Source organism: Nyctereutes procyonoides, unplaced genomic scaffold, assembly GCF_905146905.1.
Source record: "Nyctereutes procyonoides isolate TBG_1078 unplaced genomic scaffold, NYPRO_anot_genome, whole genome shotgun sequence".
NCBI classification, from domain to species: domain Eukaryota; kingdom Metazoa; phylum Chordata; class Mammalia; order Carnivora; family Canidae; genus Nyctereutes; species Nyctereutes procyonoides.
This window is the reverse complement of record NW_026575043.1, coordinates 38,819,432-38,891,520: the sequence shown is the minus strand read 5'-3', so window position 1 is coordinate 38,891,520 and position 72,089 is coordinate 38,819,432. Positions and strand designations below refer to the sequence as shown.

Sequence of the window (72,089 nt, the reverse complement as noted above, 5' to 3'; positions counted from 1 at the left end):
AGGATCCTAGTACCTAGAAATGCGACCTAGTGAGTTGGAGACACCAGCTCACTGTCAGAGTTTTGGATCATGATGAGGTGTGTACTCTGGACCAGCAGGGGATGATGTGGGACCGCCTTGTGGTCCCTAGGCAGCTCATTACTGAGAAGCATTCAAACAGCCTGGGCCTTGAGGCCTGGCCCAGTGCTCTCTGATGGGACTAAGCAGCTGTGTCCCCTCTGTCCTGGCAGAGACTCCCCAGGGGACTTGTGTGTGGTCTCAGCAGGTGATTTCTCCCAGAGCTCTCTCCAGGGCTGAAGCCTTGCCCATCCTCCTCACTGTGTGGTGTGACCTGAGCTCCAGCCTCAGGGCTCAAGGAGGGTTGGGCAGTCAGTGGGTAGAGCCCATGTGCATGGACATTCTCTCCTGTGGCAGAGAGTGGAGGATAAAGGGCAGCCCAGCCCATTCTGCAGATCAGGAGCCAGGTCACCATGTCTGGACTCATGGCCTCTTCGTGTTCCTGTCTCACTGCACAGGTCAGGACAGGCCTCAGGGATCAGCCTGTATCACCCCTCTGGTTCGGAACCTAGAGAAAATTTATTCTGAACCTAGCTATTGCCTCATGTGTGTCTGCATCTGCAGGTTCCCTGTCCCAGCCTGTGCTGACCAGCTGCCTTCTCTGCATCCCTGGGAACAACAGACAGATGTACCTACACCCTGAGCAGTGTCGGCAGCTACTACACATACTCATCAAGGAGAATCCAGGGAGACCTCCCTGGTATTTCCTGTACTACTACTCAGACTCAACTACATGGTTGGGATTTGGGGTCCCCAACCTCTTCTCTGGATCCAAAGATGCCTCAGCCAATGCAGGGCTCCTGCTCATCTCTGGGCTGCAGCCAGAGGACAAGGATGACTGTCACTGTGCTGCATACAGATCAAGGCAGTGCGAGCAGCTCCCAATATTCACAGTGTCTCAGATAAGGAGGGAGTGAGACAAATCTCTGGACCTAAAGATACAGAAGAAACTTACCTTGAGAGACACCTGGGGTGCTCTCTTCTGCATTATGACCTATCCTTCCACAGGTAACAGAAACAGTCCTGTAATGCACATAAAGTAAGAGAAAATCATATATCTCAGGAGGATACAGACAGATGAGGGACTAGAGCCCCATTGCAAGTCACCACTCAATGTGGAGAAGATGATAAGGAAGAAATACGTTGTCTACAACTGAACTTGTGGACTCCAGACATTCATCTACAATCAGTTCTATTGTCTCATTCCACAAAGTGTGACCTTGTGTCACAACTGATATATCCATAGCAGGTGTATTGACCACAACCCTGGTCAGTCACAATCTCCTGTCTCTGAACTATTTTCACTGAACCTAGACGAGATCCTGCAGACTGTCCCTGACAACCTCCCCACCCCCTCCCTCCTCTTCTCCCCTCTGCTCCCCTGTCCCTCAGGCTTGTCTCTCCCTCTGGTTCCTCAGGTCTGAGCTCCGTCTCCACCTCAGGATTTCAGAGAAAACCACAAATGATCTTGCTGTAGTTTCCAGTCCCCAGTCCATCTATGGGGAGGAGAATGACCAGAAATTGGGGCTGCATGTGAAACCCTCCATTCTCCTTCCTGTTTCTGTCACTCGGCAGCACCTGCCTGTCTGATTCAGAGATGTTGTTACAGGGCTGCTCTCATATGAGTGAGTCCTCACTGCCTGGGTCAGTCCTCCCCCAGGCAGAAGGGCTTTGAGACACGGGCCTTGAAGTCCCGGCTCCAGGACCTGAGATAAAGGGCAATCCCCCGTGTGTGGAGAAGTCTTAAAATGGACTAAGGGCCACTTGGCCTAATTTTGGGTCACGCATGCACAAACATGCAGACATACACAGACACACACACACACTCAAACTCACCGCTGTCTCAACTGTGGTTGTATATTGTCCTGCGCTCTGCAGTGTTTGGGGCTTCTCCATCCATTCAAAAGTTAGGCTAATCTGTGCTAACCCACTGTCCTTGGTGTCACAATCTCCAGAGGACACAATCTCTAGTAGCAGGGAACTCAAGTTACTGACGTGCTGTGACCTGGGCAGCCAGGATGTGCTCTGAATACCTGTTCCTTGGGACAAAGCTGATCCTCAGGATTCCTAGGGAGACTCTCCGTCCCCATAGGCAGTTCAGCCCCCCACCATTTCTGGGCTCTAATCAGCGCCTGAGGCTGATCAGTACATTGATTCTGGGACCCCAACCTCAGGGCTGCTCCACCAGAGGTAAGGCCCCCATGGATGTGGGACACACCCTCCCTGTGCTCTCAGGGCTGGGCTGTCACTCCCTGAGTCTCAACAGGGACACCTCCAGCCAGGCTGAACCTCTGCTAAATCATCTGTTCCAAGTCAGGACCACGAGGTCTGTGACCTCAGGGACATGGTCCCTCATCTCCACCTCTCCACCACTCACAGGTGACCTATGACAGAAACTCTGGGTCCAGGTGGCTTTTGCCAATAGATCTTCATTATGTTGAGTGAAATAAGTCAATCAGAGAAAGACAAACATTATATGGTCTCATTCATTTGGGGAATATAAAAATTAGTGAAAGGCAATAAAGTGAAAGGAGAGAAAATGAATGAAAATATCAGTGAGGGTGACAAAACATGAGAGACACCTAACTCTGGGAAACAAAGAAGGGGTAGTGGATGGGGAGGTGGATGGGGGTGGGGGTGACTGGGTGACGGGCAATGAGGGGGGCACTTGGTGGGATGAGCAATGGGTGTTATACTATATGTTCACAAGTCGAACTCCAATAAAGAAATATACAAAAAAAAAACCTTCATTCTCCTACTCATGTGTGGCTGAATGAGTAATTGCTCTGTCCTGAACATACTGGACCCAGGCCCCAGCTGTGCACACTCCAGATAGGACTTGGACCCGGAGTTGCTCATCCTGGAAGCTGGTCTATATTTGCAAATTCCCCATGCAGATGGCTGTGAAGTTCATAAAACTGGGTCCTGATGGAGGCCCTTGGGCAGCACTTCAGGCTTCCCTACCTGCATGATCAGACCCATGATATAATCATAAGGGTATAAATAAAAGACAAATGATTTTATAAAATATTTATTGGTGTCTATTCAAATGAAAGCCAAAGTCATTCCATTTTTAAAAACATTTTATTATTCATGATACACACAGGGAGAGAGGCAGAGACACAGGCAGAGGGTGAAGCAGGGTCCCCGCAGGGAGCCTGATGCTGGTCTCGATCCCAGGACCCTGGGATTTTGACCTGAGCCAGAGGCAGATGCTCAATTACTCAAGCCACCGGGTGCAACTCCGCTGAGGTTTTAACTGCAACTTCCATCGTTATTTTCCATGCAGTCCGCCTAGATCTGTGAACAATGTCCTAGTGATCCACCTACATCTTCACAGTGACATCATCAGTGAGACTTAATCAGTGTATTTGGGAAGGGTTTCTAAAAAAAGAACATTCACCCAGCTTAAGTGTATGGTTGTTCATGGAGGTGACCAATATGCAATCTCTTCCTCTGGATTCTTGGCAGAAATTCTCCAGCTGTCACATCTTTCTGCTAAAACACGCTGGCACGTCTGCTCCTTGTGCTGTGAGGTCAGTGGCACACAGAACCTCACATGGCAGGGCTCCTGCGGACCTGTGTCCATGTGTGGGGAGGACAGACCCTAGGAGGGAGTCACTGCCCACAGGGTGGGGAGAAATAATGTTTTAAACATGTGAAAACAGTGAGAGATGACAGCGATGTTGAGTGTGTAACCTTTCCAGGAAGGCACATGAGGGTTTCAATCCACAACCTGGAGAATCCACTCCCTGGGTCTTCAGGATTTCAGGAAACTCAGAGAAGGGGAGAGATGCAACCAGGTGGATCTTATATAAGGAAGGTCTCAGTATCTTGTGCAGAAAAGGCCACTTGTACACGGGGACCCCTCACTCCTCTGGATGAGACAGTGATATAAGAGCAGTTGGTCTACAGACACCACCTCCATCCTAACTGGCCCATGAAAGCCAAGTGAGCTGTGACAGAATGACTCACACACAGAGAGAGGCAGAGAAATAGGGAGATGGAGCAGCAGGCTCCCTGCAGGGAGCCGGATGTGGGACTTGATCCCAGGACTCCAGGATCATGCCCTGAGACAAAGACGGACGCTTAACCAGTGAGCCACCCAGGCGTCCCTCACACCAAGAAATTAAAGTGAAGCCTAAAATCTATGCTGCAAGGTGGGAGACCACGTGCATGGACACACGTCCTGATCATAGGAGGAGAATGAACAGAGCTCTGGAGACAGGACCTGAGATGCATGGCCAACTGATCCCCAGGTCATGCAGGGTGTCAGGATGCCAGATGGTGATTGAGGCTTATTTCTGAGGGCTCAGGCTTGATCAGAGCTGGGAACACCACCTGGCACTGACTGTGGCCTCTGCTCAGGTCTCACAGCTGGGACCTCCCGAACCACACCCCAACCCCAAACAGCCCCTCCCCTGCCCACCCCCCTGACATCCTCAGGCAGAGGGACCTGACCCAGGGCCAGGGAGGGGTCAGGGAGCTGGGGTCTCATTTGCATGGAGGGGCCTCTCCCTCTCTCAGATGATTTAGAGGGGAAAGGATAGAGGAGGGGAGGCTCCTCTTAGCTGTGGGACCACAGAAGGCAGGATCAAGAATGACCTCCACGGTGGGATGGTCCCCTCTCCTCCTCACCCTCCTTGCTCACTGCACAGGTGACTGGATGTGGGACAGGGGAGGGGCTCTGGGAGGACATGTGGGGTCCTGCATCCTTCTCTTGTATCCAGCATCACCCTCTCTGTGTCTCTGCCTTTTGCAGGGTCCTGGGCCCAGTCTGTGCTGACTCAGCCGGCCTCAGTGTCTGGGTCTCTGGGCCAGAGGGTCACCATCTCCTGCACTGGAAGCAGCTCGAACATCGGTAGAAATTATGTGGGCTGGTACCAACAGCTCCCGGGAACAGGCCCCAGAACTGTCATCTATGATAATAGTAACCGACCCTCGGGGGTCCCTGATCGATTCTCTGGCTCCAAGTCAGGCAGCACAGCCACCCTGACCATCTCTGGGCTCCAGGCTGAGGATGAGGCTGATTATTACTGCTCATCATGGGACAGCAGTCTCAGTGCTCCCACGGTGCTCCTGGCCTGTGGGGAAGTGAGACAAAAACCCACTTACCCATCTGCAAATTGAGTGAGCCCCCCAGCAGCTGCCTGCTTAGGCTCTCCCTGGGTTTCTGCTGATTCTTCAGTTGATGCCCTGAGCCCAGGTGCTTCTGGGCGACCCTCCTGGGAATGGAGACTCCTTCACATCTCTGACCTCAGAGTCACTCTCAATAGCCCCATTTTACACAGAGGTCTCAAAGGAAAGAGAAAGTTTTGTCCTCGTGAACTAGGACAGGCTCTACTAGGCAGTGTACATTCACTCATCTTGTTCTGATTTCTCAGTAAATGAAACACCCTTACGTCGCGAAGCTATCATGGTCCTTCAACCTGGTCCCTGCTCTGTTTATGCACATGTCAGCTCTCTTTGCAGCTGGGATCGTTATTCCCTCACGTTCAACCAAATGACTAGTTTTCCTTATCAATTGATGATTGCATGGATCACATAAATCAATGCCACAATCAAAATTATAAAAGGTATAAAAAAAAGCTTTCCAGAGAAAAACCCCCATGTGCTTGCTTATGGAAAATTTATTCATAATTAGCACCCCTGAAAGCAATAAAAAATTTACACACTCATTTTTATACCAGCTGTTTATAAAATGATCAGACTTGATGTAATTAGGATGTCCTCAAATATGATGTATATTCATAGAGGATGATATTAGTCAATATTTAAAGAAAATAAGTTCTCAAGTCAAAAATATGCATAAGTATTAACTGCACATTTCTTGGGGAAGAAGAACATACCACAGGCTACATTCCACATCACTGGAATTTCATTTTACTTTAGAAGAGATGGGAATCTAGAGGTGGTAAGGAGGCCAGGGATTGACAGCAGGTGGAGGAAGGGGGAGGGTGAGTGTGTGAGGTGACTGCATTCCTGGAGATGTCACTCTCCTACAGGGCCCTGTGAAGGTGGCCACACCACACTGCTGTGTAGTCACAGCTCAGTTAAACTGTACCCCAGAGTGACAGCACCTTCGTGCAGGCAGAGAATGTCATCTAGGAGTCTGGGATCCATGACGGAACTGACAGGGTGACATCGTCCCATCCAATGCTCCAGGGGGTGTGACCCCATGACCTTGAAAGGGGGAGGACAGGAAGGTGGGGACCTGAGGGAGTTTGAACAGCCAGTTAGAAAAGGGAGCAAAGAAACTTCACATGAGCCCCTTAGTCCAGATGACAGAGTGTGTCCCCAGGGCGGAGGGGTCAGTCATTGTGATGTGTCAGAGCCGTGCTTGGAATTGAACCCCGACCTCCATGGTCACAGAGGGTGGGAGCCAGCATTGTCCCTTCAGGAACAGAAGGTCTTGTGTTGTGAGGGTCTCAGCCTCTCCATAACCAATGTCAAGGTCGGATCTGCCCTTGTGGTTCTGATGACGACTGCAGGAGGTCCTTCAGCTACAACACAGGAAACTTTGAAAAGTAAAGCTCGGTCATCTATAAACCTGTAATTATAGCACACACCTGGGGCCACAGACAGAGAAGATCATAGAGACAGAGCGAGCCTGTGGCCTCCCCACCAGGAGTGTGGACAGAGGCTCCGATGACAGAGGAAGGGGCTGGGGTGAGAGACAGAGACAGAGAAAGACCAGGCTTCGGGGACCCACAGTGGAGTCCATGGGGGCAGCATCCCTGATGTCCTTGTCCATGTGCTCCCTGTCCTGGGGATCGTGCTGACCCTGCGTCTCACTCTGATCCTGGAGAAGCAGTGGAGCAGTGGGAACAGTTGGAGACAGTCCCCGAGGGAGGAGCCACAGCATGGGACTCTGAGCCACTGGGGGTCTTGAGGTGCAGCCTCAGGAAGGCTGGGTGTGACCTGGGTGTGCCCTGTCCTCCATGCACAAGGGGTCAGGACCCAGAGCACTGGAGGCAGGGGGCTCTGCTCTGGGTTCCTGTCCCCTCATCAGTCAGGGGAGACCAGGGCTGGGGCAGCAGGGGGCTGGGGGTCTTCCCCTGGGGTCCATAGGATGCTGGCACCTAGAAGGCAGCTCCTGCGTGTCTCTAGGTCTGAGGCCCACCTGCTGTCAGCTCCAGGCCCCCACAACTCAGGGGGATCCTCCAGGGCCCCTCCCATGACCGAAATCAAGGAGAGGAATTGATACCCTCATACCCTCATCCCTCTGAATTACTTGTGTCAGTTTCAGGAAGTGTTGACCAGGATATAGTCTCCTCCTCCCAGGTGCGGAAGGGATGAGAGAGAGCCCCCAGCTCTGCCTCCCTGTGCCTGGGGTCCTGGGGATGTGCAGGTGGGTGCAGAGGTTGGGGTTCATCTCCATCCCCACTTCATTGTGTCCACTGTCCCAGACACACCAGCCTGACCTTGGACATTCAGCTCATGCTCCTCCCTGACTCCTCTTCCCCTGGGGTGTGAAGGTCTGCAAACATCCCCCTAACACCTGCTCCCTCCCCTCAGCCTTGCCTGAACATTCCCATGGGGACCAAGGGACGCTGCCTCCAGGACTCCTGTGCCCCTGCTGCACCCAGGGAGGGGGCTCTGGGTCTGTCCTAGGCTCCTTTCCCCCCTGTCTGGCCACACCCACCCTGGGGCCTGCTTACCAGGCTTGCACACCAGCCTGGGGCCATGGGCACTGCTCCTGCTGCTCAAGGTCTGGGGCCCCCATTTCTGAGCTAGGAATTGAGTGTTTGTGCTCCTTCCCCAGATCTTCTACTCCTTCATGCACAGAGAAGCCTCTTCCTACCTGAGGCTCCCCTGCAGTGACAGCAGCACCCTCTCAGGGGCCTGTCATAGCAGAGACCCCAGTTCACACAGTCCTCTTCCCTCTTCTCTCCCTTTCTTCCTCCTGCTGCACAGGCCTGAGTGGCTCCTGGGAGCTCAGCTGCTGGCATCCCCATCTGCTGTGTCCCTGCTTCAGTTGCTCTGCCCTGACAACTTTGTGTCTTCAATCCTGCCCTGTCCTCTCTGCCCTCCCATCCGGGGAGGAGATTCCCAAATGAGGGGATCTCACCGGGGAGGTGACCCAAATGTCACCGGGTGCTGGTGTTTCTGTGAAATCTCTGCCTTCCATCCTGCTTTCAGGATCCTTATGCCCTGCTTTGATTTTCTCTTCTATGACTCTTTGTGCAGGACACGGTTGCTCCTCTCTTGAGATGAACTTGAAAGACGCTCCTCTGAGGAGCTCCTGAAAAGTCCCACAGGTGGGATAGACTCAGTCTTTTGCATGACTTTTATTTTGTAGACATTCCCAGAGTCACAGGGTTGATTATAGCTGTATGACTGTTCCCTCCATGTGGGAAGCTCTCAACCACAGACAGTGTATCCATGTTCCTTGTATCAGACCCCACAGGCTGCTTCACACAGTATTTCAGGTCACAGGTGAGTGCTGGTGACAAAGCACCGGATGTTAACCTCAGGACACTGAGGACCCTGAGTGGGACATGTAACTGGCAGGCGGCACTCTGCATCACCTGGGCCCTGCAGGGGGACCCTCCCAGCTGGGGAGACCCTGGACCTCAGGGCTGGGCAGAGGCTGAGACCCCAGCAGCCTGGTGCCCTCAGGGCCTGGCAGAGGCTCCTGGGCAGGGTCCTGTGGGGGTTCCCACATCTGCTCCCTCCACCCATCCCTGTTTCCCACTCAGAGCAGAGCCTGTTCTCAGCCTTCTTGTCCTCAGGTCCTACCTCTGCTCCTGAATCACTAATCAGGTGGAGTCTGAGAGTTGAGCGGAAGGTGCAAAGTTGCATAACAAGCACTTTCATTTCTATGGGTCAGCAGTGAGATATGACACTCCTGGGACAGGCCAGTCCTACTGTGATGGCAGAGTCTTCAGCAACATGGGCTAGATACCTGTCCTCCTGTTCCTGTCTCTTTGGTCAGGTAGGGACAAAATCGGACTTCTGGGGGAGCTTCCAAGATGTTATCAGCCCCAAAGACTGAGAAACTTCTAACACAAATGTCCTACCACTCATGCATGCCTGTGTTTGTAGGTACCCTGTCCCAGCCTCTGCTATCCAGCACCCCCTTCTCTGTGTATCCTAGTACTACAGCCAGACCCTGAGCAGCGGCATCAGTGTTGGCAGCTGTTCCTCATAACGGCTTCCGCAAAGGCAGAGAGGCCTTCCTGGTATCTGCTGAGGTTCCACTCTAATAGCACATCTCTGGATCCAAAGAAACCTCGGCCAATGCAGGGCTCATGCTCATCACTGTGCTGCCACCTGACGACTAGTCTATCAGTGGGGGTGGAGGACTAGGACTATTACTGGGATGCTCTGCTTTGGATGCCAAATGGAGAATATTTTTTAAGGAGGAGGAAACTCTTTTTCAAATGCTGTGGATACAGCTCATGGCATCATGACTTTTAGTTTCTCAGATAGTGAGGATGTGAGACAATAAACCTTGGGCTCACAGGCCTTGTATCTGAGCCTCTTTTATTGAGAAGCTTCTGTGAGTGTCCTTTCAGGAAGAGTACTGTGTTGGGACACCTGTCCCTGAGGAGGGAGGAGTGACGCACAGATTCTGATGTTGACTGAGGCACCACAGGTGTCCCGGGTGCACAATCAGGTGAAGGAAGAGAGCCCAGCTACAAATACTCCAGGGTTGGCGTAAAATTAGAAAAAAAATACTTTGGTAAAATATTTTATTTATGTATTCATAAGAAACATGGAAAGAGAGGCAGGACACAGGCATAGGGAGAAGCAGAGTCCCAGCAGGGAGCCCGATATGGGACTGGGTCCAAGGACCCAAGGATCATGCCCTGAGCCAAAGGCAGGTGCTCAACTACTGAGCCACCCAGGCGTCCCAACAAAGACTTTTAGTACAAAAATCTTGGACTTCCTCCTCTTGTCTCTCCTTTACTACACACACTAAATGTTTTACATATCATACTATTGTCTTAAATCCCATGTTTTTTAAACTTTTGTTTTGTTTTCTCTTTTTTTCTTCTTCTCCCTGAAACAAGCAATTCTATGGGATGTGGTCCCTACTGGGTGTTCTACAACGTATGTCAATGTAAACACTAAATTTCTCTGTCCGGAGACTGTGTCAGAAGCACAGGATCAGAGCTCAGTCCCTGGACACAGCCACCTTCTTTGATGCCAACAGGAAGGAATAGCTTACCCATACCTTCTGTCCAGCTTGGGTAGGAATCAGGAGTTCCGAATATTCCCTCCTCAGATATGATTAACTTGCTAGACCAGCTCACAGAACTCTGGGAAATTCTTTATTCTGTTTTCCAGTCTATTAAACGACCTGATAAATGAGATAGGTGAGCTGCCAGGTGAAGAGACACCTAGGGCTAAATCTGGGAGTGACTTATGTGTGTGTAGGAGCTTCTCTGCCTGTGAAGTTGGGATGCATCACGCTCCTGTCATGGATGTGTTCACCCTGCTGAAGCTCATTTCCTCTCTCTCAAGGATGGGACTAGGCAAGTGAATTTTGCCAACCTCTGACCAGCTCTTGATCTCTCTAGGGACCAACCCCATCTGGAAGTCACCCAGGAAACCATACAGAGTACCCTCATTCAAACAAAGATGCTCCCAGTGCTCTTGTCACTTAGGAATTGATGAGGGTTTCAGGAGCTAGGAACCAGGACCAGACCTGACTGTAGTTTCTAAGAACTCACAATAATGTATCTCAACTAAAAATAGGGCCAAGACAGTCATGCTCATACCCATATCTCATGCCATAAAATGTGACTCTTGTGTGACTGAGGACACAACCATAGACCGTATGTTAACACTCACCTTGATCACAGACACAATTTCCCCTTCATCTGAACCAACTGACAAATAGGCACAACTTCTTTAGACTCCCTGACAACCCCTCCACCTCCATACTCCTCTTCTCTCCATCCCCTTGTTCCTCATGCTCCAGTGTCTCTGGCTCTTCAGTTCTGAACTCTGTGTCCACGTGAAGATTTCAGAAAACAATGACAACGCTCTTGGTGTCATTTCTGGTTTCCAGGGTCCATCTCTAGGCAGAAGTAGCAGAACTTGGACCAACATGGAATCCCTTCATCATCTGATTCCTCATCTCATCCCCAGATGTAGTTCGCACACCCCACCAGCCTGGGGCAATCTCTGTAATATGGCAATGATATTATTTTATTTCCCACACATGGATGTTCTTTCAGGTGCTGAGGGTTGGCACATAGGAACTATTGGTGTATTTAATTTTTCACCTTCAGCATCACTGGGGCCCCAAAGAAGGTCAGTGTTGATATAATTGGCACAGGAGAGTGTGGATTTTTATTTTCACACACATCAACTATTTCTTTAAAATTTTATCTATTTCTGAGAGAGAGAGAGAGAGAGAGAGAGAGAGAGAGAGAGAGAGAAGCAGAAGGAGAAGCAGGCTCCATGCAGGCAGCTGGATATGGGACTGGATCCCAGCCTCCAGGTTCAGGCCATGGGCTGAAGGCAGCAGTAAACCACTGATCCACCTGGGCTTCCCAACACCAACTATTTTTCTTGTTTTTGAGAATGTTTGTTTCTAAACCCATCAGGACATTGACTCAGCCACACACTTTCCCTATATCCATGAAGTCACATTCATTAGCTCTTTTAAAAATGGTCCCTCAAGGGCATCCCAGGAAAGACCCAGGGGACCCTGGGCACAGTGAGATATGTCTGTTAAGTGGAGGGGCAGGAAAAGTGACTATGGGGTCCCCTCTGTGCTGTGCTTCCTGAAACCTGAAGACCCTTCAGTTGTGAGACTTGTGTCTGCAAGGTGAAAATGGACAGACATCTCCCACTGCACAAGACTCAATCTTCCTTTTCACAGGGTGTATTATCAGAGTTGATCTCCAAATTAATCATCCTTGTGTCACTTCCATCCTGCTTTTGGAAGTGACATTCCAGACCTGGCCTTCTTTGGCTCCAGACTCCAGGACGTGGAGTCTTACAGGAAGGCTGCTGTGAGGATGGGTTTGGAAGGAAATAACCCAAGAGGGTGGAGAAGGCATAAGAGGGACAGTGGACCTGTGTCCTCATGCTTGGCCTCTGAAAGATAGGTATAGTGAGTGTACATGGAGATTTTTCTCATTCTAGGTGTGTGTGTGTGTGTGTGTGTGTGCACGTTTTTCTGACACCCCTCTCTCCTATTCTCTCATAGAGTGTGTCTCTGCAGTTTCCAGGCTTCCCTCTCACTCCAGAAATCAGGGTCCTCCCTATTACAATCTCCAAGAAGCATAATCCCCTCAACAAGTAATGAGTGACATCAGTATAACAGTGTTCCTGTCACCAGGTAAGCTATGACATTCCCTGAACACCTGCTCTCCTGGGAGGAAACTGATGTGCAGGAACCCAAAAGTAGTCTGTCCTTGTAGGCAGCTCAATTCCAGAGGATCTTTGGGCTCTAGTGTGGGCCTGAGGGTGATCAGTACATTGATTCTATGAAAACAGGGTTGGTGATGCTGTCATGCTGCTCAAGGCCATGGGGACCCTCAGAGCAAGGAGAGATCTGCAAAACAGAGAGATGTCACAGAAAAAAAATACACCGAGTCCTTCACAGAAGGGGTCTAGGGGCACCCATAACTGCTCTGGATATTTAAAAAAATTTTTAATTGAAGTTCAATTTGCCAACGTATAGCATAACACCCAGTGCTCATCCCACCAAGTGCCCCCCTCAGTGCCCATCACCCAGTCACCCCCAACCCCCTCCCACCTCCTCTTCCACCACACCTAGTTCGTTTCCCAGAGTTAGGAGTCTTCCATGGTCTGCCTCCCTTTCTGATATTTCCCACTCAGTTTTTCTCCATTCCCCTTTATTCCCATCCACTATTTTTTATATTCTCCAAATGAATGAGACCATATAATGTTTGTCCTTCTCCAATTGACTTATTTCACTCAGCATAATAGCCTCTAGTTCCATCCACCTCAAAGCAAATGGTGGTTATTTGTCATTTCTAATGGCTGAATATTCCATTGTATACATAGACCACATCTTCTTTATCCATTCATCTTTCGATGGACACCGAGGCTCCTTCCACAGTTTGGCTATTGTGGACATTACTGCTAGAAACATCAGGGTGCAGGTGTCCTGGCATTTCACTGCATCTGTATCTTTGGGGTAAATCCCCAGCAGTGCAACTGCTGGGTCATAGGGCAGATCTATTTGTAACTCTTTGAGGAACCTCCACACAGTTTTCCAGAGTGGCTGCACCGGTTCACATTCCCACCAACAGTGCAAGAGGGTTCCCCTTTCTCCGCATGCTCTCCAACATTTGTGGTTTCCTGCCTTGTTAATTTTCCCCATTCTCACTGGTGTGAGGTAGTATCTCCTTGTGGTTTCTATTTGTATTTCCCTGATGGCCAGTGATGCGGGGCATTTTCTCATGTGCTTGTTGGCCATGTCTGTGTCTTCCTCTGTGAGATTTCTGTTCATGTGTTTTGCCCATTTCATAATTGGATTGCTTGTTTCTTTGCTGTTGATTTTATTTTATTTTTTAAAGCTTTTTTTTATTAATTTTTAAAAATTATTTATGATAGTCACAGAGAGAGAGAAAGAGAGAGGGGGGGCAGAGACATAGGCAGAGGGAGAAGCAGGATTCATGCACCGGGAGCCCGACGTGGGATTCGATCCCGGGTCTCCAGGATCGCGCCCTGGGCCAAAGGCAGGCGCTAAACCACTGCACCACCCAGGGATCCCTGCTGTTGATTTTAACACGTTCTTTATAGATCTTGGAAACTAGCCCTTTATCTGATATGTCATTTGCAAATATCTTCTCCCATTCTGTAGGTTGTCTATTAGTTTTGTTGACTGTTTCTTTTGCTGTGCAGAAGCTTCTTATCTTGATGAAGTCCCAGTAGTTTATTTTTGCTTTTGTTTCCCGTGCCTTCATGGATGTATCTTGCAAGAAGTTGCCGTGGCCAAGTTCAAAAAAGGGTGTTGCCTGTGTTCTCCTCTAGGATTTTGATGGAATCTTGTCTCATATTTAGATCTTTCATCCATTTTGAGCTTTTCTTTGTGTATGGTATAAGAGAATGGTCTAGTTTCGTTCTTCTGCATTTGGATATCCAATTTTTCCAGCCGCATTTATTGTACATACAGTCCCTTTTCCAGTGGATAGTCTTTCCTGCTTTGTCAAATATTAGTTGACCGTAAAGTTAAACAGCTATTTCTGGATTGTTTGTTCTCTTCCTTTGAATTATGTGTCTGTTTTTGTGCCAGTACCACACTGTCTTGATGACCACAGCTTTGTAGTACAACCTGAAATCTGGCATTGAGATGCCCCCAGATCTGGTGTTCTTTTTGAATATTCCCCTGGCTAATTGGGGTCTTTTCTGATTCCACACAAATCTTAAGATGATTTTTCCAACTCTCTGAAGAAAGTCCATTTTATTTTGATAGGGATTGCATTAAATGTGTACATTGCCCTGGGTAGCTTTGACATTTTCACAATATTATTTCTTCCAATCCATGATCATGGAATATTTTCCCATCGCTTTGTGTCTTCCTCCATTTCTTTTAGAAATGTTCTGTACTTCTTAGTGTATACACACTTTACCTCTTTGGTTAGGTTTATTCCTAGGTACCTCATGACTTTGGGTGCCATGTAGATGGAATTGACTCCTTCATTTCTCTTTCTTCAGTCTCATTGTTAGTGTATAGAAGTGCCACTGATTTCTGGGCATTGATTTTGTATCCTGCCACACTGCAGAATTGCTATATGAGTTCCAGCAATCTTGGCGTGGAGTCTTTTGGGCTTTCTATGTACTGTATCATGTCATCAGCGAAGAAGGAGAGTTTGACTTCTTCTTTGCCAATTTAAATGCCTTATATTTTTTATCATTGCCTGATTGCTGAGGCTAGGACTTCTAGTACTATGTTGAATACCAGTAATGAGAGTGGACATCCCTGTCGTGTTCCTGATCGTAGGAGAAAGGCTCCCAGTACTTCCCAATTGAGAATAATATTTGCTCTGGGGTTTTCATAGATGGCTTTTAAGAATCTGAGGAATGTTCCCTCTATCCCTGCACTTTGAAGCATTTTGATCAGGAATGGATGCTCTATTTTGTCAAATGTTTCTCCGCATCTATTGAGAGGATTGTATGGTTCTTGGTTTTTCTCTTGCTGATATGATCAATTACATTGATCGCTTTACGAGTGTTGAACCAGCATTGCAAACCGAGGATAAATCCCACTTGGTCGTGGTGAATAATCTTCTTAATGTACTGTTGGACCTATGGCTAATATCTTTTTGAGAATTTTTGCATCTGTTCATCAGGGTATTGGTCTATAATTCTCCTTTTTGGTGTGGTCTTTGTCTGGTTTTGGAATTAAGGTGATGCTGGCCTCATAGAATGAGTTTGGAAGTATTCCATCTCTTTATATCTTTCTGAACAGCTTTAGTAGAATAGGTATAGTTTCTTCTTAAAACATTTCATAGAATCCTCGGGATGCCATCTGGCTCTGGACTTTTGTGTCTTGGGAGGTTTTTGATGACTGCTTCAATTTCCTCCCTGGTTATTGGCCTGTTTAGGTTTTCTATTTCTTCCTGTTCCAGGTTCTGGAGTTTGTGGTTTTCCAGAAATGTGTCCATTTCTTCTAGATTGCCTAATTTATTGGAGTATGTATGCTCATAATAATTTTTTAAAATCGTTTGTATTTCCTTGATGTTGATGGTGATTTCTCCTTTCTCATTCATGAGTTTATTAATTAGAGTCTTTTCTCTCTTCTTTTTAATAAGGCTGGCTAATGGTATATCTATCTTATCAATTCTTTCAAAGAGCCAACTACTGGTTTTGTTGATTTGTTTCATAGTTCTACTGTTCTCTATTTCATTGAGGTCTGCTCGCATATTTATTAGCTGTCTTCTTCTGCTGGTGGAAGGTTTTATTTGCTTTTCCTTCTCCAGCTCCTTTAGGTGCAAGGTTAGTTTTTGTATTTGAGTTCTTTCCAGTTTTTGGATGGATGCTTGCATTGTGATATATTTCCCCCTTAGGACTGCTTTTGCTGTATCCCAAAGATTTTGAATGGTTGGGTCTTCATTCTCATTAGTTTCCATGAATCTTTTTAATCCTTCTCTAATTTCCTGGTTGACCCTTTCATCTTTTAGTAGGATGGTCCTTACCTCCACATGTTTAAAATCCTTCCAAACTTCTTGTGATTTAGTTCTAGTTTCACAGCATTATGGTCTGAATATGTGCAGGGGATGATCCCAATATTTTGGTATTGGTTATGACCTGATTTGTGACCCAGTATGTGGTCTATTCTGGAGAAAGTTCCATGTGCACTTGAGAAGAATGTATATTCAGTTGGATGTAAAAGTTCTGTTAATATCTGTGAAATCCAACTGCTCTAGTGTATCATTTAAAGCTCTTGTTTGTTTGGAGATGTTGTGCTTAGAAGATCTACTGAAAGGGCCGTGTTCAAGTCTCCCAAGTATAAGTGTATTACTATCTAAGTATGTCTTAACTTTGGTTAATAATTGATTTATATATTTGGCAGCTTCCACATTTGGGGCATATATATTGATGATTTTATGTCCTCTTGTTGGATATATCATTTAAGTAGGATATAGTGTCTCTTTTCATCTCTTATACAGTCTTGGGGATAAATTTTTATTTATCTGATATGAGGATGGCTACCCCTGCTTTCTTTTGAGGATCATTTGAATGGTAAATGGTTCCTCAATCTTTTATTTTTCAGGCTGTAGGTGTAATTAGGTCTAAAATGAGTGTCTTATAGACAGCAACTAGATGGGTCTTGCTTTTTTATCCAGTCTGAAACCCTGCACCTTTTGATGGGATCATTAAGCCCATTCACGTTCAGAGTTACTATTTTTTTAAAATTTTTATTTATTTATGTATGATAGCCAGAGAGAGAGAGAGAGAGAGAGAGAGAGAGCGAGAGAGAGGCAGAGACACAAGCAGAGGGAGAACCAAGCTCCATGCACTGGGAGCCCGACGTGGGACTCAATCCCAGGTCTCCAGGATCGCGCCCTGGGTCAAAGGCACGCGCTAAACCGCTGCGCCACCCCGGGATCCCTCAGAGTTACTATTGAAAGATATGAATTTAGTGTTATCATAATACTTATTCAATCCCTGTTTGTGTGGATTGTTTCCTTGGACTTCCTCTTTCTTTTACAGAATCTCCCTTAATATTTCTTGCAGAGCTGATTTGATGGCCACATATTCTTTCAGCTTCTGTCTATCTTGAAAGCTCTTTATCTCTCCTTCTATTCTTTTTTTTTCCCTCTCCTTCTATTCTGAATTAGAGCCTTGCTGGACAAAGTATTCTTGGCTGCAGGCTGTTCTCATTTAGGACCCTTAGTATCTCCTTCCAGCCCTTTTTGGCCTGTCAGGTCTCTGTGGAGAGGTCTGCTGTTAACCTAATACTTCTCTGCATAAAGTTTAGGGATATCTTGTCTATTGCTGCTTTAAGGATCTTTTCTTTTCTTTGGAATTTGCAATTCTTACTATTAAATGTCGGGGTGTTGAACAGTTTTTATTGATTTTAAGGGGGATTTCTCTATCTTTTGGATCTGAATGCCTGTTTCCCTTCTCAAGTTAGGGAAGTTCTCAACTATGATTTGTTCAAATATGCTTTCTGGTCCTCTGTCCCTTTCGGCGCCCTCTGAACCCCAATTAAATATAGATTTTTCCTTCTGAGGCTGTCATTTATTTCTCTTATTCTTTCCTCATGATCTTTTGTTTCTCTCTTTTTTCCTCAGCTTCCTTCCTTGCCATCACCTTGTCTTCTATGTCACTCACTTGTTCTTCTACCTCATTAAGCCTCATCATTAGGACCTCCATTTTGAATTACATCTCATGTAATTTATTTTTAATTTTGGCCTGATTAGATCTAAATTCTGCAGTCATGGAGTCTGTTGATGCCTTTATGCTTTTTTCTAGAGCCACCAGTAGCTTTGTAATTGTGCTTCTGAATTGGCTTTCTGACATTGAATTGTAATCCAAATTCTGTTACTCTGTGAGAGATAATAGTGTTTCTGATTCTTCCTTTTGTGGTGTGTTCTTCCTTCTATTCATTTTGCTCAGTGTAGAGTGGCTAAAAACAAGTTGTCCTTGATAAAAGCACGAACTCTTCTCACTGTAGCATTCCATCTGTTCTCTCTTTAAATCTCAGGCTGAATTTATTGGTTTTCAGGATGATTTGAGAGTTATCTAGGTAAGTTGTTGAGGACAGATGACTTGGGGATTCTACTCTTCTGCCATCTTGCCCGCTTTAACTCCTCTGGACTTGATCATGTCTTAAATATAGTTTGTGTAGAGACACCAGCTCTGTCCTGACCGATGAGGCCCTGAGAGCACCAATGTTGGACTCACCTGAGGAGTCTGAGTAGAGCATAAAGTCTACACTGAGGTAATGGGAGGACCCTTAAGGGGACAGCTGGTGAGTCCTTAATGGAGAAAATAGTAGAGAGGTGGAAAGACAGAACTTATCTCTAATGGTTTCTAGTCAGCAATAAGATGAAGCTATGTCTGGCATCATGCACCAGGGGGCACTTGTGTCCTTTTCCTAGGAATCTGAGTTAATCTGAGCTGGGACCTGCTACCTGGGACTGCCTATGCTCTCTGCTCAGGGCTCACAGTCAGGAAATCCCCACACCCTGGGGCCACACACAGTCCTCCCATGCCCACCTCTCTCATATCCTCTGGCAGAGGGACCTGACCCTGGGCCAGGGAGGGGTAGAGGGCTGGGTTCTCATTTGCATGGATAGGCCCTCCTTGTCTCAGAAGATGAAGACGTGAATGGACAGGTGATGAGAGGATTACATTGAATTGTAATCCAAATTCTGTAACTCTCTGGGAGAGAGGACTCTTTCTGATTCTCCTTTTTTGGTGAGTTTTTCCTCCTAGTCATTTTGCTCAGTGCAGAGTGGCTAAAAACAATTTGTACTGGGAAACGGATGGAAAAAGGGGAAAAAGGATTGGGAAAACAAACAAAAAACAAACAAACAAAAAGGAGGGGTATCCTCTGATTCTATATACTGTAAGTCCCTTGACTTCCCCTGGAGCTCTCCTGTGATGCTTGGTCAAGAACTTGTTCTTCTCTGTCCTTCCAGCTGTTCTTCTGGGGGAGGGGCCTGCTGTGCTGATTCTCAGGAGTGTGCACCTGGGAGATGCCCCCCTGTCAGATGCAGGGTTCTGTGGAAGCTGTTTATCCTGTGAGGCCCCTGCTTCCTGGTGGACCCGCTCATTCCCAGGCACAAGGTGACACAAGGAGAAACAACAGTGGCGGCGGCCAGCTCTCCATCCCTGGAGTCAGCTTCCACAGTAACTACCGCAGCTCCCAGTCTGCAGGAGCCTGGATGCTCTGGGGGCAGGTGTCGCTGATCTGCACAGCTCGGGGCCACCTGGCAGCAGGAGCATCCTTGCTGTCCTGTGTCCTCCCGGCCTCCACCTGTCCCAAGGGGAGCCCTGGATCCTGGGCTGTGTCCCCTGGTGCCTTGGGCTCCGGAGCCTGACCCACTGGAATCACACTCCTGGGTTGTGCAGCCCCCTCTGTGCAGAGCCACAACCTGAGCTGCTACTTGAGCTGCTCCCTGGGTCCCGCCAGGTGTGTGCTCCAGGTCCTTAGGGAGCTCAGCCAGTGGGGCAGGTTGCGCTCTCCCCTGGGGTGCACCTCCGCCGTTAGTGACCCCAGGAACCTGGGGCTCCACTGCCCCTCTTGGGGTCCTGCCCAAGTTCCCTGCAAGCATCTTTCCATCAGTTCCTGCTTCTTTGGGACTGGGCTTTCCTGTCCTGAAGGCACTCACCACCCGGCTTTAGCCAGGGTCCTCACGGGGGCTCCTCCCCCTTGGATGCTTTTTCGTTTATTTTTTTCCCATCTTCCTACCTTGATAGAAGTGTGAACTGTTCTCATTGAAGCATTCCAGCTGTTTTCACTTTAAATCTCATTCCAAATTTGCAGGTTTTCTCATTCATTTGGGGAATATGAATAATAGTGAACGGGAATATAAGGGAAGGGAGAAGAAATGTGTGGGAAATATCAGAAAGGGAGACAGAACATAAAGACTCCTAACTCTGGGAAACGAACTAGGGGTGGTGGAGGGGGAGGAGGGCGGGGGGTGGGGGTGAATGGGTGACGGGCACTGAGGGGGACACTTGACGGGATGAGCACTGGGTGTTATTCTGTATGTTGGTAAATTGAACACCAATAAAAATTAATTCATTAAAAAAACAAATTTGCAGGTTTTCAAGATGATTTGAAAGTTATCTAGGTAGGTTGGTGGGGACAGGTGATTTGGGACCCTACTTTTTCGCCATCTTACCCCGACCCCTATAGTCAGGGTTTTTAAGAAGCTAGAGAAAAACATGATCCAGTCGAGGTTTTAATGAACAGAATTGGATACAAATATTTACTTGAAAGTGTCATTGAAACATATTTTTTCTCAACAATCACATTTGTTTCTACTAATTAAACATTAATTGATTTACCAAATATGTGTAGTTTCAAAAATTTTTACATTAATTGATTTACCAAATATGTGTAGTTTCAAAAATTTTCTGATTATTCACATATTTGCAGGAATCATGACACTTAATCATACAGGCTCTTAAAACGTGCTCGGCAGGGCCTTTTATAAGATTCCTTTGGGTAAATTTTTAACAGCTCCTCCAGGATAGGAGCCAAGTGAAAACTTGTGTCACATACTTGGCATCAGACCTAAACTACAACACCTATAGAGTTGAGTAAATTGTTCTTTTTTTAAATAATGAATTTAGTTTTTATTGGTGTTCAATTTGCCAACATACAGAATAACACCCAGTGGAGTAAATTGTTCTTGAGGTATCTAAAAATCCAAGATTCCTGCACCTGCTAGGACATGACATTCTTGATTCACCGAGTAAAGAGGTTGGAAACTGTAAGAATGTGCCTGACTCATATTTCCAAAAGGCTTTATTGGATCCACAAAGTCAATGTTAGTTCCTTAGATCTGTCTGGTCATACCTGATTATGTATGTATAGATATATATGTACATACGCACATCTCTTTCAAATATGACATTCTCGTCAACATCTTGGTAATATAGCCAATGTTTCCAATTATATCTTGTTATAAGGAAAATGGAATCTTATCAAACTTATGTTAATAAATATATTGCCATAAAAGTATAAGAATAATGGCATTTTCTGAGTTTTGGAGGAATCAAATATGGATAAAAGATAAATAGTTGCATTTGTTCAGGAATGAAGCAGAGGTACCTGTCCTACAGGGGGAACAGGCTGGGACCTGCTCTCAGAGCCAGTGTAAACTGGGAAGGATTTTAGTCCTAATTTAGGATAAGGAGTGCAGGGCTTAGTTTCCTTTGAATCAGCACTGGGTGTTTCACCACTGATTTGTGGTCTCTAATGTGGTTAGGCTCTGTCTTGTCCTGGAAGAGACTGTCATATTTTTCATACCCTTTATCTCCTTAAAATTCTTAACTACTGTCATGAGTTCTGTTTTTTTGTTTGTTTGTTTTGCATTTCTTTTTAATTCTGACATGTTCTGGGAAGACCTGCAAGACAAGTTTGGGGAAAGTAGAGCTACTTGCACTGAGATCCCAGAAAAGAGTTGGGGTTAAAATGACCTCTCTTTTGTCATGAAAGCTCTATCCTATTTTTTCTCCTGGGCACCCCTATCTTTTTCTGCTCACACTTGGATCCACTGATGGGATTCCTGGATACCATAGACCACAATGAATAGAGTGCATTGGCGTGGGCCTTCAGAGATGAGCAGTACAGCCAAAGACAGCTCTCCCCGGGGACAGCCTGCATCACCTTAGAGACAGGGTTTCTGTCTGCATCTTCCAACTTTGGGAGGGGCTCCTGGGCCCTGGGTTCTCTTCCCACATCCAGTTTTCCAATCCTTTTGCTGACCACTGGCTCTAGACCTCCTCAGTAGGAAAGGATTCCTCTAACCTGGGAAGCCTTGGGGATGCCTGAGACAGGTTCTAAGGGTGGCTCAAGGCTCCCTTCAAGGTGAAGGATCCTCACTGATTGCTGTGACTTCCCAGTTTATTCACGATGAAATATATTTCATTAGTTCTCAGATTGTCATAATTTTAGTTGCTATTTCTAAGTAATATGACATCAATCACTTGTTTCTATGTTTTATGTTGACTTGTAGAACCTGACGTTGTGTTTTTGAGATATTTTTCAATTACTCTTTATGATTCTTCCTTTTCTTCTAACACGTTAGGTCCTTCTTACCTTCAACTTTGATATATGTAAAACTGCAAACTTTTTTACAGTGTATCAAAGAACCTTACGATAAATAGACAAAGTGATTGATTAGGAACCTATGTGTGATATGTTGGGATCTCACACACAGACTTTGAGAAAAGCAAACAGCAACCATGCACATACATGAAACAGACAAGTACGAGCAATTCTGAAATGTATAAAAATCGTGTTTTGGGGATCCCTGGGTGGCGCAGCGGTTTGGCGCCTGCCTTTGGCCCGGGGCGCGATCCTGGAGACCCGGGATTGAATCCCACATCGGGCTCCCAGTGCATGGAGCCTGCTTCTCCCTCTGCCTGTGTCTCTGCCTCTCTCTCTCTCTGTGTGTGTGACTATCATAAATAAAAAATAAAAAAAATCGTGTTTTATTTCACCTCATGATGAAGAGAGATTTGACATAACTGGACATTCCTTAAATGTATGTTTAAAGGAAAAAATGAATGAATGAATGAATGAATGAATGGACGGATGATGCAGACTAAGTGCTTAGGTAGGTGATCAAGGGAACACACACATCCATCCTTTGGGGGAGGGCAGGCACCCTTACAGCCCTGGTTGTCTGTTAGTGTTTCCATGCCTCTCCACGTCACACTATAGACACTGTGACACATGATGAGAGGACCATCACCAGCCTTCAATCTGTTCTCCCCTCTGGACCTCAGTTGTGTCACTCCAGGCAACCCTGACACTGTGGGAGTTGAAAAAAATCACCTGAAATTCTGGAACATCCCTGTGCCTCCCACAGCTGGGGTCCAGTGGGTCACCTCTCACTGTCCCACTTTGAGACACAAGCCCTTCACCCTTCCCAGTTTCCTATGCTGTCATATTCCTCCTGCCATGCCCTAATGTAACTTCTAGGTCTCCCATCCCTAGTTCTGTCCTAGGACATCCCCTGGAGCTAATTCTGTAATGAGCAGCAGTGACGACAGGCACAGCTGGGATGAAAACTCTCACAGTAAAATGAAGAGAGGTCACAGGATGACCCTACACTGGTCCCTGCTGGATGCCTGTTCTGTCTAAACCTCCAGAAAAATCATTAGCCTTTGCTGTGTCCTGTGAGTCCTGCTCAGGAAGGGCCCAGCATTCCCACCCTCTGTGTCCTCCTCTATGAAGATGTGTGTCCATTCCACAAGCTCCTGCTCACACTCATCACTCAGAGCCAGCCCGTCTCCCTTGGGCTCCCCCTGTGGAGACAGATCCCCTCTGTTCTCTGTCCCCTAAGTTTTGTCCTCAGACCTACAGCGGTTCCCAGGCTTTCCTGCCTCAGCATTTCACAGGTTCCTCCCGCTAGATCCAAATACACAGAAGAATCCTGATCAGAGACGACACCCCAGGACATCTATCCATCCCTGGAGCATCACTCTCACATGGTGGGAGAACAGGGGTCAGAGAAACAGGGGAAGAGAGGCTTGCCTGAGGTGGGAAAGGAGGAGCGATTTGTCTCAAGACCAGCAGGGGGCGAAGTGAGATGGAGTCTCAGAGTTTCCGCAGGACAGGGGCTCTAGGTATGGCAGCCCTCCACTGATGGGAGGCCTAGGTCCTGGGCCCTTTGATCTCAGTGGGTAATGGGCAGCTGTGTCCTCTCTGGACCTGGGAGTCCAGATCTGGGCCTGTGTGTGGGTCCCAGAAGCTGCTTCCTTCAGGCCCACCAGGGGGAAGCTATTGCATGAGGAATCCTCCCTGTCAAAGGGACACAGACCTGTAAGTGCACAGGAGGGAGAGGCAGGGGTGGTCACATTTGCATGAGCAGCCCCTCCTCTGTGAGGCCCTGGGACAGGGGATAAGACAGGTCAGGGGCATCCCAGTCCCAGCTCTGTGGCCTAAGAAGGCGTTGCATCACTATGGCCTGGACGCCTGTCCTCCTTGTGTTCCTCTGTCACTGTACAGGTAGGGACAGGCCCCAGTGAAAGAGGGGGGGACCCCAGCCTGAGTCGGATCCCTGTGGCTCAGCTCCTCAACCACATGCATCCTGTCTCTTGTCGTCATTGTGACGTGTGTGTGTCTGCAGGTTCACTGTCCCAGCCTGTGCTGACCCAGCCGCCCTCCCTCTCTGCATCTCTGGGATCAACAGCCAGACTCACCTGCACCCTGAGCAGTGGCTTCAGTGATGGTGACTATGACATGTACTGGTACCAGCAGAAGCCAGGGAGCCCTCCCTGGGATCTCCTGTACTACTACCCGGACTCATATAAACACCAGGGCTCCGGGGTCTCCAGCAGCTTCTCTGGATCCAAGGATACCTCAGCCAATGCAGGGCTCCTGCTCATCTCTGGGCTGCAGCCTGAGGATGAGGCTGACTACTACTGTGCTACAGATCATGGCAGTGAGAGCAGCTACTCTTACCCACAGTGTCTCAGATAATGAGGCAGTGAGACAAAAACCCCTGGGCACTTGTCTCTGATCCTCGTCATCTAGAAGCTTCTATGTAGCTTACAGTCAGGTGTATGACACTGATGCTAAGCACAGTGACAGAGGCAGATGAGGGGGTGGGACACAGACCTGGGGCCATAGGTTCCAAGCTGGGACACATGTACTGAGGATGCTAATCCCTTTACTGGTGACAGCAGTAGAGCGATCTGATACGAAATGGTGCCCCCCCCATAGTTCTTTCTTTGTTACACACAATACCCATGGAACCTTTAAAATGTTAAGCAAAATGTATATTAATACTAATAAATATTAACATCACATATATTTTCCCTTGTATAATGTGTAGAACAGAAGATGAAATCCATCCACATGACATCACACACCATCATACTAGGTGTTAGGAAACATTACATATATATGTATATTTTTTCTTTAAGATTTAATTTTTCAGTAATCTCTACACCCAGGTGGGGCTCAAACCTACAAGCCAAAGATCCAGAATCTCACCCTCTACTGACAGAGTCAGCCCCTATAGATGCATATTTTCAACAGAGTGTCACTTGCAGTCCCTGATCCCAGGGACTGCTTTTTGCCTCCAAATGAGAAAGCTAATTAAATAAATGAACTTTATGACGAGTCTCCAATAACCAGCGTGTCCCCCACTGAAAACTGGAAGTGAGCCCAGGGTTCAGAAACTATACTGCCCGGAGGTTCTGCTGTTAACATAAAATGCTGCCTCTGCGTCCAACAAGTGAGAAGCCCTGGGAGCTCAGCTCAGGGACCTCACACTTTGTGTTGTGGTGGTTCTTTCTTTGTGTTTGTTTTTTCCTCCACATTTTAGAGTCCAACACACCATCCTTCTGAGCCTCAGAATACCCAGGGCCTCTCCAATGGGTAGTTACATATGTCCTATAAAATTAGAATTCCTTTTTTTTTACTGTACTTCACCCCACTCTGTCACAAATTAAGTTTCCTGCCTCTTATGAGGTTTTATTTTTCATTTTAAATTAAAGTAGAGCAGAGCCTTTGCATGTGAGAAAGAGAACCGTTTCATTTTAATTCAGTTGCAATATTAAATATGCCTGGAGATAGGGCTCCTTTTGAAAGGTCCCAATTCAGTTCACCAATGAGAGAAGGTGCTGTCATGATTATTTCACCGGGATGTGTTTTGTATATTGCCAAATTCTCATCTAAGTGTACTTCCTTCAATAATGATAGAGGGAATTCAGGACACCCGATCCATAGCCAGCATTTGGTGGATTGTCCAAAAGAATCTAACTTCCTGTGTGTTCCAATTCAACCTTTGTTATTTCAACATTTAGTTCCTATTTCATTTAAAACATTTCATGTCTTCATGGATTTCCAGTGGACAAATGTTTTAAGCATTTATGTTCTATGTCGTTATCCTCATGTGAAATTAGCAGGCAGGCATCATGTTTCTTTTTTCTGTTCTAATACATACGTAGGAACGGTTCCTTTTCTAATGTAAAATCTTTTCAAGCACTTCTTTGCAATCAGTATATTTTCCTCGATGTACTGTGCTCAGTTTAAAAAAAAAGGTAGGGGATTGTTTATGTTCTCCTTGTTGAATTTCAGAGTTCTTTACGTGTTCTGTGTGCACATCTTGAGATGAAATGAAAATAGAATAATGACAGGAATAGTCCTTCTATCTGCTAGTCCAAGTGCTCATGGGCTTATGAGAGAAGAGAAACAAAGTTTCCAAACTGCAAGTTGGTTCAAAGGCTCCCTTGTCATGTTGTTTTTTAATCGAAGGGAAATTAAAGCTTGGACTTAAGGAAAGAACTAATCATTGCCAAGCTACTACACATTTGGGCTCAGAGATCTAGACAGGAATGTGGAGAATGACATTATCTTTAAAAATAGGGAGATATGCAAGAGGACACACATTGCCCAGTTTTTGCAGGAAGAGGAGGGAAAGAAGGAAGGAAGGAAGGAAGGAAGGAAGGAAGGAAGGAAGGAAGGAAGGAAGGAAAATGGCCCTAATCAATCACTCACACAAACATCATGCACCTTCCCAGGATCCTCCCAGATCCTGTCCCTGAGGTTACATTCCTGACCTGAAGGTATTCTCCAGGTACCCCATGTCCTCCTTTCCCATGACACTATGCAGCCCCTTCTTCAGTGCCCCAGGACCACCGGGCTGAACTTGGCTGCCACTGCTGGCCTCCAGGCCTGAGGAGAGGAAGGGGAGGGAGGGAGCTGAAGGGTGGGAGCTCTGGGTCTCAGCTCCTGGATCCACAGGACTTGGAAGCATGAATCAAGCCACAATTGGTAACAGATCTTCTCTGCATGGGTCCCAGAGTGCCCAGGGTGACCTCTCCTTGTCCCCCTCCCTTTCTTCACAGGATCCAGCCACAAGGGTCTCAGGCACACAAGGCTCTCCTGAGATATTTCTGGAGTCTCTCATGCTTTGTCTTCCTCTCTACTTTTACCACATTCAGTTTCCTCCTTTCCTTTGTAGTCCCTTTCATTATTTCTTATATTCCACATATGAGTGAAACCATATGATTGTCTTTCTCTGACTGACTTATTTCACTCCGAATAATAGTTTACAGTTCAATCCACATTGAAGTAAATTGTAGGTATTCATCCTTTCTGATGGCTGAGTAAAATTCCACTATATATAGATATCTCTCCCACATCTTCTTTATCCATTCATCTGTCAAAGTCACGGTGGCTCCTTCCGCAGTGTGGCTCTTGTGGATATTGCTGTTATAAACATTGGGGTGCAGGTGTCCCATCATTTCACTACATCTGTATCTCTGGGGTAAATCCCTAGTAGTTTAATTCATGGATCATAGGGTAGCTCTATGTTTAACTCCTTGAGGAACCATCACATTGTTATCCAGAGTGGCTGCACCAGTTCACATTCCCACCAAAAGGGCAAGTGTATTCCCCTTTCTCCACATCCTCTCCAACATTAGTTTCTTCTCTTGTTAATTGTATCCATTCTCAGTGGTATAAAGTGTGGTTTTGATCTGTATTTCCCTGATGAGAAATGATGTGGAATATTTTTTCATGTGCTTTTTGGCCATGTGTAGGTCTTTGGAGAAATGTCTGATCATATCTTCTGCCCATTTCATGACCGGATTGTTTGTTTCTTGGGTGTTGAGTTTGATAACTTCTTTGTAGATATTGGATAATAGTTCTTTAAGTGGTATGTCATTTGCAAATATCTTCTCCCATTTTGTAGGTTTCTTTTAGTTTGGTTGACTTTTTATTTTTTTTTTTTTGCTGTGCATAAGCTTTTTATCTTGATGAAGTCCTAATAGTTCATTTCTGCTTTTATTGACCTTCCAGGTACCCTAATTTAAGACACTTTAAAAATAGTCAGTTGTCTAAATTTGAAACTGAAGTTTCAAATATGTCTTAGTCTACACGGAACCATGGGAAGACTCTCCATGAGGAGTCTGAGTAGGGAATAACGTCTGGCTTTACTTTATAGGAGGCCTAAAAGAGGATAAGCTTGTCTGGCCCTAAGTCAGGGGTCAGTGGATAGAGCAGTGGGGAGGTAGGAGCTGTGTCTGATGGGCTCTGAAAACCCTTATCACACAATTGTGTATGTCTGAGTCTGAACACCAGGGGGCACTGAGGCCCATTTCTGAGGGGTCAGGAGTGATCAGAGCTGGGACCTATCACCTGGTACTTCCTGTATCCTCTGCTCAGGGCTCATAGCAGGGATCTCCCCATGTCCTCGCCCCACATAGCCCCTCCCTGCCCATCCCCAACATACTCTGGTAGAGAAACCTGACCCAGGGCCAGGGAGGGTTCAGAGAGCTGGGGTCTCATTTGCATGGATGGGCCCTCCCTCTCTCAGAGGATGAAGAGGGGAAGGGAGAGATGAGGGGAGGCTCTGCTCAGCTGTGGGACCACAGAAGGCAGGATCAGTGATGACCTCCGCCATGGGCTGGTCCCCTCTCCTCCTCACCCTCCTCGCTCACTGCACAGGTGACTGGATGTGGGGACAGGGGAAGGGGCCCTTTGAGGGAACCTTGGATCCTGCTTCTTCCTCTTGTGTCTAGATGCCAGCATCACCCTTTCTGTGTCTCTCTGCCTTGTAGGGTCCTGGGCCCAGTCTGTGCTGACTCAGCCTCCCTCAGTGTCTGGGACCCTGGGGCAAAGGGTCACCATCTCCTGCACTGGAATCCCCAGCAACATAAATTTAGAAGAATTGGGAATCATTACTGAGGTGAACTGGTACCAACAGCTCCCAGGAAAGGCACCCAGTCTCCTCATCTATGATGATAACAGAGGTTCTGGGGTTCCCGATCGATTCTCTGGCTCCAAGTCTGGCAACTCAGGCACCCTGACCATCACTGGGCTCCAGGCTGAGGATGAGGCTGATTATTATTGCCAATCCTATGATGAAAGCCTTGGTGTTCACACAATGCTCAAGGCCCATGGGGAAGTGAGACACAAACCTGATGTCCCCACTTCAATGGGGTTTCCTCTGCAGCCCCTACTCCTTGCTGTCAGCTGGTTTCTTTGTTTGCTTGGTGTAAGCTGGAGTCTGAGACACACTCTAGGGAACTTTATCTATAAAATCTGTCCCATTCTCTTAAATTCAGCTCCCAAAGCCTGTCCTTGACATGAACACATGATACGATTTTCTCAAATTGAGCAGACATTCCCGGGGAATGCCCTGGAGAATGAGTTCATGCAGGTCAGACTGAGACAGGCATGCTGGCTTGTCTGAGACACAACTCACCAGGGGTTTACTGTGTGTGTCCTGGTACCAATGGGTCCTGTGAATGAACAGAATAGGTCCTTACCTATTATACTGCTTATATCGTTTGGGGATCCTGATCCATTCTCTCTCCATTTCTGGGTACTCTGGCTTCCTGATCATCTCTGGGCTGTGATCTGAGGATGCGGCTGCTCCTTACAGCTCGTTCTTGTGACAACATTCTTGGGGATCACACTGAGCCCCAGACCTGAGAAAATTGGGAGCAGAACTCCCTTCTCATCTATGGGGAGGGAGAGCCCCAGCATCTGTTCAGTCTCAGCCTGTGGCTTCTGCTTCTCCTGGTCCTGCTGCTGCCACGTTGGGGCCAGGTCCATCCAGGGCACTGCCCTGGACTGAGGGCTCCTCCTTCCCTTCCATCCTCAAGTCACTCACAGCAACCCTTTGTAGAGAAAGTGTCCAAAACGACATAGAACAGACACCCCCCATCAGTTTGGGACACAGAATGTCTTTGCACTGAAGTTCATGACTGGAATTCGCAGGCTCAGGGTGCCGATCTCACTCCTGATGTCTCAGGATTCCTGTGTTTTCATTTACCTATTCGTAGAACTTTCCATAGCTATGCCATCCCCTCATTAGTCATGGTACCAATTCACAGTCCATTAGGAATATGTATTACCCACTGGGGAGATCGCTTATGTTATGGCTCCACCAGGACTGAAGTATGTATTCCTCCTGAACTGTGTATTTGCATCTTTTAGAATGACTGACTACCTGTCCATTCTCATCCATTACAAGATGCAGCCACTGATTTTTCTTGTCTAATTGCATTATATAATACCTGCAGAATTGGGTTGAGTAATAATGAAGTTGAAGGTCACACCAGCCTGTTCCTTGTGGAGAAATTCTCTTCCTACACCCCATTAGCTAAGGTCCTGGCTGTGGCACTAAATAGATGTGTGTGGGAAAGAATGGGTTACCATGTTGCAAATGTATTTGACTGTTTCTATTTTATGTGTCTTTTATGAGGAATTGTTTATTATTTTCTCAAAGGCTCTTTCAAGTTCTTTTGAGCAAGCATGATGTTATCTATTGATCTATTAATATGAAGTCTTCGATTAAAAGGCCTTTCAATATGGAACTGAACTTGTGTACCTGGAATAAGTCAGTCCTGGTGTACAATATACTAATGTGATATAGGAATTTCTTTGCTGCTATTTAATCCAGAAGGTTTACAGCAACATTTCATAATATTAGACTGCAATTTTCTTTTTCTGTATTGTATTTATCCGGTATGATTATTCCGAATATAGCTGCTTTCTACAAGAATTTAATTTTCCAGAACTTTCAATGTCTTGAAAAAAAATAAATACGAACTCAACAAATGGATTCATCTGATCTATGAAGGCTTGTTTGATTTTTTTTCTGTGAAATTTATTGAGCTTACCCTTTTTTTGTGAAATAGTTCCACAATAATATCTCCTTAGAATTTGGTCACTTTGGGACACCTTGGTGCCTAGCGGTTGAGCATCTGCCTTCAGCTCAGGTCGTGATCCCAGGGTCCGGGATCAAGTCCCACATTGGGCTCCCTGCATGGAGCCTGCTTCTCCCTCTGCCTAGGTCTCTGTCTCTCTTCTGTCTCTCATGAATAAATAAATAAAATCTTAAAAAAAGAATTTGGTCTCTTTATTCATTTCTTTCTAATGGAATATTTTTATCTTCCTAGGAAAGTGTTTTTTATCTAATGTTTTTTTTATCTAATGATAATAGAGATGAACAGTAAGATATTTTCATTTGTCATTTGTCCACATGCCATTTCTTATTATGTATATATGTGCATCATCCACTTTCACTCAGAAGTTCATAATCAACTGATCTATTTGCTCATTTACAAAGAAGTCTGATGTGTCAATAAGATCTAATGTTCTTTTATGATCCCTTTTTCTATTGTTTCCCTTACTATGATGTGAAATTGGTGGTTATTAGTCTTTTTTAATATTTTTGAACTGGCTAGAACTTTAAATTGTTTCTTTAGGTTTTTTTAAAGATTTTATTTATTTATTCATAAGAGATGCAGGGAGAAAGGCAGAGACACAGGCAGAGGGAGAAGCAGGCTCCTCGCAGGGAGCCTGATGTGGGACTCGATCCCAGGACCCTGACATCACGACCTGAGCCAAAGGCAGATGCTCAACCACTGAGCCACCCAGGTGCCCCCCTTTAGTTTTTTCCCAGAGTTCTTGTTCTCTCTCTCTCTCTCTCTCTCTCTCATTCTTTCTCTCTCTCTCTCTCTCCCTTTTATTCAATGGCTTTAATTTTAAGAAAATTTTAAGACTGATAGCAAATTTAAGTGGAGCTCACAGAGATTTTGCAAAGTTGGTGTCAATCAATCTTCTTTTGTTAGCCTTGGAAGCCAGGGAACTTTTCCTAATAACTCCTGATATTCTACTCAGTTTCAGGCAAGCAGGCGGTTCTGGGACTCCGAGTGCTTCATAGCGTCCAAACGTGCTTGATGAACTCAGGTTGCTTATTCTATTGGGGCCTTTATGCTGGAGATGAAACTGGCCAATATTGCCAGAGATTGTAAGGCTCCTCCGCTTAGGGGGAGAACTTCTCACATCACGTCCAGGTCACTGTGGAAGGGAAGCAAAGCCCTCCACTTCTGCTGCCTGGCCTCTTACTATGTCCTTATTGTGAGAAAAGCCAACATCAGAGAACAACTCCAGCATTGATGTCCCACATGCAGTTGTCACTAAGGAAATTCTATCCTATTGCTCATAGGACATTCTGAGACTTTTCATCTCATTGTGGCCCTCATCTCCTTGTTCAGGACATAATCTCTATAGGATGACAATACGGGATAATTTGGACCCTTAACTGGCACAGGATGTTTATTCACCAACATGATTTTGCTGTGGTCAATTATAGTTAAGAAGCATTAATCAGGAATCCTGTAATAAATATCCTACATATTTGAAATAGAACACTTTGGTAAGTATTTAACAAAAGGATAATTCATGAATTTGTGAGCAGATCATCTGGAACTCCAAGTGGAGAGTGAAAATGATGACCTAGTATCAGTGGGGACCACTGATGTGTCTGAAGACATGACAGTAAGAGGTTTGGGGATGAAGCAGGACAGGAGGGAAGGGAGTAGGGAATGACTGGTTCTGACACCCAGTCTTCCCTCTATTGATATAGGAGAAGGTATCAGACATAGATTACCTGCTTATACTTCTAGTTGTGTCATGTAAATACAGATTGTGATACTTTGGCCACAGGGGAGCATTGTGTGCCTAACAAGAGAGTAGACACTGATGCCCATAAGCCTCCCAGGACCCTGAGCCTCCTCCAATGGGACTGGGAGCAATGACCCCCACCCATGTGTGATTCTCCTGCACTGTGACCCCTCCAGTCACATGGAGAAGCTGCATGGATGCATGTCCTCCCTCAGTCAAAGAGGAACACGGGTCATATCTTCCTTCACCTTGTGACCATAACCATCACCCACCTAGAGGTAGGTGGGGACTGGGCACGGGGAGTGGCAGCAAGGTATTTGCAGGAATGATTCCATTCTCAAGAATGAAGGAGAAAAGGGATGCCTGGGTGGCTCAGTGGTTGAGTGTCTGGCTTTAGTTCAGGGCATGATCATGGGATCCTGGGATTAAGTCCCAAATCAGACTCCCCACAGAGAGCCTGCTTTCCCCTCTGCCTATATCTCTGCCTCTCTCTGTGTGTCTGCCATGAATAAACAAATAAAACCTTTAAGAAAATGAAGAGAAAGAGTGACCAAGGCTCAGTATCTCCAGTCTCCATGGGGCCCTTAGGAGGCTATGTTGTCATGTTTCCTAAATGGTTCCATGTTAATTTGCAATATACAATCATTTATTTTTTTACTGGAGTTCAATGTGCAACATATAGCTATGCTCATCCAGTGCTCATCCCATCAAGTGCCCCCCACAGTGTCCATCACCCAGTCACCCCAAACCGCCACCCACCTCGCTTTCTACTACCTCATGCTCGATTCCCAGAGTTAGGAGTCTCTCATATTTTGTCACCCTCACTGATATTTACACTCATTTTCTCTCCTTTCCCCTTCATTCGCTTTCATTAATTTTTATATTCCCCAAATGAATGAGACCATATAATGTTTGTCCTTCGCCGATTGACTTATTTCACTCAGCATAATACCCTCCAGTTCCATCCATGTCAAAACAAAGGGGGGGGTATGTGTCATTTGTAATGGCTGAGGAATATTCCATTGTATACATAGACCACATCTTTCTCCATTCATCTTCCGATGGACACTGAGGCTCCTACCACAGTTTGGCTATTGTGGACATTGCTGCTAGAAACATCAGGGTGGGGGATCCCTGGGTGGCGCAGCGGTTTGGCGCCTGTCTTTGGCCCGGGGCGCGATCCTGGAGACCCGGGATTGAGTCCCACATCGGGCTCCCGGTGCATGGAGCCTGCTTCTCCCTCTGCCTGTGTCTCTGCCTCTCTCTCTCTTTCTCTCTCTCTCTCTCTCTCTCTCTCTCTGTGACTATCATAAATAAATAAAAAAAATTAAAAAAAAAAAAGAAACATTAGGGTGCAGGTGTCCCGACGTTTCATTGCATCTGAATCTTTGCGGTAAATCCCCAACAGTGCAATTGCTGGGTCGTAGGGCAGGTCTATTTTAACTCTTTGAGGAACCTCCACACAGTTTTCCAGAGTGGCTGTACCAGTTCACATTCCCACCAACAGTGCAAGAGGTTTCCCCTTTCCCACATCCTCTCCAACATTTGTTGTTTCCTGCCTTGTTAATTTTCCCCATTCTTACTGGTGTGAGGTGGTATCTCATGGTGGTTTTGATTTGTATTTCCCTGATGGCCAGTGATGCGGAGCATTTTCTCATGTGCCTGTTGGCCATGTCTATGTCTTCCTCTGTGAGATTTCTGTTCATGTCTTTTGCCCGTTTCATGATTGGATTGTTTGTTTCTTTGCTGTTGAGTTTAAAAGTTCTTTGTAGATCTTGGATACTAGACCATTATCTGATATGTCCTTTGCAAATCTCTTCTCCCGTTCAGTAGTTTGTCTTTTAGTTTTGTTGACTGTTTCTTTTGTTGTGCAGAAGCTTTTTATCCTGATTAAGTCCCAAAAGCTGATTTTTGCTTTAGTTTCACTTGCCTTCATGGATGTATCTTGCAAGAAGTTGCTGTGACCCAGTTCAAAAAGGGTGTTGCCTGTGTCATCCTCTATGATTTTGATGGAATCTTGTGTCACATTAAGATATTTCATCCATTTTGAGTTTATCTTTGTGTGTGGTGTAAAAGAGTGGTCTAATTTCATTCTCCTGCTTTCCCAGTACCATTTATTGAAGAGACTGTCCTTTTTCCAGTATCCTTTTCATGCTTTGCTGCTTTGTCGAATATTAGTTGACCATAGAGTTCAGGGCCCATTTCTGGGTTTCCTATTAGGTTCCATTGATCTATATGTCTTTTTTTGTGCTGGTACCACACTGCCTTGATGACCACAGCTTTGTAGTACAACTTGCAATCTGGCATTGTGATGCCCTAGCTCCGGTTTTCTTTTTCAATATTCACCAGGATATTTGGGGTCTTTTCTGATTCCACACAAATCTTTTTTTTTTTTTGAATTGACATCTAACAATGGATTTATTGGCACTAGAAAATGGACAAAATATAATTTTTATTCAAGCACCACAGGACTGCAATTCCTCAGACAAAAGAAACTCACCAAGTATTCCACACAAATCTTAAGATTATTTGTTCCAACTCTCTGAAGAAAGTCCATGGTACCTTGCTAGCAATTGCGTTGAACGTGTAAATTGCCATTGACATTTTCACAATATTAATTCTTCCAATCCATGAGCATGGAATATTTTTCCATCTCTTTGTGTCTTCCTCCATTTCTTCCAGAAGTGTTCTGTAGTTTTTAGGGTGTAGATACGTTACCTCTTTGGTTAGGTTTATTCCTAGGTTTCTTATGTTTTTGGGTGCAATTATAAATGGGATCAACTCCTTAATTCCTCTTTTTTCAGTCTCGTTGTTAGTGTATAGAAATGCATTGATTTCTGGACATTGATTTTGAAACCTGCCACATTGAGGAATTGTTGTATGAGTTCTAGCAATCTTGGGGTGGAGTGTTTGGGGTTTCTATATCCAGTATCATGTAGAGGGAGAGTTTGACTTCTTCTTTGCCAATTTGAATACCTTTTATTTCTTTTTGTTGCCTGATTGCTGAGGCTAGAACTTTTAGTACTATGTTGAATAGCAGTGGTGAGAATGGACATCCATGTCTTATTCCTGATCTTAGTGGAAAGGCTCCCAGTGCTTCCCCATTGAGAATGATATTTGCTGTGGGCTTTTCATAAATGGCTTTTAAGGTGCTGAGGAATGTTCTCTCTATCCCTGCATCTGAAGAGTTTTGATCAGGAATGGATGCTGTATTTTGTCAAATGCTTTCTCTGCATTTATTGAGAGGAGTATATGGTTTTCTTTTTTCTCTTGTTGATGTGATGTAATCATTGATTGATTTATGAGTGTTGAAACAACTTTGAAACCCAGGATAAATCCCACTTGGTCATGGTGAATAATATTCTTAATGTACTTGTTGAGAATTTTTGCATTTCTGTTCATCAAGGATATTGGTCTATAATTTCCTTTTTGGTGGGGTCTTTGTTTGGTGTTGGAATTGACGTGATGCTGGCCTCATAAAACAAGTTTGGAAGTATGCCATCCCTTTCTATCCTGTGGAACAGCTTTAGTAGAAAAGGCATTATTTCTTCTTTAAATGTTTGATAGAACTCCCCTGGGAAGCCATATGACCCTGGACTTTTGTGTCTTGGGACATTTTTGATGACTGCTTCAATTTCCTCCCTGGTTCTTGGCCTGTTCAGGTGTTCTGTTTGTTACTTCCTTCACAGTTATGTTAATTTGTGGTTCTCCAGAAATGCATCCACTTCTTCTAGACTGCCTAATTTTTTGGCTTATAGCTGCTCATAATATGTTTTTAAAATTGTTTGTATTTCCTTGGTTTTGGTTGTGATCTCTTTCATTCATGATTTTATTGATTTGAGTCATTTCTCTCTTCTTTTTAATAAAGCTGGCTAATGGTTTATCTATCATATTAATTCTTTCAAAAACCAACTCCTGGTTTTGTTGATCTGTTCTACAGGTTTTCTGATCTCTATTTCATTGAGTTCTGCTTGAATCTTCTGCTTGGTGTAGGCTTTTTTTTTGCTGTTCTTCTCCAGTTCCTTTAGGTGCGACATTACCTTGTATATTTTGGTTTTTGCAAATTATTGAGAGATGCTTATATTCCGATGTGTTTTCCTCTTAGGTTTGCTTTTGCTGTATCCCAAATATTTTGAATGGTTGTTTCTTCATTTTCATTAGTTTCTCTTTTGAAGCTCATAGTACCTTAAGCCTTTTTGAGGAATAGTTCCTAATAATATTGTTTATTTGTTCTAAGGAAGTTGGTCTATTTAAGCATTTTTGGAGCATTTTATTATTCTTATTTAAGTGTATCTGTTATTTATTATTAATCCAATTTTTCATTATTTATTTTTGTCCACATTCCATTACTTCTTTCCATATTTGTGTATCATATATTTTTGTTTAAAAGTTCTCAAGAGCCCCACTCAGTGCCTGTCACCCAGTCACCCCAATCCCCTGCCCACCTCCCTTTCCACCACCCCTTGTTCATTTCCCAGAGTTAGTTGTCTCTCATGTTCTGTCACCCTCATTGATATTTCCCACTCATTTTCTCTCCTTTTCCCTGTATTCCTTTTCACTATATTTTATATTCCCCAAATGAATGAGACCATATAATGTTTGTCCTTCTCTGATTGACTTACTTCACTGAGCATAATACCCTCCAGCTCCATCCATGTTGAAGCAAATGGTGGGTATGAGCACTAGGTGTTATTCTATCTGTTGGCAAATCGAACTCCAATTATATATATATATATATAACAAAAAATAAAAAACAAAAAATAAATAAAAAATAAAAGTTCTCAAGAGGTTTATCTTATTTGTCATTGAAAAGCCTGACTGTGCAGCACCATTGTGATTTAAATACAGGTCATCATAGTGTGAACACCAGGAGGCTCTGGGCAATTGAGATTGACAAGAAAGAATGACTGATGCAAACCTTCTTCACATGTGAGAAAGGCCTGCACCTGTTCCTGTGGGACATGGAGTGGTGACTCCACTCATTTGAGTGTCTCCTGTGCTGTGACTTTATAACCCCCTGGTGATACCGAATGGTGGCTTTTTCCCAACCCATATGGAAACATACATCATCTCTTCCTTCTTCCTGTGACTAGAGCCATCACCAGTCTAGAATGATGTAGGGAACAGTCATGGGGAAGGAGACCACATATGTCATAAGTGACTCCATTCCCAAGAGCAAAAGGGAAGAAGGAGCAAGACTGTCCCCAGATCTCATGGTGGTGCCCAGGAGGCTGTGCTGTCATATTTCCTTCATGGTTTAGTGCCCAATTGTGACCTAAAATGCACATAAGAAAACCACTTGCTACCCAAATGTAGATCAGAGGGAAGATCCTGCACTCACTTATAGGACGTGGTGCCCCATGCTACCCCCACACCACGTGAGATTCCAGAACTCCCACCTATTTCTACTCTGCACACATGAGCACCAAGAACTACACAGTCAGCATGATTAAGGTCCCTGTTCTGGTGACCAAATGTCAGAGAGGGCAACTATGGACAGGACCCTTGTGATGGGAAGAACTGGGGGTGTCCTGAGAGGAGTGAGGAGGAGGTCCCTCAAATCAGAAGACTAAGGTGAGTGGCAGATGACAAGTTGTTAAGTTCACAGGGACTTCTCTGACCTGACAGTAGCCTGAGTTGTGTAAGAATCAATCTTCTCCCAGATTCACTATATCCATCAAGCGTCCTCATGCCCTCAGCCATTCACTCCAGCACATTCTGCATGTTCCTCAGACAGCACTCCTGTGGAGGGGCAGGTGCTCTGTGCCTGGAAACCTACAATGATCCAGACAGAGGAGGTCCATTCCCTTTGCCTTAGATGGTCCTCCCTCACCCTACACTTTTTGCTTAAACTTCGCTCCTCTCTTGAGCATCTTCAAAATTTGTGCTCCTATGCCTGCACCATGTTTTTCTATGACAGAATTTAATAATTCTTTCTCCAACTTATCCTTCTTATACTTGCCTTTGTCTAAGACCAGAAGTAGAGACGGGCAAACATGTGGAGTAGATGTATGGGAATAGGCCACTACCTCATATAGCAAAGATGCATCTTCACAAGGGAACCTTAGTTTTTTTGAAGGTCCATGTATCTTCCCAAGAATCCTCATTCAGATCCTTCCTCACTTGGGGAGTTCAGAGGTGGGGTAGACCCACACATCTCAGGGGAGGACTGCTGGTCTTTGGCAACCTCCTTCCTTACAAAATCACTTAGATGGTCCCCATCTTCCTCAACATGAATTACCCTTATTTTCACAGTCTAACCTTTTTGTTATTCATATGTCATATCCCATCTATACCTACATATTTTAAATATTTATATACAGTTCAGATACTACCAAATATATGAAAATTATGTACCTTATGAATATCTGGCTCTCACTCCACTGACTCAATACTGAATAATTTCTGCAACTTCTTGATTTGTAATGGAAAAAGTTTCAGCGGAGGAACATATGAATCAAAAAAATAAGGTATAGCTATCCGGGAAATAATTTATAACGAGAAACTTATAGGTTACTAACTGCACAATTCCAGTGTAAATAGAAAAAAATATGCCTAATTGGAGTGAAATATGCTTTTTTTCACTACCTTCAAATAATCCAACAGTCCGAGGTGTGTAGCAAAGCTTGAGGGGTATTCCCCAGATGTCATTGTTCTCAGAAAAGGGGAATCATGGTCCAGTGAGGACATGGGGAAGATGTTAGAAGCTGAAGGAGGGAGTGGGAGCTGGGGAACCAGCAGAGAAAGGCTTTTTGTAAGGAGGTCTGTGTCCTCTCCCAGGGGCCACATCCTGAGGAAGCAAAGAGATGGAAGCATATTGCTTCTCTCCGTCCAGTCACATTCACTAGGTCAGGTACACAGAAGGCATCTCCTTCTTCACCCTACCTATTAATCCTTCATCTGAATCAATCAGAGGATTCTTGGTCCTTGTAAAATACATGTTTCACAATTGATTCCATAGGTTCTGGAAAACACAAATCAGGTGTATCTCAACTTGGAAAAGAAGAAAAGCTTTAGGGATTTCTATTTTCCCCATAAGAGGTGAAGGCAGCACCCATTCTATTTAGTCATCTATTTTCTCCTGTGCATACAGTCAATCATACGAGATTGCTTATTTTAAGGTCATGGATGCAGAAGTCCTCCTCATATTCTTTCTTGCTTCGTTACTTGTTCCTACTCTTCTGAAATAGGGAACAAACTATATAATCAACCCTCAATGGGATCTATCTAGTATCTCCTACAAGAGTTCAAGTGGTAATAACCTATAACAATCAGGTACTTTTGTCTATATCAAAAATGAAGAAGCCCAAAAAAGATACTAATAAACAATTCCATTTAATAGCACCAAGAAGAATAAAACATTTAGGAGGGAATATAACGAGTAGGAAAAAAAAAAACTTGTAAACTGAAACTACAAAGATTGCCAAAAAAAAAAAAAAACAGATTTAAATAAGTGAAAGGTTGGATGCTGAATTTTGTCAAGATCTATAAAGAATTTATTAAGCTCAGCAGCAAAGAAAGAAACAATCCAATCATGAAATGGGCAAAAGACATGAAGAGAAATCTCACAGAGGAAGACATAGACATGGCCAACACGCACATGAGAAAATGCTCTGCATCACTTGCCATCAGGGAAATACAAATCAAAACCACCATGAGATACCACCTCACACCAGTGAGAATGGGGAAAATTAACAAGGCAGGAAACACAAATGTTGGAGAGGATGCGGAGAAAAGGGAACCCTCTTACACTGTTGGTGGGAATGTGAACTGGTGCAGCCCCTCTGGAAAACTGTGTGGAGGTTCCTCAAAGAAGTAAAAATAGACCTGCCCTACGACCCAGCAATTGCACTGCTGGGGATTTACCACAAAGATTCAGATGCAATGAAACGCCAGGACACCTGCACCTCAATGTTTCTAGCAGCCATGTCCACAATAGCCAAACTGTGGAAGGAGCCTCGGTGTCCATCGAAAGATGAATGGATAAAGAAGCTGTGGTTTATGTATACAATGGAATATTACTCAGCCATTAGAAACGACAAATACCCACCATTTGCTTCAACGTGGATGGAACTGGAGGGTATTATACTGAGTGAAATAAGTCAATCGGAGAAGGACAAACAGTGTATGTTCTCATTCATTTGGGGAATATAAATAATAGTGAAAGGGAATAGAAGGGAAGGGAGAAGAAATGGGTAGGAAATATCAGAAAGGGAAATATCAGAATATCAAATTGAACACCAATAAAAAATAAATTTAGTATTTAAAAGAATAAAAAAAATTAAAAAATAAAAAGACTATATTTAAAATTTTTAAAAAAGAAGAATTCATACGGAATTATTACAAGGTGTGAACCACCTTGGTACCCTGAGAACCTTATGAGCCTTACTTGTTTCTTTCTTTTTTTTTACTTCAATTTTTTATATTTATTTTTTTTACATATTTCTTTTAATCGGAGTTCAATTTGCCAACCTACAGCATAACACCCCGTGCTCATCCCATCAAGTGCCCCCCTCAGTGCCCTTACTTGTTTCAAGATGATGATAGACTTGTAAGGACCTCAGGCACCTGGAAGAAGCAACTCAATGTCAGATAATTCTGAAATATCTGGTAATATGAGCACATGCACTACATCATGTATTTAATGTCTGGAGGCCATTAGTGATTTGAGAATAAGTGTCAGGGCCAAAGGCGACAGGGGGCACCTCCTCATTTTCCTGTCCTGGTCAGTGACCTTAAAATGATCCAGTTGCACAGTCTGGACACCATTCCAGGAGTGTTGGGTGGTGTCAGAGGGGATGGTGGGCTAAGCATGTTAGCACAGCAGGGGCGCTGTCATATGGGTCCTGTGAGGACAGACATTTAAGAAAATACACAAATTCTTGCAAACTGAGCAGGCAGTGTCCTCAGTGAAGTGTGTTGTGCTGCACAGGAGTCCCTGGAGTCTCATGAGTTCTCAGTTCTGACTCACTTTCTCCAGTCACATTTCATCCTCAATCCCCATGGAGTCATTTTCAGAACTATTAGTCAGGCAGGAGGAGACATCCCATTCCTCGGCAAATTTGCACTTAAAAAAAAATCACCAGTATTGCTACCTGCTACCTGGGTCTAAGGTGAGAGACCCTTGAGGAGAGGAGGATAGGAATGCTATCATTGAGTCTTCAGGGAGCAGAGTACTGGGGCTTCGCTGTCCTGTCCTGATTCTTCCCTTTACCTCCTCCCTCATCAAAAGGAGTTCCTTTCAGTGATGAAGGAAAATATGCAGAGGTCATTTGTATTCCCTTGTTCCCTTCATTTGCACAGGATGGTCACCACCCCAGTCTTTCTGTTGCCTTATGGATTCAAGCTTTTCTTCAGGGGGCTAAACTGGAATATACTATTCTTTCATCCTTGGTAACTGATTTTCACTTAGAGAAAAAATATATTCATATTTGCATCTAATTTGTAATCATATATATAAATATAATATATTTGTAATTATATTTCATAAAATATGTAAGCATTAAATATATTGTTAAATATATGATATATTATTTTTAAAGATAATAATTCAAGCAAGAGAGAGAATGAGTCGGGAAGGGCAGAGGGAAAGGGAGAGAAATTTTAGCAGATTCCAAGCTGAACAGATAGCTGAGAACAGGGCTAGGTTTCAGGTCCCCGAGATCATGACCAGAGCCAAAACCAAGAGTGGGAAAATTAAACAACTGATCTGCCCGGGCACCCCAAAGGTAATACATTTTAACTAGCCTCTTCATTATCCTAATGCCTATGATGATTCTCACAACAAAATTTAAATCAATACTTGTGAGCAAAAATGACAGATACAGGGATCCCTGGGTGGCGCAGCGGTTTGGCGCCTGCCTTTGGCCCAGGGCACGATCCTGGAGACCCGGGATCGAATCCCACATCGGGCTCCCGGTGCATGGAGCCTGCTTCTCCCTCTGCCTGTGTCTCTGCCCCCCCCTCTCTGTGACTATCATAAGTAAATTAAAAAAATGACAGATACAGGGGGACTCATACAGCAACAGCAGAACGAAGAACACAGTAACACACAAGGTAATAAGGGAAACCTATGCAGAACTGTAATGAGTTGTGGAATTATGGGATACTCTGGGGACCTGTCACCTTTAACACTGGATTTAGATGGCCCTAGGTTGGTAATCACCCTGGGCGCTGGCAGAGAACAACTCAGTGCCAGGTTATGCTGAAATCCCTGTAGAGGTGACAAGTAGATGTGGGGAATTGACGGAACTTCCTTAGTTCTGTCCTTAATTCATTGAACCTGAACAAAATGGCTTGTTTGGAAGTTCATTTGCAGCATGTATGGATTCAGGCTGTGTGTTCTCCTGGCCTCCAGATGGTATCGTCATAAGGACTTTTACTACCAACCCTGGTGTCACTCCAGAGCAGAGTTATTTCCCCTTCACCAAGTCATTAGAAACACTGGCACATTTGGCTAACTTCATAGGCAAAGATTATAGCAGCAGAACACAGACACTTGGGGTTTTAGGAACACGGGAGCTGATGGAGAGCAGCTGGTGCCATGACTGGTATGGTAGCACATTTAGTATCATCTGGCTGACTGGAAAACGTGATGTTAAATATCTCTAAGAGAAGACGTGTCCCATTTCCCCTTAATAATGACAAAAATAAAACCTAAGAGAAAATCAATAAACCAGAAACAGAATGTATTTCAGATGAATTGCCAAACTTCGGGAGAGTTGAGCAGTAATAAAAAAAATAGAAGAATACAAATATATATAAGAAGGAATAAAAGAAAGGATTCAAAGAGAGGTAAATAAATAAAGAAAGAAAGAAAAAAGGAAAGAAAGAAGGAAAAAATCTATACAATGAACTTCTCAGACAAGGCACAAGAAAAAAAAACCTGAATAAAAAGTAAGTGAAAGACGTTACCACTGAGGTGGGTACTTGACGCGATGAGCACTGGGTGTTATTCTGTATGTTGACAAATTGAACACCAATAAAAAATAAATTTAGTAGAAAAAAGACGTTACCAGATATTTCACAGAAGGAGATAGGCAGATGGAATTTAAACGTGTGATATTCTGTTACATATTACATATCATTAGGGAAAAACAAATGCAAACGTGAATGAACTACCATTGCACACCTATCAGAATGGCCAAAATCCAGTAGACTAGCATCAGATAGATTATGAACAGAAAAGGAAACAGCAAATTTGGACTGTCCCCATCCATATGCTCAATGATACGTCATGTTAGTATGACACATCTTCCCTATGATGTATTAAGAACATCAATTTATCTCTTGTTATTTTCCCCCAAATCCATAACGTTAGCATAATCATAAGAAAACATGAGATAAACCCATATTCTGGGACATTTAAAAAATAGCATACCAAATGTTTCCAAATTCCCAAAATCAAGAACAGAGAAAGACTGAAAACTCCTACATTGGAGGATTTTAGTATGTCCTGATGAATAGATGCAATGTTGTTACTTGGATTGATTTCAGGCAAAACTGCATTAAAATAAGTAAATAAATAAATAAATAAATAAATAAACTTTGAAATCTAGATAAATTCTGCAATTTCGCAAGATGATCAGACCACTGGCAAGTACTTGTTTTTATAAACATATCATAGGAACACAAATGTTACATTAGAAAAAGCTAGGTGAAATATAGAGATATCTATCCTATATTTGCATTTATTTCTCTAAATATGAAATTATTGCGGAAAAAAAAGTTCTACACACAAACAATAAGGGAAAGAAGGAATCAAATTTCTTCTTTCCACTCTTCTGCATTTCAGAACAGAAAGCCAGACATTTTGCTATGCTGGTTTCCCGTCGGCCTTTAAAATGTCTCACATTGAGTTCTTGGTTATGGAATGTATTTACTTTTTATTACCCTGTATAGAATAATGTAAAAATAATAATCACGTTCTTATTCTTTAAATTACACAGATTGAGAGTCAAGATAAATCACCTCCATCGCAGCAGCTCAACAGGGTCCCTGCCATCCTGTCCCTGGAAGAAAGCATTCAGAGCCGGTACCATGAGGATCCCCAGTTCTGGACAGTAGGAAGTGCTCCCATTCATCCAGATCCTCTCTCTTACATCTGAAATGTCCTGACACACGACAACAAACAAGCATAGGAAGACATCAGAAGGTAGAAGAAGGAAGAAGGAAGAGTTCAAACAAATTGAGGGAAACACAACAGTGCATACCCTGGTTCTTTTTCTTGTATGATGTCCCCGACGGGTAAGACAAGATGCTGTAGGTTCCTCCAACCAAGAATAATCCAGAACCTGAGATCCAGAAAATCAAACCAAAAACACCAATACTCCAAAAGCAGCAACTCCTCTGGTCAGAAGATATGGAGATAAGTTGGCCTGAATGGAGGAAATATTTGGACGGACCTGCCCAACACTTGCACACACTAATGAATCCCCAAACTGTGTCTCATGCAGGGTTCACATTATTGCTCATCAGAGTCATGGTGTCCATATCCTCCTGGCAGAAGCAGGCAGTGCCCAAAGCCCACCCAGGAGATAGCTGAGCCTCCATCGCATGGGAACATCAACATTTCTGGACAAGGCAGGCCTAGTTGGCAGTTTTCACTCCAGTATTTCCCACCCATGATTTTGGCAGGTCCTGGGGAGCCCATCTGAACCTCATTGCTCAGCAGAGAGAATGAATGCAGTGTACAAGGCAAAGCTGGTTTGTTGTCATATACCCATTCCTGGTAACTGTCTGAACACTGGGGAACTGAGCCTGTGCTCTCCCTGAGCATAAAATCACTGAAATTTGATGCAGGAAGCAAAGGAGCTGGACCTGCATTTGACCCTCCACTCCCTGGTGTCAGTGAGGACAAGGAATGCAGTGGGGAGCAGAGGATCCACTCCCTGAAGGAAAGCAGCTCCATTCCAGTCCTGTGCATCCCACCATGGTGTTTGCAGGGCCCAGCAAAGAGCTTGTCCCACACCCCCACCTGATGGGAGCTGGGAAGTGGCAATCACTGCCCCACCTTGTCCAGCAGAGAGTAAGCAGCAGAGTGGTAAACATTTTCACTTGAGCCACCGGGAAACGGACACAAACACCCTTAACCTGCTGCTGCACCTCAGCGGGAGGATCACTTGTTTGAATAAATGTAACTGAGGACCAAGCATCACATTATATAATAGCCATAATATCCAGGAGCCAATAAAAAAAATATGACATGTCAAGAACCAGGAAAATAAAATCTTGAATGATAAAGGAGAATCGACTGACACCAACACTGAGATCACTCACATTCTGTAATTATTGGACAAATATTTTTAGGCGAGTATCATAAAATCCATGTGATATAAAATTACAAACACTCTTCAAACAAATGGAAAAAATAGAAATGCAGAAATTAAAGAGAAATCATGAAAACAAACCAAATGGAAATTTTAGATCTGAAAAAGATAACAGAAGTCATCGAAAAAAGGAAACTCTTCTAGAGGGACTCAAGAGTAGGTAACACTTCTTATTTGTTTGTTTTCTGGCTTATTTGTTGAAACCAAAAATGGGCTCCATTCCTTGGGCACAGTTCCCACCACCTTTACTGATATGCTGAGGCTGTCAGCAGGGGGCACTGTGCACCTGCTCAGAGCTGACCAGGCCTGAAACTTACTGAAATGGTTCCACCTGCCTGGGCCCTGCACTGGTGCTCACTGCCAGAGGGAGAGATGACAGCAGCTGTCTCCTCCCAGGGGACAAACTCATAGCTCTCACCCACCCCAGAGCTCCTCCCTGGATGGAAGCTCCAAGCTGGGCTGAGGATCCAGAATCAGATGGCACTGTGGGCTCCTATTTGCATAACATATCACCAAGCATGCCCTTCATCCCTGGAGCTGAGGAGGAGATACATGAAACATCCCAAATACAGAATAAAAGTTAAACTGAGATATGACCTCTCACCAGTCATAACATCTAATAGACACAACATAGGAAACAGCAGGTGTGGGCAATGATGTGGAGCAAAAGGAACCCTCTTGCATTTATGATGGGTGTAAAACTTGTGAGCTCCTTTGGAAAACAGTCTGGAGGATACTCAATACATTAAAAATAGAAATACTCTGTGATTCAGCAATTACCCTCATAGTTATTTACTCAAAGAATACAAAAATACTAATTTAAAGGGATACATGCACCCAGAATTTCATAGTAGCACTTCCAACAATACCCATATTATAGTGGAAGCCCAACTGATAAATGGTTAAAGAAGTTTTATATAGATACAGATATAGATATAGATGTCATACATATATGAAGGAATATTATATATTATATATTATGGAATATTATATATAAAATATAATGATGGAATATTACTCAGCCCTAAAAACGAATGAAATATTATCATTTACAAAGAAGTGGATGGAGCTAAAGAGTATAATGCTAAGTGAAATAAGTCAATCAGAGAAAGACAAATACCATATAATTTCACTCATGTAGAAATTAAGAAATGAAACAAAGTATCATGGGGGAAAAAGACAGTAAAACAAGAAACAAACCCTTAACGCCAGAGAACTAACTAATACTTACCAAATGGAAGGTGGGTGGAGGGATGGGTTTAAAAGGTGGTGGGGAGGGCAGCCTGGGTGGCTCAGCTGTTTAGCGCCGCCTTCAGACCAGGGTCTGATCCTTGAGACCCAGGATCGAGTCCCACACCAGGCTCCCTGCATGAAGCCTGCTTCTCCCTCTGTCTCTGTCTCTGTCTCTGTCTGTCTCTCATGAATAAATAAACAAATAAAATCTTAAAATAAATAAAAGGTGGTGCGGGGGTTAATGAGTGCACTTGTGATGAGCACTAGCTCATTTATTTAAGTCTTGAATGACTAAATTGTACTCCTATTACACATGGTGTTAGATAATTGAAATATAGAGAAAAACTTAAATAGAAAAGAGACATCCTAGAGACCAGAGCCAGTTTCAAGGCCGGGGAATCTGTGGAAATTCCACATCATGATCTTAACTCCTCTCCTTCTCTTCCCCCTCCTGGACACTTCTCCTGTTAATAGAGATTTCAGAGGCATCCTTAGGAGGGATTCCTCTGTCTTTCTTCTCCATTCCTAATAAGAGTCTATTTTCATTTCAGGGACGAATTCTCAGATTTTGGTGACTCAGTAGCCTTCTTGGCCATGTCCCCAGGAGGGACAGTCTCTCTCAACAATGCCTCTAGCACAGGACACTATCCATACTGGGTCCAGGAAGAGATTGGCCAAGTCTAGACCATTTATTTATAATAAAAACAATAAATACTGATTTCTCAGGCTCCCTTCTTGGGAGCAAGTCTGACTTGACCATCTGCTAGTGCCCAGCCTGAGGACGAGGCTGAGGACCCCTGGGGGCTACACTATAGTGGTGCTGGGTCCAGTGAGAGACCCAGATGATGAAGGAAGACATACACTTTGTTTCATCCAATGTGGATACAAATATCATATGATTACTGACATCTCATGGCCAAACACCTGAGCCCAGAGCACTATAAATGCTGACCATCCATAGGGAGATGGAAATGAGAAGGGTCTGGAATGATTTCCATTCCTGTGTGAGTCCTAACATCGAGTAAGTGTATGAGTGACTCAGGAGGCATTAGTTCACAAGAACCCAAATTTAGGTATTTTGTATTATAAAATGTCCGTTGGATGAGAACTATAGATGGAGGCTAAATACATTTCTTCAAGAAAAAAAAGGAACACTAAAAAATCTTCCTTTACAGCTAAGAAATGAGAAATGGAAAAATCTTCATTTTCTATTCTCTTAATATTTACTTTATTAGATGGTATTTCAGTGCAATGCAACTGCGTTGCAGATTTTAAAAAAGTAATGATAATGTTTTGAAAAAAAAAAAAAAGGGACGCCACCTTGGCTCAGCGGTTGAACTCCTGCCTTCCACTCTGGGCTTGATCCTGGAGTCCTGGGATCAATTCCCATGTCGGGCTCCCTTCATGGAGCCTGTTTCTCCCTCTGCCTGTGTCCCTGCCTCTCTCTGTGTGTCTCTCTTGAATGAATAAATAAAAAATTTAAAATAAATAAATAAATAGTTAGATAAATAAATAAATAATTATAAGCCTTTTTGGAAAAAATTCTTCTTTCCTAATATCCTCATTTAAACTGTATCCTACCAAAGAACATATGTTGAAATTGTAGATCTCAGGACTTTAGGATATAACCTTATATGGAAAAGGGGTTCTGCAGATATAACTGGTACAGATGCGGTGATGAAGGGGTTGGAGTGACCTCCTAATTCAATTTATTCCTGTGCTTGTAACATGACGGTTAGATGGATTCAAGGAGGCATCTGTGGGAGGGTGGAAACAGAGATTGTGGTTCTGCAGCTGCAGACAGGGAACCCCAAAAATTGTCTTCAAATTTCTTACAGTTATGGAGAGGGAAGAAGGACTCCTCTGCAGGTTCCAAACAGATAATGGCCACTCCCTACAGACTGTGGAGTTGTGTATGAAGAACATAAATGCACTCTTATTGTTTTTAAGTCACTGATTCTGTGCTGCTTTATTATGGCAGCCCTAGAAAAAAAAAGTGTATCTAAAAACCAATATATAGATCTAGGAAATGTCACTAATAAGTGGATTACAACTGAACAATGAAATTATTTCTTAATTATAAAATTGGAAGATATTGAGTTTGACTTTATTCACTGAAATAGGAAATCTCATACTTTGATGATGAGAGTATAAATTAGTCAATCAATTTTGGAACATAAATCTTAAATGCTTATCAAATATTAAATATATATATGACCTGCATCAGTGTTACAATGTTTGAAAATAATTCTAATGAAAATTATCTAGCTAATATACTCCAAGATAAATATACAGGTACATCTAGTTAAGACATGTTACAATAACAAATAATTGAAACCAAAATGAATATTCTTCTGTGGAAAAGTCGTGAAATTATGGTAAATTATCCTCTGAATTAATGATGAACTATGAATCAAAAGGAGAGCATCCTAATGCTTTTTAAGCATCCTAATGCTTGTAAAAATTCAGTGATTAGGGGACCCTTGGGTGGCTCAGCGGTTTAGCGCCTGCTTTCGGCTCAGGACACGATCCTGGGGTCCCAGGATCCATTCCCACTTCAGGATCCCTGCTCGAGCCTGCTTCTCCCTCTGCCTGTGTCCCTGCTTCTCTCTCTGTTTCTCTCTAATGAATAAATGAAATCTTTAAAAAATAAAGTTTATTTTATTTTTATTTTTTATTTCATAAGGGGGGCACTTGACAGGATGAGCACTGGGTGTTATTCTATATGTTGGCAAATTGAACACCAATAAAAAAATAAAGTAAAAAATAAAAAATAAAATAAAATATATTTTTTAAAATTCAGTGAATATGTTGTATAAGGAGCAATGGAACTACAGCAAAAACAAAATTATGTTATGTAATATATACTGTGTGTGTATGTGTTGGAGTGTGTCTATATATATTACGAGAGCACATCTTCGAGACTCTTATCTGTCATCCCTTCAGGAAGTAAGTGGCAGTGGAACTAAGGGTGCGCTGGTATCATATTAATTTTTGTAAAGGACTTTATATTTATTTATTATTTATTTATTTATTTATTTAAGATAATGAGTCAGTGAGAGAGCATGAGCAGTGAGATGATCAGAGGCAGAGGGAGAAACAGACTCCCTACTGAGCAAAGAGCCCAGTGCAAGGCTCTATCCTGGATTTCTGAGATCATAATCTGAACAGAAGGCAGACACTTAACCAACTGAGCCACCCAGGCTCCTAATTTCAAATTTATGGACCATATACAGCAATGTTATTATTTATTTATTTATTTATTTATTTATTTATTTATTTATTTATTTATTTATATAAGATTTTATCTCTTTATTTTTTTTGATAAATTAATTTTTATTGGTGTTCAATTTACCAACATACAGAATAACACCCAGTGCTCATCCCGTCAAGTGTTCCCCTCCGTGCCCGTCACCCATTCACCCCCACCCCCCGCCCTCCTCCCCTTCCACCACCCCTAGTTCATTTCCCAGAGTTAGAAGTCTTTATGTTCTGTGTCCCTTTCTGATATCTCCCACACATTTCTTCTCCCTTCCCTTATATTCCCCTTCACTATTATTCATATTCCCCAAATGAGTGAGAACATACACTGTTTGTCCTTCTCCGATTGACTTACTTCACTCAGCATAATACCCTCCAGTTCCATCCACGTTGAAGCAAATGGTGGGTATTTGTCGTTTCTAATGGCTGAGTAATATTCCATTGTATACATAAACCACATCTTCTTTATCCATTCATCTTTCGATGGGCACCGAGGCTCCTTCCACAGTTTGGCTATTGTGGACATGGCTGCTAGAAACATCGGGGTGCAGGTGCCCCGGCGTTTCATTGCATCTGAATCTTCGGGGTAAATCCCTAACAGTGCAATTGCTGGGTCGTAGGGCAGGTCTATTTTTAATTCTTTGAGGAACCTCCACACAGTTTTCCAGAGTGGCTGCACCAGTTCACATTCCCACCAACAGTGTAAGAGGGTTCCCTTTTCTCCGCATCCTCTCCAACATTTGTTGTTTCCTGCCTTATTAATTTTCCCCATTCTCACTGGTGTGAGGTGGTATCTCATTGTGGTTTTGATTTGTATTTCCCTGATGGCAAGTGATGCAGAGCATTTTCTCATGTGCATGTTGGCCATGTCTATGTCTTCCTCTGTGAGATTTCTCTTCATGTCTTTTGCCCATTTCATGATTGGATTGTTTGTTTCTTTGGTGTTGAGTTTAATAAGTTCTTTATAGATTTTGGAAACTAGCCCTTTATCTGATATGTTATTTGCAAATATCTTCTCCCATTCTGTAGGTTGTCTTTGAGTTTTGTTGACTGTATCCTTTGCTGTGCAAAAGCTTCTTATCTTGATGAAGTCCCAATAGTTCATTTTTGCTTTTGTTTCTTTTGTTTTCGTGGATGTATCTTGCAAGAAGTTACTGTGGCCAAGTTCAAAAAGGGTGTTGCCTGTGTTCTCCTCTAGGATTTTGATGGAGTCTTGTCTCACATTTAAATCTTTCATCCATTTTGAGTTTATCTTTGTGTATGGTGCAAGAGAGTGGTCTAGTTTCATTCTTCTGCATGTGGATGACCAATTTTCCCAGCACCATTTATTGAAGAGACTGTCTTTCTTCCAGTGGATCGTCTTTCCTCCTTTGTCGAATATTAGTTGACCATAAAGTTCAGGGTCCATTTCTTGGTTCTCTATTCTGTTCCATTGATCTATGTGTCTGTTTTTGTGCCAGTACCACACTGTCTTGATGACCACAGCTTTGTAGTACAACCTGAAATCTGGCATTGTGATGCCCCCAGATATGGTTTTCTTTTTTAAAATTCCCCTGGCTATTCGGGGTCTTTTCTGATTCCACACAAATCTTAAAATAATTTGTTCTAAGTCTCTGAAGAAAGTCCATGGTATTTTGATAGGGATTGCATTGAATGTGTAAATTGCCCTGGGTAGCATTGACATTTTCACAATATTAATTCTGCCAATCCATGAGCATGGAATATTTTTCCATCTCTTTGTGTCTTCCTCAATTTCTTTCAGAAGTGTTCTATAGTTTTTAGGGTATAGATCCTTTACCTCTTTGGTTAGGTTTATTCCTAGGTATCTTATGCTTTTGGGTGCAATTGTAAATGGGATTGACTCCTTAATTTCTCTTTCTTCAGTCTCATTGTTAGTGTATAGGAATGCCATTGATTTCTGGGCATTGATTTTGTATCCTGCCACGCTACCAAATTGCTGTATGAGTTCTAGCAATCTTGGGGTGGAGGCTTTTGGGTTTTCTATGTAGAGTATCATGTCATCGGCGAAGAGGGAGAGTTTGACTTCTTCTTTGCCAATTTGAATGCCTTTAATGTCTTTTTGTTGTCTGATTGCTGAGGCTAGGACTTCCAATACTATGTTGAATAGCAGTGGTGAGAGTGGACATCCCTGTCTGGTTCCTGATCTTAGGGGAAAGGCTCCCAGTGCTTCCCCATTGAGAATGATATTTGCTGTGGGCTTTTCGTAGATGGCTTTTAAGATATCGAGGAAAGTTCCCTCTATCCCTACACTCTGAAGAGTTTTGATCAGGAATGGATGCTGTATTTTGTCAAATGCTTTCTCTGCATCTAATGAGAGGATCATATGGTTCTTGGTTTTTCTCTTGCTGATATGATGAATCACATTGATTGTTTTACGAGTGTTGAACCAGCCTTGTGTCCCGGGGATAAATCCTACTTGGTCATGGTGAATAATTTTCTTAATGTGTTGTTGGATCCTATTGGCTAGTATCTTGTTGAGAATTTTTGCATCCATGTTCATCAGGGATATTGGTCTGTAATTCTCCTTTTTGGTGGGGTCTTTGTCTGGTTTTGGAATTAAGGTGATGTTGGCCTCATAGAATGAATTTGGAAGTACTCCATCTCTTTCTATCTTTCCAAACAGCTTTAGTAGAATAGGCATGATTTCTTCTTTAAACGTTTGATAGAATTCCCCTGGGAAGCCATCTGGCCCTGGACTCTTGTGTCTTGGGAGGTTTTTGATGACTTCTTCAATTTCCTCCCTGGTTATTGGCCTGTTCAGGTTTTCTATTTCTTCCTGCTCCAGTTTTGGTAGTTTGTGGCTTTCCAGGAATGCGTCCATTTCTTCTAGATTGCCTAATTTATTGGCGTAGAGCTGTTCATAATATGTTTTTAAAATCGTTTGTATTTCCTTGGTGTTGGTAGTGATCTCTCCTTTCTCATTCATGATTTTATTAATTTGAGTCTTCTCTCTCTTCTTTTTAATAAGGTTGGCTAATGGTTTATCTATCTTATTAATTCTTTCAAAGAACCAACTCCTGGTTCTCTTGATCTGTTCCACAGTTCTTCTGGTCTCAATTTCGTTGAGTTCTGCTCGAATTTTAATTAACTCTCTTCTTCTGCTGGGTGTCGGGTCGATTTGCTGCTTCTTCTCTAGCTCCTTTATGTGTAAGGTTAGCTTTTGTATTTGAGTTCTTTCCAGTTTTTGAATGGATGCTTGTATTGCGATGTATTTCCCCCTCAGGACTGCTTTTGCTGCATCCCAAAGATTTTGAACAGTTGTATCTTCATTCTCATTAGTTTCCATGAATCTTTTTAATTCTTCCTTAATTTCCTGGTTGACCCTTTTATCTTTTAGCAGGATGGTCCTTAACCTCCACGTGTTTGAGGTCCTTCCAAACTTCTTCTTGTGATTGAGTTCTAATTTCAAGGCGTTATGGTCTGAGAATATGCAGGGGACGATCCCAATCTTTTGGTATCGGTTCAGACCCGATTTGTGACCCAGTATGTGGTCTATTCTGGAAAAAGTTCCATGTGCACTTGAGAAGAATGTGTATTCAGTTGAGTTTGGATGTAAAGTTCTGTAGATATCTGTGAAATCTATCTGGTCCAGTGTATCATTTAAAGCTCTCGTTTCTTTGGAGATGTTGTGTTTAGAAGACCTATCAAGGGTAGAGAGAGCTAGATTGAAGTCACCAAGTATAAGTGTATTATTATCTAAGTATTTCTTTACTTTGGTTAATAATTCGTTTAAGTATTTGGCAGCTCCCACATTCGGGGCATATATATTGAGGATTGTTAAGTCCTCTTGTTGGATAGATCCTTTAAGTATGATATAGTGTCCCTCTTCGTCTCTCACTACTGTCTTCGGAGTGAATTTTAGTTTATCTGATATAAGGATGGCTACCCCTGCTTTCTTTTGAGAACCATTTGAATGGTAAATGGTTCTCCAACCTTTTATTTTCAGGTTGTAGGTGTCCTTCTGTCTAAAATGAGTCTCTTGTAGACAGCAAATAGATGGGTCCTGCTTTTTTATCCAGTCTGAAACCCTGCGCCTTTTGATGGGGTCATTAAGCCCGTTCACGTTCAGAGTTACTATTGACAGATATGAGTTTAGTGTCATCATGATATCTATTTAGTCCTTGTTTTTGTGGATTGTTCCACTGAACTTCTTCTTAAAGGGGAATTTTAAGAGTCCCCTTAAAATTTCTTGCAGAGCTGGTTTGGAGGTCACATATTCTTTCAGTTCCTGCCTGTCTTGGAAGCTCTTTATCTCTCCTTCCATTTTGAATGAGAGCCTTGCTGGATAAAGTATTCTTGGTTGCATGTTCTTCTCATTTAGGACCCTGAATATATCCTGCCAGCCCTTTCTGGCCTGCCACGTCTCTGTGGAGAGGTCTGCTGTTACCCTAATATTCCTCCCCATGAAAGTCAGGGACTTCTTGTCTCTTGCTGCTTTAAGGATCTTCTCTTTATCTTTGGAATTTGCAAGCTTCACTATTAGATGTCGAGGTGTTGAACGGTTTTTATTGATTTTAGGGGGGGATCTCTCTATTTCCTGGATCTGAATGCCTGTTTCCCTTCCCAGATTGGGAAAGTTTTCAGCTAGGATTTGTTCAAATACATATTCTGGCCCTCTGTCCCTTTCGGCGCCCTCGGGAACCCCAATTAAACGTAGGTTTTTCTTCCTTAGGGTGTCATTTAATTCCCTTAATCTGTCTTCATGGTCCTTTAATTGTTTGTCTCTTTTTTCCTCAGTTTCCCTCTTTGCCATTAACTTGTCTTCTATGTCACTCACTCGTTCTTCCACCTCGTTAACCCTCGTCGTTAGGACTTCTAGTTTGGATTGCATCTCATTCAGTTGATTTTTAATTTCTGCCTGATTGGATCTAAATTCTGCAGTCATGAAGTCTCGTGAGTCCTTAATGCTCTTTTCTAGAGCCACCAGTAGCTGTATAATAGTGCTTCTGAATTGGCTTTCTGACATTGAATTGTAATCCAGATTTTGTAACTCTGTGGGAGAGAGGGCTGTTTCTGATTCTTTCTTTTGAGGTGAGGTTTTCCTTCTAGTCATTTTGCTCAGTGCAGAGTGGCCAAAAACAAGTTGTATTGGGAAAAGGAGAGAAAGAGAGAGAAGGAAAGAAAAGAGAAAAAGAAAAAAGAAAAAGTAAAGAAAAAGGAAAGAAGAGAAGAAAAAGGGAAAGAAAAGAAAGAAAGGTGAAAAAAAAGGGGGTGGGGGAAGCAATCAGAAATCAAAAAGAAAAGAAAAAAGAAAAAAAAAAAAAAAACACGGGGGAGTATTTCTGTAGACTTTAAGTCCCTTGACTTCCCCTGGAACTGGTCCGTCCAGCTGGTCTTCTGGGGGAGGGGCCTGTTGCGCTGATTTTCAGGTGTTAGCACTTGGGGGAGCTGCTCTGCCCCTGCCTGCTGCAGGGCTCAGCGGGGGTTGTTTACCCCGTGAGGTGCTCAGGAGGATCAGTCTCAGTTGCTATGGCAACTCTGGAAGCCTGGATTCAGCCTCCGCAGGAACTACGGGGCTCGGGGCTCTCGGCTCTCCCTCTGCAGGGCCTGGAGGCTCCGGGGCGGGGCCGCTGATCTGCTCAGTTGGGGCAGGAGCGTCCTTGCTGTCCCGGGCCCTCCCGGCCTCTGCCTGTCCCGGGGGGAGGCTGGATCCTGGGCTGTGTACCGGCCTGCATTGTTGGATTTGCGCTCCCGCCCCGCAGCTCCCTCCCTGGAGCCGCTCCCGAGCCCCTCCGAGCTGCTCCGGTCCCGCCGTGCGCGCTGCAGCCCTTAGGGAGCTCGGCGCACTCTCCCGGGGCGCAGGTGTCTGTTAGTGTCCCCGGGAGCCCGAGGGCATCCCCGCCCTCCTGGGTCCTGCTCCAACTCCCTGCGAGCCCCTTTCCGCCCGCCGGGAAGGTTGGTGCAGCTCCTGCTCCTCCGGGACGGGGCTCTCCTGTCCTGGGGACACTCGCCCCGGCCTCAGCCCGGCTCCTCGCGGGGCCCCTCCCCCTCGGAGGCCTTTTGTTCCTTTATTTCTTTTTCCCCGTCTTCCTACCTTGATAGAAGCGTGAACTCCTCTCACTGTAGCATTCCAGCTGGTCTCTCTTTAAATCTCAGGCCGAATTCGTAGATTTTCAGGATGATTTGAAGGTTATCTAGGTAATTTGTTGGGGACAGGTGATTTGGGGACCCTACTCTTCCGCCATCTTGCCCCTCCTCAAGCAGATTTTATCTCTTTAAAAGAGAGAGACACACACACACAGAGAGAGAGTGAGACGCAGAGACACAGGCAGAGGGAGAAGCAGGGTCCATGCAGGGAGACCGACGTGGGACTGGATCCTGGGACTCCAGGATCACGCCCTGGGCTGAAGGTGGCACTAAACCACTGAGCCACGCTGGCTGCCCAAGAACAATGTAATTTTGTATCAACCATTGTACTGAGCAAATTACAGAAGTAGACCAAAAATATCTTAAACGTCTCAACAAGTCATTACAAAATAAATCATGTAAAGGTAATATCTAGGAATAAATGAGAACCCACAGAAGTAACCAAAGGAAAAAGGACATGTCATCCCTCAAAGCATGATATTCTTGTTGCAAAGACAGAGATAAAAGCCAAGACATGCATCATGGAGGCTGGTGAACCTAGCAGGAGACCCTGACAACAACAGCAGAAACCAAGTAAGTCATCCTATAAGGGTAACCCAAGGAGAATTATTACCAAGGTTGAACCAATGGGTTTCTCTAGAGACTTTAAATCTTGAGCTAACTTCAAGTGCATTAAGTCCCAGTAATGATACCAGGGATAAGGCAGATGCAAACTCCAGTGTCCGGAAAACCTGAAACATACTAAGACATAAATATTCCAGTTAGCTGTCCAATTGAGGGAATCGATGCCCTGCAAAAATGAATGGCTCAACCCCACAGAGCTGACCTGCTCATTCTACTGTCCTGGGTGGTGACATCAGAGGCCCAACTGCAAAGGTCAGAGGCCCTTCCAGGAGGTCTGGGAAGGTTAATTCAGGCTGGGGACATGGCGTCTGAGGCCAGCAGGGGGCGCGAGTGGGCTGATCCTGAGACTCAGGGTCTGGGTGAGGAAGACCAGGAAAATCTATGACTGGGTCCTGCACACTAGAGGAAGCAAGTGGCCACCTCACTGTGGGTGACTTTCCTGAACTTATGGCCTTGGAGCTACAAGAGCTCTCAGCTCTGAATCACACAGGCCTCATAATTCGTCCTCTACTACAGCATGGAGTAACCTGTCCAGACATGATTTCCATGGAATGATAGATGCACAGGACAATCATACAATACAATCATCAGCAGAACACAAAGGGGAATGGAGTTCAACATGCTCCATGAGCATCACCTGTTCACACAATGTCATCCTCATTTCTGATAAAGAGACATCCCTGTTCAGCTCCCCGGGGACTACTGCAGACCAGTTCCATGGTTAACTGAGAGGAGACCACTGCCTCTACCTCTGTCACAGGGGCTCTGAGATTTCCAGTGTCCTCACTGTTGGAAGGGGCACTACTAAGACCCTCCAAGGACAGGAGAGGGAATGTCACTGGGGAGGGAAGAAAATGTTGCAGGGATGGGTTAGCTTTGAGGTGAGGTGGATGTGGGGCCAGGAGGTGAGAACACATCCATCTCCTCATTCAGCTTTCAGGCTTTCCAGAGAAGAACCTTGGGACAGAGGTCACTAGAGACAGTATGGCGGTCATTTGCTGAAAGTTGTCCTCCTGACACCCAGTGTCTCAGGTCACCCTGCAGTTACTTGTGTGTGTGTGAAGTCCCAGTTTCTGCTCATTTAAAAGTCTCCTAGGGGACATGCTGGTGACTCTCAGGCAGGGAGAGAGAGGAAGCTGATTTGCATGAAGTGTTTTCTTAACCTCATGGGACAGGATACATGAAAAGGTCCAGGGACACCCCATTCCATCCCAGGAGTCTAAGGAGGCTGTAGTCTGGTGAGGGTCCCCACCATGGCCTGGACAGTGTTTCTTCTTGGGCTCTTTACCTATGGCTCATGTCAGGGAAAAGACTTTACATCTGTGGGGAGCACTTAAAACAGGGACTCATGCGACCCTTGTCTCCCATATGAACACCTTTCTCTCCTCTTGATTTTAGGAGCAGATTCTCAGACTGTGGTCACCCAGGAGCCATCACTCTCAGTGTCTCCAGGAGGGACAGTCACACTCACATGTGGCCTCAGCTCTGGGTCAGTCTCTACAAGTAACTACCCCAGCTGGTACCAGCAGAACCAAGGCCGGGCTCCTCGCATGCTTATCTACAGCATTAGCAGCCACCCCTCTGGGGTCCCTGATTGCTTCTCTGGATCCATCTCTGGGAAGAAAGCCGCCCTCACCATCACAGGAGCCCAGCCTGAGGATGAGTCTAACTATTATTGTTCACTGTATATGGGTAGTACATTTACACAGTTATGTACATCTATGGGGAGGCGCAGCCAAAACCTCCTCATGGGCTCAGAAAAGCTCAGCTTTAAAGGCAGGAGAGAAAGTGAGATGCGAAAGAGTCAACACCACCATGGGAAGTGAAGCTCCCTGGCCCCATTCTCCTGTTCAGTGGTTCATGGCAATGAACCCCATTTATCTCTCCAAGGGTGTGTCCATCTCTCCAATGTGACGTTCCAAGACTGTGCTTTCTTGCTCCCTGTCTGTCTAAAATGTTGAGGAGTGGGGCTTCCTTTCCATTATACATAAACAAATACTGAGCCTCAGTCGATGGTTTTCTTTTGTTTTAATCGACAGTTTTCTTTTTTTTTTTCAAAATTTTTATTTATTTATGATAGTCATCACACACACACACACACACACACACAGAGGCAGAGACATAGGCAGAGGGAGGCTCCATGCACGGGGAGCCCGACGTGGGATTCGATCCTGAGACTCCAGGATCGCGCCCTGGGCCAAAGGCAGGCGCTAAGCCACTGCGCCACCCAGGGATCCCAAATCGACAGTTTTCAATATGGTCTATTAAACATAGAGCCTTGGTACATCTCATTTTATTCACTAATTTGATGATGAGGACCAAATTAATATTTTCATCATGTGGAGCTTGATAAAACTATAATTCCCCATGTTATATTTCTAAATCAGAAACAATTCTTATTGTTTCTAGATGTATATTTAACAAGTATTCGAAGATACTCTCTAGCCAGAGAACTCTCTGGAACCATTAAAGAGATCCTGGGGACTGCCCAGTCTGTGGGCTGGAATGTGGGTGGCCGTAACCCTCATGACATCATAGATGACATCAATAGTTATGCAGTGGAATGCCCAGCGAGTTGACTACAAAGGAAAATATTTTAATAAAGGATCATTTAACAAAAAAAAAAAAAAAGAAGAAGAAGAACTTGCTCTTCCCCTGTCCTTCCAGCTGGTTCTAGGGGAGGGGCCTGTTGTGCTGACTCTCAGGTGTGTGCACTTGGGGAGCTGTCCTGCCCCCTGCCAGGTCATGTCTCAGTGGGACCTGTTTATCCTGTGAGGTCCTTCTTCCCTGGCAGCCCTGCTCTGTCCGTGGCACAATGTGACACAAGGAACAACAGCAGTGGCAGCAGCCAGCTCCCCAACCCTGGAGTCAGCTCCCACAGTAACTACTGCAGCTCCCAGTCCACAGGGGCCTGGATGCTCCCGGGCGGGGCTGCTGACCTGCTCAGCTCGGGGCCCATGGCGGCAGGTGTCCTCGCTGTCCTGCCTGGGCCCTCCCGCCCCCACCTGTCCCGGGGGGAGGCCGGATCCTGGGCTGGGTCCCCGGCACCCTGGGCTCCTGGGCCTGCGCTGTTGGAATCGCGCTCCCGGCTACACAGCCCCCTCCACGGAGCCTCGACCTGAGCCCCTCCGAGCTGCTCCTGGGTCCAGCCATGGGCCTTGCCGAGGTGTGTGCCCTGTGACCAGGAGGGGGCGCTGAGGGACTGCCCTGTGGTCCCTACAGGGCTGCTCAGTGAGGACCCTTCTCAGGGTGCCTGGGCCTGAGAACTGGGTTCTGAGCTCCCTGATGGGGACTCAGCATCTGTGTCCCCTCTGGCCTGGCAGTCTCCCCTGGGGACCTGAGTGTGGTCTCAGCAGATGCCTCCCCCCAGGGCTCTCCCCAGGGGTGAAGCCACCTCCATTGTCCTCAGTGTGTGGTGTAAGCAGAGCTCCAGGATCAGGGCCCAGGGAGGAGCTGGGCAGTCAGTGGATGGAGCCGATTACATGGACAGCCCCTCCTGTGGCAGAGGGGGGAGGAGAAGAGGAGGCCCAGCACAGCACAGCCCATGGAGGGGACCAGGGACTGTGTCACCCTGGCCTAGGATCTTTAATGTTCATTCTCCTCTGTCAGTGCATAGGTCAGGACTGACCTCAGGGACACAGAGCCACTGTCAGCCTAACATCAGCTGGTCTAGCTTAGAGGTTTGAGGAAATTCAGTCTGGCCCCTGATCCATCACCCGTGAATGTGTCTGCAAGTTCCCTGTCCCAGCCTGTGCTGACCCAGCCGCCCTCCCTCTCTGCATCCCTGGGAACAACAGCCAGACTCACCTGCGCCTGGAGCAGCGGCTGCAGCGGTGGCCATACGCAGGTTCCAGCAGCCAGGAGGCCTCCTGAGGACTTGCTGACGGTCTACTGAGACTCACCAGGGCCCCGGGGTCCCCAGCTGCTTCTCAAGCTTCAAGGACAACTTGGCCAATGCAGGGCACTCAGATGGCTGCGAAATTCATACAACAGGGTCCTCATGGGGACTCATTGGCACCTGACTGCATGATCAGACCGATGATATAATCATAAGGTTAAGAGACAAATGATTTTATAAAATGTTTATAAATGTCTATTTAAATGAAAGCCAAAGTTATTCCTTTTTTTAAAACGTTTTATTTATTTATCCATTAGACACATAGAGAGAGAGAGGCAGAGACACAGCCAGAGGGTGAAGCAGGGTCCCTCCAGGGAGCCTGATGCAGGTCTCGTTCCCAGGACCCTGGAATCATGACCTGAACCAAAGGCAGATGCTCCATCACTGAGCCACCATGTGCAACTGCACTGAGGTTTTAAATGCCACTTCCATCGTTATTCTCCATGCAGTCTGTACAGATCTGTGAACAATATAATCATAATTCCACCTGCGTCTTCACAGTGACATCATCACTGAGTCTTAGTCAATGCACATTGAGAAGATTTTCTTAAAAAGAACATTCATCCAATTTATGTGCACAGTTGGTCTAGGGGGTGACCAATACACAATCTCTTCCTCTGGATTCTTGGCAGAAGTTCTCCAGCTGTCACATCTTCCTGCCAGACTCTGGCACGTCTGCCCCTTGTGCTCTGAGGTCAGTGGCACACACACAACCTCACATGGCAGGGCTCCTGCAGACCTGTGTCCATGTGCGGGGAAGACAGACCCTAGGAGGGAGTCCCTGCTCACAGGGTTGGGAGAACTAAAGTTTAAAACAGGTGAAAACAGTGAAAAATGACAACGATATTCAGTGTGTAACCTTTCCATTAAAGCACACGAGAGCTTCCACCCACAACTTGGAAAATCTCGCTCCCTGGGTCTTCATTATTTCAGGAAATTCAGAGAAGGAGAGGGCTGCAACCAGGGTCATCATATTGGAGGAAGGTCTCAGCATCCTGCTCAGAAGAGACCGCTTGTACACGGGGACCCTTCACTCCTCTGGATGTGACAGTGATGTCAGACGAATTGGTGTAGAGACATCACCTCAGTCCTGAGTGGCCCATGAAAAGCCAAAGGATCTGTGGTAGAGACAGAGAGAGAGAGAGGTAGAGACACAGGCAGAGGGAGAAGCAGGCTCCCTGCACAGAGCCTGATGGCGGGCTTGATCTGAAGACTCCAGGATCATGCCCTGAGCCAAAGACAGATGCTTAGGCACTGAGCAACCCAGGAGTCCCTCACACCGAGACATTAGAGTGTAGCCTAAAATGCATGCCACAGTCATGGGAGACCACATATGGGGAGACTTATGCAGATCATAGGAGGAGAGTGTATAGAGCTCCGGAGACAGGACCTGAGTCCTATGGCCAACTGATAGCCATGTCATGCGGGGTGAGGTGGTGTCAGGATGCCAGAAGGCAGTTGAGGCTTATTTTTAGGGGTCAGCCTTGATCAGAGCTGGGAACATCACCTGGCACTGACTGTGGCCTCTGCTCAAGGCACATAGCTGGGACCTCCTGTACCACACACCAGCCCCAAGCAGTCTCTGCTCTGCCCACCCCCCTGACATCCTCAGGCAGAGGGACCTGACCAAGGGCCAGTAAGGGGTCAGGGAGCTGGGGTCTCATTTGCATGGGAGGGTGGATGCAGGGTGGATCCTCAGAGGATGAAGAGAGGAAGGGAGAGATGAGGGGAGGCTCTGCTCAGCCTAGAGGCCACTGAGGACAGAAAGAGTGATGACCTTCACCATGGGCTGATCCCCTCTCCTTCTCACCCTCCTCACTCACTGCACAGGTGACTGGATGTAGGACAGGGAGAGGGGCCCTGGGAGGACATGTGGGGTCTAGACCCCAGCATCACCCTGTCTATTTCTCTCCTTCTTGCAGGTTCCTGGGCCCAGTCTGTGCTGACTCAGCTGGCCTCAGTGTCTGGGTCCCTGGGACAGAGGGTCACCATCTCCTGCACTGGAAGCAGCTCCAACATCTGTAGATATAATGTGGACTGGTACCAACAGCTCCGGGGAACAGGCCCCAGAACCCTCATCTATGGTAGTAGTAACCGACCGTCGGGGGTCCCCGATCCATTCCCTGGCTACAGGTCAGGCAACTCAGCCACCCTGACCATCTCTGGGCTCTAGGCTGAGGAGGAGGCTGATTATTACTGCTCAACATATGACAGCAGTCTCAGTGCTGGCACAGTGCTCCAGGCCTGTGGGGAAGTGAGACAAAAACCTACTTACCTGACTGCAAAGTGAGTGAGCGCCCCAGCAGCTGCCTGCTTAGGCTCCCCCTGGGTTTCTGCTCATTCTTCAGTTGATGCCCTGAGGCCAGGTGAATCTTGGGGACCTCCTGGGAATGGCACTTGCTTCATCATCTCTGACCTCAGAGTCACTCAGAGTAGCCCATTGTACACAGAGGGTGTCAAAGGAAAGAGAAAATTTTGTCCTCGGGATCAGGGACAGGTTCTTTTAGGCTAGTGAACATTCACTTTTCAACTTCTGATTTCTCAGTAAAAGAAATTCTCTCAGGTCGCGAAGCTATCATGGCCCTTCAGCCCCAGCCCTGCTCTGCTGATGAACATGTCAGCTCTTTTTTGCAGCTGGGAACATTATTGCCTTAGCTTCAACCAGGTGATGATTTCTTCTTATTATTTGATGATTGCATGGAACACATAAATCAATGCCACACTCAGAAATATAAAAGGAAAAAAAAGCTTTCTAGAAAATCCCCACGTGAATGTTCATGGAAACTTTATTCATAATCAATACAATTCAAAGGAATAAAAAATCTCCACACTTTTTTTTAATACCAGCTTTTTACAAAATGACCAGACTTGGGGGAACCCTGATTGGCTCATCAGTTTGGCGCCTGCCTTTGGCCCAGGGCGCGATCCTGGAGTCCCAGGATCGAGTCCCACATCGGGCTCCCAGCATGGAGCCTGCTTCTCCCTCTGCCTGTGTCTCTGCTTCCTCTCTCTCTCTCTCTCTCTCTCTCTCTGTGTGTGTGTGTGTCTATCATAACTAAATAAATAAATCTTTAAAACAAATAAAAATAAAATGACCAGACTTGAAGTAACGAAGATTTACTCCAACCTGATGTATAGTCATAGAGGGTGATATTAGTCAACATTTAAAGAAATAAGTTCTTAAGTTCAAAAACATGCATGAATATTAACTGCACATTTCTTAAGGATGAATAATATATAAAAGGCTAAATTCCACATCATGGGGATTTCATTGTATTTTGGAAGAGGCGGGAATCTAGAGGTGGTAAGGAGGACAGTGATTGACAGCAGGTGGAGGAAGGAGGAGGGTGAGTGTGTGAGGCGACTGTATTCGTGGTGATGTCACTCTCCTACACGGCACTGGGATGGTGGCCGCACCACACTGCTGTGTTGTCACAGCTCAGTAAACTGTACCCCAGAGCGACAGCTCCTTCATGCAGGCAGAGGATGTCTTCTAGGGGTCTGGGGTCCAAGACGAAGCTCACAAGGAAATACCATCCCATCCACTTCTCCAAGGAGATGTGAACCCTTGTCCCCAAAGGGGGAGGACAGGAAGGTGGGGACCTGAGGGAGTGTGAACAGGAAGTTTGAAAAGGGAGCAAACAAACTGCACGTGGGCCCCTTAGGATGACAGATTGTGTCCCCTGGGCTGAGGGCTCAGTCCTTGTCATGTGTCGGGGCCGGGCATGGAATTGAACCGTGATGTCCACGGTCAGAGATGATGGGAGACATCATTGTCCCTTCAGGAACAGAAGGTCCTGTGTTGTGAGGGTCTCAACCTCTCCATAGCCAGTGTGGAGATCGGACCTGCCCTTATGGTTCTGGAGACGATTGCCCTAGGTCCTTCAGCTACAACACTGGATACTTGGAAAACTAAAGGTTGATTATTTATAAACCTGTAAATTATAGCACACACCTGGGGCCACTGGCAGTGGTCATCGTAGAGACAGAGCGAGCCTGTGGCTTCCCCACCAGGAGTGAGGACAGAGGCTCAGCTGACTGAGAAGGAGCTGGGGTGAGAGACAGAGACAGAGAGAGACAGAGAGAGACCAGGCCTTGAGGACCCACCTTGGAGTCCATGGGGGAAGCATTACTGATGTGTTTGTCCATGTGCTCCCTGCCCTGGGGATGGCCCTGACCCCGAGCCTCACTCTGATCCTGGAGAAGCAGTGGAGCAGGGGGGACAGTTGGAGACAGTCCTCAGGGAGGAGCCACAGCAGGGGATTCTGAGCCATTTGGAGTCATGAGATGCAGCCTCAGGAAGGCTGGGTGTGATCTGGGTGTGGTCTGTCCTCCATGCACAAGGGGTGGGGACCCACAGCACTGGAGGCAGAGGGCTCTGCTCTGGAATCCTCTTCCCTCATCTCAGCCAGTGTGGACCAGGACTGGGGCAGCAGGAGACTGGGAGCCTGTCCCTGGGGTCCATGGGGTGCTGGCAGCTGGGAAGGTAGCCCCTGCCTGAGTCTGGGCCCAGGTCCCACCTGCTGTCAGCCCCAGACCCCCTGAGCTCAGAGGGGTCCTCCCAGGCCCTTCCCATTACAGGCACCAGGAGAGGAACTGGGAGTGTGGAGCAGTGACCAAGATGATATTCTCCTCCCTCTGGGGGCTGAAAGGTTGAGAAAGAGCCCCCAGCTCTGCCTCCCTGTGGCTGGGATCCTGGGAATGTGCAGGTCAAGGCAGAGGTTGGGGTTCTCCACCCCATTTCTCCATGATGCCCATATCCGGGGCACTGCAGCCTGACCTTGGACATTCAGTTCATGCTCCTCCATGACTCCTCGTCCCACGGGGTTGTAAAGATCTGGTAAGCCCCAAACACATGGTCACTAGCCTCAGTCCTCCTGCAATATTTTTATGGAGGACACGAGGAGGGTCACGTGTCATGTCATTGACACCCGGCTCACCCCTGGGGACCTGGAGCAGAGGGGAGGACTAACATCCCACACACTGCAGGGACACTGCAGGGAAGGCCCCTGGAGCCAGCCTGGACTGAGGGATGCTGCCTCCTGGACTCCTGTCCCCTGTCTTGCACTCAGGGAAGGGGTCCAGGGTACCAACTCAGGCTCCTGTCCCCCAGACACAACACCCCAGGGCCTGCCCACCAGAGCTGCACACCTGCCTCAGGCTGTGAGCACTGATCCTGATGCTCAAGGTCAGGGTCTCCCATTTCTGAGCTAGGAATTCAGTGTTTGTGCTCCTTCCGCAGATCCTCTACTCCTTCATGCAGAGAGAAGCCTCTCCCTACCTGAGGCTCCCCTGCAGTGACAGCAGCACCCTCTCAGGGGTCTGTCATAGCAGAGACCCCAGTTCACACAGTCCTCTTCCCCCTTCTCTCCTGCCTTCTCCTGGGACCACAGCCACCAGCATCCCCTCCTGCTGTGCTCCTGTTTCAGGTGCTCTGCTTTGACAACTGGGTATCTTCAGTCCTGCCCTGTTCTGTCCCCCCTCCTATCCCCCAGGGCCACAGGTTCACCAGGTGGTGATGCTTCTGTTAAATCACTGCCTCCCATCTTGGTTTGAAGATCTTTATGCATTGTTTTAATATTTTCTTCGATGACTGTGCAGAACACCGCCACTCCTCTCCTGAGATGAATATGAAAGACCCTCCTCTGAGGAGCTCCCTCAATGATCTAGGAGTTAGGATAGGCTCAGTCTTTTGCATGATTTAGGTTTTGTAGACATTTCCCCTCTCACAGGAGTGCTTATTTTGTGAGGACTCTTCCCTCCAAGTGGGAAGCTCTCAAATCACCAACTCTGTATCCATGTTCTTTACAGCAGACCATGCAGGGTGCTCCACCCAGTCCTTCAGGTCACTGGTGAGTGCTGGGGTCACAGTTCTGGATGTTACCTTCAGGACACTGAGGACCCTGAAAGGGACACGTAATCAGCAGGGAGCACTGTGCATCCCCTTGGCCCTGCAGGGGACCCTCCGACCTTGAGGAGCCCCCCTGGCCTCAGAGCTGGGCAGAGGCTGAGCTGCCCCCTGTGCCCCTGGTGAGACCCAGCAGCCTGGTTCCCTTAGGGCCTGGCAGAGGCTCCTGGGCGGGGTCCTGAGAGGTTTCCACAGATGCTCCCTCCATCCTTCGTATGTCCACTCTGAGCAGTCCCTGCCTTCAGCATCCTCTGTCCCCTGTTTTTCTGAATCACTGACCAGATTTAGTCTGAGAGAGTCTGGAAGGGGTGACAATTTGCATAAAAGCACTGTCATTTGCCTGGAGACTGTAGGGAGAATTAGACAAGCTTAACACAGTGCAGCTCCATTCTTGGGACAGGGGATTTGGCAACATGGTCTGGACTCCTCTCCTCCTCTGTTTATTGTCTTTCTGCCCAGGGAGGGACATCATCTCTCTTCTGGGAGATTTTCCCCAATATTATCATCCCCTGGCAACTCCCACCAAAAATGCCCCACCTCCTGGGAGTTTGTGTATCTACAGTTTCCCTGTCCCAGCCAGGGCTGGCCCAGGTGCATCCTCTCTCTGCATCTCCAGGAACAACAGCCAGACTCACATGAACCATGATCAGTGGCTTCATTATTGGAGGCTACTACATATACTGCTTCCAACAGAAGCCAGGGAGCACCCCCCCCCCGTATCACCTGAGGTTCTACTCAGACTCAGATAAGCACGAGTGCTCAATGTCCCCAGCCCTGATCTGGATCTGAAGACACCTCCGCCGAAGCAGGGCCTCTGCTCATCTCTGGGCTGCAGCGTGAGGACAAGGCTGACTCTTACTGTACAATCTGGCACAGTGGTCCTGGTCACAGGGACACACACAGAGGAGGACGTGGGGCAACACCTCAGCCTGCCTATGGCCTTGGATTCTGTCTCTCTCCCAATTTAAGAGAACTTGAATACACACTAATTTTACTGGAAGTAGATTCTGGATCACAATATCCTTCCTCCTAGTTTTCTATTTACACCTTTCTGAAGACACAGAAGAAATAAAAGATGAGAAGAAAGAGATACAGAAAGATTGTTAGTGATCCAAACTGAAAAATTAGCCTTGGTGTCCATTGAAAGATGAATGGATTAAGAAGATGTGGTCTATGTATACAATGGAATATTCCTCAGCCATTAGAAACGACAAACACCCACCATTTGCTTCGACGTGGATGGAACTGGAGGGTATTATGCTGAGTGAAGTAAGTCAATCCGAGAAGGACAAACATTATATGTTCTCATTCATTTGGGGAATATAAAAAAGAGTGAAAGGGAATAAAGAGGAAAGGAGAGAAAATGAGTGCGAAATATCAGAGAGGGAGACAGAACATGAGAGACTCCTAACTCTGGGAAACAAAAAAGGGGTGATGGAAAGGGATGTGGGCGGGAGGTGGAGGTGACTGGGTGATGGGCACTGAGGGGGGCACTTGATGGGATGAGCACTGGGTGTTATGATATATGTTGGCAAATCGAACTCCAATTTAAAAATATACAAATAAAAGAAAAATTAGATCCTGTTGTCATGGTGGTCCTTTTCTCTTCCCATAGTACATCTGCTTTTATAAATTTAATGTTCAGAACAAAGGGACCACCCCAGCAATTTGAAAGTCCTACTCAGGGTAGACTCTGCCCTTCCAGCTGTCAGAGCAGAAACCTCCTCTTCTCTACCAGGCCTCTGCTCTCAGGACAGGCCAAGTCTTAGTGCATCCCAGGTATGAGGCACAAGGTTGTGGGGATGCTGGGTGAGAACCAGGCCCAAGAGGAATTCTTGGCCCATAGCTGTTGACTTGACCCTCAGTTGTGACATCAGGGTTGTGGTTAGGAATGGGGGATTTGGGGTCCTGAAATTTTGTAAAAACCCTGACCCTGCTCCAGGGACACTGGGTGAAGTAGCCCTGTGGATGTGACTTCCTACAGCTGACACCACTCAGGACCATGGGCATCCTCGGAGGGCCTGTTCCTGATCCCCCAGTGTCTGTTGTGGCCTCCTCTCCTCTGGTACACAGTGGAGCTTTGCAACAGTCCTGGGTGGAGGGGTATGGCTTGGATGTCTAGGGAGGAGGAATCTGAGTATTTGCTGCAAATCCCTTTGCCCATGAAGCTGTTGTGAAGCCTCAAATATAGAATTCACCTTTTGTGGAGGGAAGAGCAGCAAAATGGGAGTTAATATAGGAGGAGCTCTCTGGGAGAAGCCCTGAGTTGTGAGCTAGCACAGCCCTGACTGAGCTTCCAGGCTACAGCCTGACTTTCCTCCACGGACTTTGTCAGCTTGTCCTCCTTGACAAGATACTCACAGGGTCTCAGATAAGGAGGGAGTGAGACAAATCTCTGGACCCAAGGATCTTGTCTCTGAACCCCCATTCAGGAAGAAACTTATCTAGAGGTACTGAGCAGGGTGGTCTCTGCTGCACGATGATCTATGCTTCCAAAGGAAACAGAAACATTCCAGTAATGCACATACAGAAAATGGTACATTCCAAGAGACACAGAAATACAACCTAAAAGAGCCCAGTGGCACCTCACCACTCAATGTGGAGAAGATGAACAGGAAGAAACACCGTGATCCAGCTGAACGTACAGATTCCAAACATTCTTCCACACTCAGTTCTATCATCTCATTCCATGGAGAGTGACCTTGTGTCACTACTGTTATATCCACAGGGGATACACTGACCATAACGCTGGTCACAGACAGTCTCCTCTCTCTGAACCATCTCCACGGGAACTTGGACCAGATCCTGCAGGCTCTCCCCGACAACACCCCCTCTCTTCTCTTCTCCCCTCTGTTCCTCTGTCCTTTGGCTTTGGTCTCTCCCTCTTGCTCTTCTGGTCTCTGTCCTTTGCCTTTGGTCTCTCCCTCTTGCTCTTCAGGTCTGAGCTATGTCTCCACATCAAGATTTCAGAGAAAACGAGAAATGATCTTGCTGTCGTTTCTAGTCTCAAGGGTCCAACTCTTGGAGGAGAAAGGAAAACGGATTTGCATGGAACCCCTCACATTCTCCTTCCTGCTCTAAGATCTAGGCTCCATTTCTTTTGTTACCCAGCACTCCTAGTCGGTCTTAATATTTTTAGTGGTTTCTTTATTTTTATATATAGAGAGAGCATGCAGTGGGGAGCTGCGGGTGGGCAGAGGAGGAGGGAAGGAGGCTCAAGCAGACTCTGGGCTCAGTGCAGAGCTCTGTGCAGGGCTCGAGCTCACTATTCTGGGATTAGGACATCAGCAAAAACAAGAGTTGTGCTCAACAACCTTCACCTCCTAGATGCATCCCCTACTCCATTCTATTTAATATAAACAAAATTATTACATTTCCTGAAAAGCATGTGTTTATCTACTTTTAGGTATTTGCACGTGGGATGTAATGATTTTTACCTACTTCAGAATTATCAGATGTCCTCACTCATGGCGAATCCTGGAGGAATCCATAGACAAAGGTTTGCCTCCATATTTTAAGATAAGTCATTATTTTTCTTATGTGACAGATTTTCATTCTGAAGAATTCTGTGGACAGTAGACCCACAACAGAAACATTTTCTACCATAGAAACAGTCCCAGGCTGTAGCATTTTTTCACACACACAGACACAAAACTCTTAGCAGTATATTTTCTCACTCCTGGTAGACACCAGGGGAACTCAGGGGACTTGGGGTGAGGCTGGGTTGTGGGGTAAGAAGGAGGAGGCTGGGTCTCACCCCTGCCCTGAGCTCCAGGACACCTGGAAACCCTAGAGATGTAGGTGTAGTGTCTGCAGAGATAAAGAATGGAAAGATTTCTTGTCACTCAACAGGTCCTAGACTCCTGATTCCGTGGATTGTTAACATGTTTGCTCTCACAGCAGTCCTCTTGGTTAACAATCTTTTCAGGGCAGCCCCTGTGGCTCAGCGGTTTATCGCCACCTTCAGTCCAGGTTGGGACCCTGGGTCCTGGGATCGAGTCCCAGGTTGGGCTCCCTGCATAGAGCCTGTTTCTCCCTCTGCCTGCCTGCCTGTCTGTCTGTCTGTCTCTCTCTCTCTCATGAATAAATAAATAAAATCTTTTTAGAAGTAATCTTTTCAAATAAAAAATCTTTGAGATGCTTACCTCTAAATGTAAGTTCAAGACCTTAGATATTTAGAAGAGCATTTCCATGGAGAAATCCTCAGCATGTTTTGAAGTCCTTAGAGGGACTTTTTTTTTTGAAAGCAAATTTCTTTTAATGAGAACTCAGAATTTAACTTCAGAGGGACCCAACATCATATTTCCATTCGGGGACTTGATACAAAAAGTTTAGTTTGAACTGCTATTAGCAGGTGGCAGGAGCCACCCTCAAATGAATCTTCAAATTGGAAAATACTGCTTCACCACCTGTTGGGGATAAGTTGCAAATGGAATAATTTAGTATGGTTTGTAGCTATTTTGATGACCACCTCGCCTGGATACTTTCCCATAACCACTCTGCTGGTTGCTATAATCACCATATCCATAGTAGTTGTTGTAACCAGTGCAGTCATATCCTCCATAACCACCATAACCTTGGCTGTCTATCCATAGACCAGGAGGGGGCACCGAGGGACTGCCCTGTGGTCCTACAGGGCTGCTCAGTGAGGCCCCTTCTCTCAGGTTGCCTGGGCCTGAGAACTGGGTTCTGAGCTTCCTGATGGGGACTCAGCATCTGTGTCCCCTCTGGCCTGGCAGTCTGCCCTGGGGACCTGTGTGTGGTGCCAGCAGGTGCTTCCACCCAGGGCTCTCCTCAGGACTGAAGCCACCTCCATTGTCCTCAGTTTGTGGTGTGAGCAGAGCTCCAGGATCAGGGCCCAGGGAGGGGCTGGGCAGTCAGTGGGTGGAGCCCATGTGCATGGACAGCCCCTCCTGTGGCAGAGGGGGGAGGAGAAGAGGAGGCCTGGGGCAGCCCAGCCCATGGAGGGGACCAGGGACTGTGTCACCCTGGCCTGGGATCTTTAATATTCATTCTCCTCTGTCAGTGCACAGGTCAGGACTGACCTCAGGGACACAGAGCCACTGTCAGCCTAACATCAGCTGGTCTAGCTTAGAGGTTTGAGGATAT

At 45.5% G+C, this 72,089-nt stretch overlaps 1 gene segment (V, D, J or C); it reads left to right on the top strand.

Annotated features, from left to right (window-relative positions):
- Positions 1–24,150: 24,150 nt before the first annotated feature.
- On the top strand, positions 24,151–63,245 carry LOC129508299 (probable non-functional immunoglobulin lambda variable 5-48). The segment is given in 3 exon segments: positions 24,151–24,196; positions 24,318–24,632; positions 62,995–63,245. Coding segments are annotated over 3 exon segments (612 nt in total).
- The last annotated feature ends 8,844 nt before the right edge of the window (positions 63,246–72,089 follow it).